A 72,089-nucleotide genomic window follows, 5' to 3' on the forward strand; every position below is an offset into this window, starting at 1 on the left:
GAAGATGAGAGAAATCACTAGTAGCTGAACACTTCCAAAATTGGGCACAACTTTAATAGTTTTATCTTTGGATATAACTTTATAAAGGAGACTTTAATGTTGAATAACGATATAAAACCAATATGTAATAACTATTTAGAATTTTTAATTCATTGAAAATCGTTTAGTAAATGATTTCTTTGATAAGAACATTATACGGTTGTAATTGCTTCCCTCAAATTTTGTTCATGGGAGGAGACGTCTGTTGGTAGTTAGAGATTTAGGCTATCAATATATTGTCCAATGCTATATGTACGGGGTGTACATTAACTAGAAGTGGGAAATTTGTTTTGAAGGTTTTAGATGATTTTAAGCTTTCAATCAGATTGTCTAAAATAAAAACAGTTGGTTATACTCGTATTTTGTATTTTCATTCTTATTAATAGTATTAAAAATATTCGTTTTATAATGTTCTACTTAAGAATTGTTTATTTTTTTAACTAAAATTTATTATTATTATTTCTCTTATTTATTTATTTTTTGTTGAGTTTTTGGTAGTGAAACATGAGTCCTACCTAGGGTTAGATTAATCAATACCGGTTATAGATCGTTTTACTATTGACAGTAGAATTAAGACATTGGGAATATAAAAAGAAGAGTAACAGTCTATATAACCCAATTAACTTATCTAATAAAATAGATGGTACATAAACTTTGTCAGAATAAGCTTTTCTTTTTAAATTTGATGCACTTGGAAAAAAAAATACTACGCGAATCTTCATGCATCGTATCATTTAATACATGAAAAGAAAATGTATTTTCTTTTCATGAGAGAGAGAGAGAGAGAGAGAGAGAGAGAGAGAGAGAGAAATTTAAATTATTGTTACTATTATACTGATCATCTTACTAAAATAGACAACGAACAGTAATATATAGTAGAAATAAATTAGATTGGTTGGTTGATGTATAATAATTATTTAAATATAATAATTTAGGTGATTAAATTGAAATTTAGGTGGTTACTCAACCTAAATTGAAGAATTTCAGTTCATTTGTTATAAAAAAAAATAATTATAACATTGTCTAATGTTTTATTTTATACATTCATAAAACAAACATGAATTCAGAATTCTACAGAATTTTTAGAGAATCACAATTCTATTACGGCAATGAAAAGGTTTTGTTACAAAATATTCCACGAGTATATTTGATTAAAGATGCTGTACTCGGTAGAAAAATAAAAGGGTGTATGTATTTTCATACTTCCAAAAATAAACAGATAAATAAAATAAAAAACAAACGAATATAGGCCGTTGTTTGCTTCGGTAAATAAGGATGATGAATTTCTCTTCCAAGTTGCTATCCAATTCAAAAGTACAATAACCCAAGGCTCTTTCTAAAGCTCTGATTGATACATCATCGATTTAAAATATACGGTACGATTGGATACCCAGGTATTAAATTCATTGGCTTTATCTGTTAAGTTCGATAGGTATTATTTCATTAATAAAATTCCTTATGCAAAAATTTCTGTTTATGCGAAATATATAATAAACAGTGGTAAAGGTAAATTAAAATTCGTGCCTGTCTATTTATCCTCTTGAAGAAAAAACAGATTAAATTAGTATAAATTAATATTATAAATACAAAGTTAATGGGCGATGATTAAGAAAACAAAAGAGATATACTCGAGAAAAAAGCCATCAATTATGAGTGCAAACCAGACAATAAAATCCTACCCATACGTAATTTATAATGATGATGAAAAGCTAGAAAAACAAAAAGCTTGTTACGAAAAATGTCACAAAACAGTCCATAAGTCACTGACAGAGATTACTGTAGTCCGTGCAGGAAATTAAATAAATTCTTTTTCATTGAAAATGATTCCAAAAATAACTACTGGATAGAGCAAGTATAAATACGAGCTACGTCAAAATTTAAGTAAGTTTTATTACGCTACGGCCTTTCTCTTACAGCTATAACTCACAGAAATTTCTGTATCGGGTAACTACTGCACAACAGCGCTATCTTACCACCTAAAACGAGCGAATAATTTCGTTGTAATTTTATTAATAACGTGTTAAGGCCTACATTAAGTTGAATTTCAGTACGTACTGATATTTAAGAGAAATAAATTTTTGTATTTACCGTATTAACCTAACAAAACTTTATAATTAAGGCCAATCATTTGGTCGTTCTATTAATAAATCAGCCTCAAAAAGTGTAAAACTATTGTAATTTATTCTACTTCGTCAAATTTAAAAAATCGGTTTTTGTTTTTAAGAGAGGGATATATTTAATAATTGTTGATCTTATTAAAATAGACACGAACAGTAGCATATAGTAGAAATAAATTAGATTGGCCGGTTGATGTAACAAACCAAAATTAAACTTCGTAATTTTAGAAGACTTTTTTTTGAATAACTGGTGTAAATTTCACACGAGTGAGGTAATAAAAACAGTACGATATGATAGCACCTCACAAAACCTTTTTCTTTGGTACATGGAACCAGAATTGTGATGGAGTTTTTAAAGATAACGAACGATCAACATATATATATATATATTTGCTTTACATGGCCATCGACTTCTAAGGTTATTGTCATGTTGTTTAAAAAATGAATTAAATCACCAACAGGATTTTCCAATGTCATGTAAGTGTGTATAGGATCCATTTTAATAAAACATAAAAATAAACCTAACATGAAACATTTAAACAAATCGGATATATGTTATATGTGTCCATTAGACTTTTAATTGTTATAAAGGGGGTAAAGGGCACTGAAATTATATAAAAGATTAAAAAAATGTAAAACATTAAACATACAGTAAAATAAAATACACAAATATGAAGAACAATACCATGCAAATTTGAGAATTTATGTTCGAGTGTAAAGCGCCTCCCAGATAGGATTCTCATAAATTAAACATAATACATACTGACTTCGTCGAAATGGATACTAACTGATTAGGAATCTCCGCTACTGATCGGTACATTTCGGTGCCTACGTTTTGGTTACAGTTCATAATTTTAAGAAAAACAATCACATAAATAAATAAATAAATTTAGTGTTAAAATAAATTTAGGCCATTCATCACGCGTATGAAAAAACTGGCAAAAACATGAAATTTTTAATTTGAAGCTACGACTTTCACGTAATCTTACATTTCACCATCAAAGCTTGTTGTCAAATCCATTCTAAGATACCGTCCTAAAATTATTTTTTACATTTTAATGCTTTTAATTTAACAGTGGTGTTTAAAACATTTTTTTTTACATATTTTTTATTTTCTACTTACTAGTGCCATTTATTAGAAGTCTTTTTTATACATTTTTTATTTTCTACTTTTTAGTCTTCATAAGTTTATACTTTACAGCTGCACTAGCGCACAGGTTTGAGCACACTAAGCGAAACATCAGATTGGTGCGTTTTACGGTGGGTGTGTGCAATCAAAACGTAGGGCCAAACGGTTTAATTTGCGCATAACGAAGATCCGGTCGATCAAGAGTGTACCCGATCGGTTAAACAGTTAGCGCTCGACCTGCTGATACATACGCCGTTTGAAATGTGAAAATCGGACGAGCGGTTGCCAAGATATTACGGTGGCACCCCATCGCACCCGATCACCAATTTCCAACCGGCACCCCATGGGGAGGTGATAATATTATCAAAATTTTCAGAGCGCTAAGACCGACCGCTTTCGACATATTTGCGGTTTCATCCGAAAATTCTGATCCGGTTAAAAAGTACTAAATTTTCCCAAAACCATATATATATATAAATGATATATCGATAAATAATAATATAACAAGTAAACACCTGACCACCAAAAAACGTACTAACGAATCGGAATTTTCTGCTAGTACAGAAAATTCCGGAACGTACCGATCACTAGATCGGTACGTTCCGGTGATAAGCTAAGGGGGATGCACACACAGACACACATACAATGATACCGTTTAGTAGGATATATATATACAGAGCATCCAACAACACCATTTTCAGTTTCAGGATCGCCAGTAAAAATTAGTCATATGTCCCTCATAATTACACTGATGACTGCCGAAAATTCCTGTTGGATGATCATTGCTGGTTTCTCTTTTATTTTTCCAGAAGAAGAATCTATCTTATGATTATGAATGGCAAAAGCCATTCTCTCGTAATTCTCTCGTAGTAACTGCTAATTTATCCAGTAAAGCAATTTCCTGTTTTGATGTTAATATACGGTACCGTATTCCGGCTGGTCTGGAATAGGTAGCACGGTTTCATATAAAGCAGTACAAATATTATTATTTGTTATTATTACTACAGAATTTATTATTGTTTAGGATTAACCTCTATATTATTTCAGTTATGTATTCCTGAGATATTTTGTCTTCATTTTATATTCGGCTTTGGTAAAAAAAAAAAAAAAAAAAAAAAAAACATTTGTTGTTTCTATAATCTTGTAATGTTAACTTTGTGAACATACAATTGTACTTTTTTAAAAATCAGTTTATAAAATTAAGATACTCCTTATTTTAATAAGGCTTATATATATATTATATAGTGAACTGGAACCGAATTAATAAAAACTTGTTCGTGATCGGCGGAAAAATAATCGATTCCCGGTTATTAATAAAATTGTTTGCCTTAAATCTCATTAATATGCTACGATTTACGGCTGTCTTTTTTTTTAAATTTATTAATTGAAAACGCTACACTCTTTAATATAAATTACCAATACATACAGCTAATTTAAAAAGCCATATCAATATGTTAAGTTTTAAGAAAAACAATTTTCTTCACAAATCTTACAATTCTATAAATTATCGTATAACAATTCTAGAAGTTCATCAAATATAATAGAATATCTACGAGAAATTTCATCAGATATACCTACTTTCAAAGCCGAGCGACAATAAACAACATTATTTATTCGTTACGTTACTACTATGTATACAAGACTACGCAGAAGTGAAATAGAACTCTCTTACGCCCTTTTATGCCTACAAAAATCGAACGATACATTCCAATAGGAATAAAAGGAAAAACAGTAAAAGTATAAAATGTAATGTATCTTAACGATACAAATAAATGTTAGAACTATAATTTAGGTTTCAGTAGACTTTATTAGTAAACTTATAGAGAATTTCAATTCCTACCTTTTACCTTTTTAACCTTTTTAATTGGCATTTAAACTTTTAAATGATTACAAAATATATTTGCGAAGATTTTATCGTTTAAATTGTCATAAAATTACTCTATTCAAATGTTCTATTGTAGAGGAATACTAAGTAAAGTCTGTGTTCGTTTAGGTGTTTTAAAGTGTTTGTTTATAAAGTATTTAATATTTAAAAACACAATTAAAAAAATTATTTTTTAAAATTCAAAATTAAACAAATATTAAATATTCCAAAAGGAAGTCACAGCAGCTACTCCACCAATCAATTATTTTTTTAAAAAATCAACATTTTTGTTTTTTCTAGATTTGTCATGTATTTTATAAACCACTCTATTAAATTTTAAAGTATATAATTAAATAATATGTTTAAATGACAACTGAGAACAATGTTGTTTTTTTTTTTAAGTAGAAAATAATTATTTTTATGCAGTTCATTAGTAATAGGAAAATCAGGTTTTTTTTTAATAGCAAAGATAGTTTTCTAGTTAATGATCATCTATACCTAATTTAATTAAGGTTTAATTAAATTTTGGGTGGGTAATAATCTTCTCTAATCATCTTTTTTTTATCAATGCTATATCTGGTTTTTCGAAAGCTACACATATTTTGTTTATAATGTATACAAGTAACGGTTAGCTAAGAAGAAAGTTACAAGTTTCTTAATTGTGTAATATACTATACTAATAGAAACCTTACCCAACAGTAACGTACGTTAAAAAATGCCACTTTATATTATCCAGTGGAAAAAGAAACCAATCCATCTACAATTACTAAATCTGTTGTAAAGAACTGAACCGTGTACAAACGGTTAAAGATTTAGGTGTAAATATCGATGACAAATTAAAATCTGATAAGGACATGAAGAAATTCAATAATAGAGTGCTTAAGTTATCAGAATTTATTACAAAAACTCTCATGGTCACGGTATCAACTGTTAACTTATTACATCTAATGGTAGTGCGTTCAATTACGGACTATAATACACCTTTATGGTCTACATATACCAAGAATCATGTGCCCATCATTGAAAAATTTTAATACAAATTTACAAGATACTACTGTTAAAAGAGATGATTTATACCTATGAAAAATTGCTTTTTTATAATTTAAGAGTGAATCGCTTGAATCCAGCTACTTGCTAGATGATTTGTCGTTACTATTACAAATCAGCAACTAAAATATAACTTCTTTTCCTAAGTAGTAATGAGATAAGTTTTATTGTGGCGTTTCTCATACTTACATATACTATAACACTTACGTGTTACTCAAAGATGTATTTATAAAAGGAGTTTGTTTTCTCTGTTTTAAATAAGATATATTATTGTATTAGTTTCTACGTAACTGTTCATCTACATATATGAAAATTAATGTTTGTTTGTTTGTCCCGTACACGTTGCTGTACCATTCATCCGATTGCGATGAAATTTTAATGAATTGGTGCGCGCACGGCCGCGAAGGTTTCTGGATTAGTTGGACCCGTTAGATGGCTCAGCGATCGAGATATTTGGAAAAATTGCATTTATGGTCCGATGTGGCTTATATTCAGAATATATATTAGTTAAGTGAAAAGAAATATTTTTGTGAAAAATGGACCTGCGAGGTGGCGATGAGGTTGAGATATTTAGAAAAATTGTATTTATGGACCGATTTAGCTCATATTCAGAACATATATTATATCATATCCAGCAGATATGTCCCACAAACATCGGGTAATCCAAAACGTCCTTCCGTTCCGTGGTGGAATGATGATTGCAAGTGTGCTATTCGGAATCGACGGCGAGCACTACGCAAATTCAATAATAGACCTACAACTGAACATCTAGATATGTACCGCAGGTCTAGGGCAGTGTGCCATCGGGTCTTCTTGACCGCTAAGAGGAATTCATGGACGAAGTATGTGAACTCCATCTCACGTACTACTCCCACGTCTACTGTGTGGAGAAAAATCCATGCAATTTTCAGGTAGCGAGGGCAATTTATTCTCAGTATCGTCGATGAGGGGGAACTCCTTACGTCATCTTCGGCTGTAGCAAATACTTTAGCGAAATCTTTCCGTTCGGTGTCTCTCACCTCGTCATATAGTAACGACTTTCAGAGGTACAAAGCACGGATGGAAGTATTGGGGTTGAATATTGGTGTTTCGGATGGTGAATTGAACACTCCATTCTTACTTAAAGAATTGTTGCACGCACTTAGGAACTCTCGTGACACTTCCCCTGGACCGGACAACGTTCGCCTTTGTATGCTTTCGCACCTTCCTGACTCAGCACTACAACATCTTTTGAGTTTTTACAATGGTTTATTCTCCGGACAAGTCTTTCCGCCCGACTGGCCGGAGGCATTTATTATACCAGTACTAAAGCCTGGCAAAGAGAAAACCGATCCCTTAAGCTACAGCCCTATTTCTTTAACAAGCGTGTTGTGTAAAGTACTGGAGAGGATGGTGAACCGCAGGCTTGCGTGGTACTTAGAGAAACATGGCTTTCTTTCTTCGGAACAGTGTGGTTTCCGACATGGGAGATCTTCCATTGACTATTTGGTGTCGATGAAGACAGCCATACAAAACGCCTTCCTGAACCGCCAAAACCTCGTTGCTATCTTTTTCGATATAAAAAAGGCGTACGACACGGCCTGGCGAAGTGGCATTCTTAACACCCTTAGGAGGTGGAGGATCACTGGCAACATGCTTGCTTTTATCCGGGGATTCTTGAATCACCGGACGTTTCGTGTTCGTGTAGACGATTCACTTTCAGACAGTGTCGTCTCAGAAAATGGGGTACCGCAAGGTAGTGTATTAAGTGCCACCTTGTTTTCTGTGGCCATAAACAGCATTACCAATTGTGTACAGGCTCCTGTCTCTTGTTGTCTTTTCGTTGATGATTTTGTTATTTACGTTGCGAGCCGCTCTACACCCATTGGGGAGCGACTGATGCAGAACACTATATTTCGCCTTGAGGCTTGGTCAGGGACTACTGGTTTCACATTTTCACCCGACAAGACGAAATGTGTAGTCTTTTCTCGGTTACGGAACCCTTCTAATCCGCGGGTTTTTCTGAACAGGGAGCTTATTGCTGTCTCTACTTACGTCAGGTTTCTGGGTTTGCTTTTTGATAGCGGTCTTACTTGGGTCACACATATGAGGGATTTGAGGACAAAGTGTTCCAAACTTTTGGATATGATGCGGGTCCTAAGTAACACCAACTGGGGGGCCGATCGGTCGTGTATGTTACGTTTTTACTATTTCCTTGTTCATTCCCGTTTGTATTATGGTTGTGTCGCCTATTCCTTAACTCGTCAAACCGTAGTTAAGATGCTGGACGGTGTGCATCATTCTTTTCTTCGGCTTGCCACGGGTGCGATTAGATCGAGCCCTATCGCAAGCTTACTTCTAGACAGTGGCGAGCCATCACTTTGGGACAGACGAGACCAGCTTTTGTTATCTTATTTTGCCCGTCTCAGCGGACAGCCAAATCACCCAGCTTTTGACCCAGTTCTTAAGAATCCTAATTTGAGGAAGTATGAGGACCGTCCACGTTGTACTGCGCCTGCGGGTGTCCGTACACGACGTCTGCTGCAGCGTATGAATGTTGGCACTCGCTCGTTCTTTCCATCATGTCCGTGCTCGAATCCCCCGTGGAGAATAAGCCATGTAAATTTTACGTTTGATCTTACAACGTATGATAAACAATCAACGCCACCTATTGCTTACCAGCAGGTGTTCCAGTTTCTCCTCACCAAGTCGAACCCAGACGTGGTGGTATACACTGATGGGTCGAAGCATGACGGTAACGTTGGTTGTGCTTTTGTTTTCAATGAACAGACTTATATGTTTGGCCTACCCGGAGTTACGAGTGTGTTCACCGCGGAACTACTCGTTGTGGATAGGGTTCTAAGTATCGTTAGCCCTAAATATAGGAACTTTCTTATTTGCAGTGACTCGTACAGTGCTCTCCAGGCGTTGGAAAACCTTTATTCCGGACATCCTGTGGTCATTGGCATTTATGATAAAATCGCTGAGTTAGAAAAACGAAACAAGGGGGTAGGTTTTTGCTGGATCCCTAGCCACGTTGGGATTCTTGGTGAAGAGGGCAGATTCTGCTGCGAAAGATGCGTGTATTCAGCCTCCTTTCACCACCTGAGTTACTACCTTCGATTTTATTAATCATATAAAACAATCACTGCGAGCAAGGTGGCAAAGTGGCTGGACGGCTGCCGTCGATAGTAAACTTCGACGGATTAAAGACTCAGTGTTGCCGTGGGGCTCCTCTTGCAGGAACTCTCGTCATGAGGAAGTGGTCCTCTGCCGGTTACGGTTGGGGCATACGAGGATCACACACGAATATCTAATGTCAGGAGGAGACCCACCCCTGTGCACACGATGCAACTGCCGCATGACTGTGCACCACATTCTCGTGGACTGCGTATGTTATGCGGCGTTGCGTCGTCAGTTTAGTATACCCAGCAGCATTCGTGATGTCTTGGGCAATGATGGCCGGGTTTTGGAGCGAATGTTTCTTTTTTTGCATAGTACTGGGTTACTGCAAAGGATTTAATATACTTATATATGTTTTTCTGTAAGGAGAGTTTTTTAACAATTTTAACCTTTATTTTCGATTTGATTTTTTAGTTCTATGTGTTTAATTTTACTATCCGGGGTGGAATTTTTGCACAACCAATCAGAGTTAGGTAAGTTATTATAATTTCTTTATTCTATTATTTTATCTTTAATATTTTATCAACTTTATCTGTTATATTAGTTTTGGGTTTTATTTTGCCTTCTTCGCTTGTTTTAGTAAATTTTTATTATATGATTAATATTATGTTTACACCTTGTATAGCTTATTATTTTGGAGTTATATTACTCTTTTAATAATAACTACCGGGCGATGATAACGCCCAAGCGTTTTTCGCCCACAAACAACCAAAAAAAAAGAAAAAAAAGGACATATTAGTTACGTAAAAAAAAAAAACTTTTGCAAAAACTATACCCGAAAAAACAAATAAATATACAAACAGGCTTTCTTCTTATATGTATCTATATACATATATATATATATATAAAAAGCCAATGTTCATATATGTCTGCTATAGACTACAAAAAACTACTGGGCCGATTTACGCGCGACATTTTGCAAAAAAACCCGGTCTGCGTTGTCCGGAGAAGATTTAAAGATATTGAAACCCTCGATCTGAGTAGAAAGAAAGTTAGGGGTGTTTTTAACCGATTACTGTGTTTAGATAGTAGTTTAAATTAAATCCGATAGATAGTCATGTTGTTTTGGAAAAAGTGAAAGGTTAAATATTGTGAAGTTCCGTAATTCTCAGTTTTTTAATGTTTTATCAAACTTTCAATATTGTTCATTTAATCTTTATACTACTCAAATCTAGTAGCGAAGCATTGCCGGATCTGCTAGTAAATCTATAAAAATGGGAGGCTTCCCCGTATAAATAAATTAAATTAAATAAACAAAGACATTAATTTTATTTATTAACGAATTAACTTGAGAAATATAAAAAAAACTGGTAGTAAAGAATTTTATTTGGCCATAATAAAACAATAATGCAACTTTTAAAGTAGATAGGATTTTTTTTTCTTCTGTCAACGTATTCTGAAAAATTTCACTGACGTGCGCGTGCGCAATTACTTAACTTTAGCAAAAATTAAATTTTATTTCATGAAATATAAACTAACACTGAAGCACCTTCAGATTTCAATTAGAGCATTATTTTTATCATACCGACGAAAACAGGAGCTGATAGCTCTATCAGAACTATAGCATTATAAGTTAAAAATTTTACGGTTTTAAATCTCTAACTAGAATAATTTATAGAATAGACTTCAAGCGGCACTAATTCTACTTAATGAAAACCTACTCGGTTTTATGAAAAGGGTACGAGTATGCGTATACGAGAAGCAAATTTAGTTTTCAAATTAATTTTCGAAGGCACGTCGAACGATCAAAAAAAGCAACCTACATAAATTTCTTTTATCATTTTACAAAGCACTTTATAATGTAAAACAAAACTTAAAAAAAAAAACTAGTATTGAAATTTAGAGCAAGAAGGTTTATTTATTATGTATCCAAGCACCGGATAGCAACGAGGAAAGGGATGCCGCAGTATAAAACAGAGAGGAATAAGGTCAATCCTCATTGCTTTTCAATTTACATACGGAACAAGCAATGAAAGGAATAGAGCAAGAATTGAAACAAACGAGAAGCTCCAGGTTCTAAAAACAAATAATGTTTAGTCGGACAGATGATCATATTACTTTGATTTAACTGGGAATGAATGGGTAGTAGTTACGAATGGTATAAATTAATTGCTAAATCGATAAAAATCTATTGAAAGTAAAGTAAAACGAAAGCAATGCAACATGACAATAAGGGAAATAATAGATTATTAATATCAAACACTAATAATAGTACATTATTTCAAACATCAAGAGCTGCTGTATTTCATTATCTAAGCAGAAACAAAATCAGGAAAAATGGAACATGTAAAGAATAAATTAAAGGGGGCGAAAAGGGAGAAGAAAAATTTCGTATCAAATATACATTTAGTAACTAGAAAGAGATTTTTAAAAATACGATCATGGATGTAACACGGAATGGCACCAAAAAATTGATTATAGATAAAACGTTTTTACAATACGACGCTACAAAGAATGTTTAAAATAATATAGGTTGATAAAATATGACATAAAGAGATTTTAAGAAGAGTCTGATACAATTCTTTTGTTGATATTTGCGAAATCAATATGTTTTCAGGTCATATATTATGTAATTATAGATACGATTTTGTTACAAAAATTAAAATTAATTTCGACGATATATAGGATTTTAAGTGTAACAGAAAAAACAAAGATTACAATTTAAGAAACAGATTAATGAAAATGTGTGCGATACGTAAGAGTAGACATAAGGAATTATTTCGCAAGAGATAGATTTTCTTCAAAATGACAATAGTTCAGTATAAAAAGGTAAGAGAAATTTACGGTCAATGGATATTAAAATTGAAGAGAGGTAAATCACCCAGGGTTGGAAATCCTTTTCTAAGGACATCGGAAACGTATTAATTTTTCAGACTTGACGATACAGTATGGTAATTTTGCAGAGTTAATATTAAATTAATGGAACTGAAATAATATATATATATATATATATAATATACTGTATAACATAATATACTACAGCATACTGTATAATATAATTTTTAATTTTTAAGGTTTAAATTAATTTATAAAAATAATTAAAACTACGCATGCTGATAAAATTTCACCACCTATTCTTGTCATCTTTTGAAAATGTATTCGATGCATGATTTTTAGGTAAAACCGAATATCAAACTTAATTCAGTGTAACAGAAAAAAATGTTCAATAAAGCTAACGACAATAAGTGTACACAGCCTTCTATATAACAAGATAAAAAATACTTTTATAAAACATAAACTAAACATTAGCGTCACTACGTTTAGATTATCGGAAATTTTTTACTCGGAAAACGTTAAATAAAAATTAAATCCGACCACAAAAATCTAACATTTAATCTTTAAAATAAGTAGATGTAATTAGAATACAAAGTTAAAATAAAAGATTCATCTTTCTTTTCCTTAAATAAATAAAAAAAATGAAGAAATACAAGAATGCAACCTTACAAGCAGACAAAATTTTAATTATTTCACGATAACTTTATATACACATATAATGCCTTATTAGTTTTTAAAATGCAGTTTTACAACGTCTGCAAACTGCAAGAACAGGGCCTTCGTCAGATTAACATGTGATGAAATATTATATATACATTTAATGCAAAAAAAAAAAATTAATAAATTGTGCATTTTACTATTTCAGATATAAATATATATATATATATATTTAAGTAACACGCAACTGACTTGTTTTGGTGCCTGAAAACACTTTATTTTAATTGAACTTCGTAGTTGTATAGCATAACATCGCACAGTGAATTATCATTGTATCATATTCACGATGAACTACAGTACAAGATTATCAAATTCAAACAAGTAAACGTTCAAGTAGGAAATGAATGGAGTAAAACCTATCGCAGAACGATGAAAAAACTTAAAATTTTAGCTTCTTTATAAGTTTTAAAACTTTATTTTTTTCGGACAGATATCGCGGTTAAGCGGCAATGCGGTCAAACCGCTCGGGGATAATCAGGAGTTGACTATATTCATAGAATAGCACATAATAAGCACTGTTCATGATGAACATAAAAAATTACACGGTTCAGAAACTTATTAGCAAATATACACAAAATAAACCACCGTATAATGATAAGGCAATTTACTATTTTAAAATCGCTTTAAATATTTAGTTGTGATGCCCGGTTCAGGAAGAGAATTACTAATTAAACTAGGCCTAAAATACAACACATTTTGTAAGTTTACCTTTTTTCTTTCCGCTTGGACTGCTCTTGAAATTATATTTCATTCTCGTTTTATTTCTTATATTATTTTTATAAATAAACTTTTTTTAATCGCTTCTTATGTGAGAAGTTTTGTATTTTATTTTTATTAATTACTTTATAACTGCTGATGATCGTTTAAAAATAGAAATTCGTATTTAGTTATCTATTTTTAATTGAAGTAAACGTTCAATTAAGCGTTCTTTTAGTTAAGAATAAAATATTCATTAAATAATTACAAGCGGAAAATATAAAATTATGATAAAATATTATCTAATAAAAAATTTTAATACAAGTTTAAATAAAAATCACATCAACCGTTATTAAAATCTAAACTTATAAAATACGTATAATAAAAAGGAAACTTTTTATCAAAATAAATCCTTGATGGAAGTAAGTTTCTCAAGCGGTATTAGAAAATTTAATGACCAGTTATTATTGGTATCAGCATGTTCATCATCTTAAATCCAGAAGATCAGCAGTTGCTGACGCCTAAAGCAGAAAAGACGAACGAACGGGTGTAATAGCCTAACTATAAATGATGGTACAGTTTAAATATCACCCATTAAATAGTTTACTTGGTCGCCATTAAGTCCAAACTACCCTTCTATGGTAAAGTTTGCTTCGATCTCTCGACTTAAGTTGCAGTTCCCGACAGTAAAGTATCTTTCTCTTGGCTTAGCTGAACCGAAGATCAGAAGAAACATGTTATGACTCTTTAACGTAAGTTATCTAAAAAAAAAAAAGTATTTATCACCGACCTTCCTATGGGTTTAATTACCATGAACGAATGCGCTGAATATTAAGTTAAAACCTACTTAAAAAAAAAAAAAAAAAACGTAATACTCAATACTTATTGATAAGTTAGGTTTGTATATTTTTATTAGCATTTTTTATTTATAAATTTTTTTATATAATTAATTATAAATTAAAAATTAAGAGATTAAAACGTGAAAATTTAAACCGAATATTATGATTGCACGAAAAACATTTAACAATATTTAACTACTAAAATATGTTTACGTACATAAAAAATTCTTAATTTCCTGAAATATTTCTTGTACAGATATTTATAATTATATTATCAGCCGCATTTCAGGATAATCTTATAACTAAGAACAAACAAACATATAACCAAATATTTTGATTTTAAATTTGCAGAATACATTTATGTTATCCCAGGGAAGGTTTTAAGCCATAGATCGAGACCCTAGCTCCCTTGGGGGTGAAGTTGAGAATTAAAGATACCATTAAAGAAAAAAAAAAGATTAAACCCTTTACTTCATTATTATATTTCTGTCAGCATGACAGCAAAAGTAAGCTATGAATTTTTCGCTGTCGAAGATGTGTGTGTACTTTAGTTAGCATAGTTAAACTACTCTATCTTTTGTAATTATCCGAGTACTTTAATTGTTTTTTATTCCCACAACGATGAGGGTAACGAACACTGTGAGGGTCCAGGAGGCAGAGCCCTCTGGCCATACGAGAATGGCGACCGAAGCGAGTTCTGCGGCCCTGGAGTAGAACCCATGTTCTCGGGGAGCCCCTGGGTCGGTTCCGGGGAGAGTATAATCGCGCTGACTAGACGGTCAGGTGAGCGAACCGAGTCCCAACGGGCTAGTTATAATATAAAATTCCAAGCCCAAATTCTGTAAAACTGCAATTATATGTTTATGCTTTTTAAAATGATTACAAATTTTCTTTGATAACTAATAACCACTAAGATTAAGCAGGAAATACGATAATGAATAAAAACTGTAACGTATTAAAAACGCCGAAGTTTAACCAGGATTCGAACCCAAGACTTTACAAATGAAAGGGTAATAAGCTACCGTAGAAGCCTCTATTGGTCGTTACAATAACGTTATAAAAGGAGAAAAAGGATTCTGAGTATTCAAAACGTTTATACCCTGATTAAAGTATTTTTCTTAAGACATCAGTAAATGTACAATAAAACTCTGGAAAGGAATAGATAATAATAACGGGAAGGGCAGATCGAAGGTTGTATTTTTAATCAAATTACTTGAAATGCAAATATATGACATTTAAATACATTTATAACATTAATAAACAAATCAACAAGCATCGTATAGCTGATACAAACTGACAATAAAATTATTTTCCGAGATAAATTATATATACCTTTCAAATATTTTATTCCAAATATTAATAACATTTAATTTAAAAAAAAAACAATTAACCAATTATTTGTAACTACTTGAGAAAAATGTGAACATTAATACCTCTTGATTAAGAAAAGATTCTTGATTTTTGATCAATATAAAAAGAAAGGGGGTTGATAGAGAAATTTGTTCGAAAACGGAGCGTTTGTCAGACTAAAAAAATATTGAGAATCACAGTAATTGAAAAAGGGTATACCTTTTTTTTAAGTGACAAGTGACTCATATCAGTTCGGTTATGGAATTTAGCAATTAATTTACTTATACACAAAAATTATTAAAAAATTAACTTACTAAAGAAAAATATAACTGTATTCCAAAGTAGAATATCTGAATTATCCTACAATTTTAATAAACTTAATGTTAAGAAATTTTTTTTCACTTTTCTACAACAATTATCAGATGTCACAATTTTCAAAAATTATAATTTTTATTCGGAGATTATTTTTTGTGTAAATGATAAATATATATGTATTTTTTTTTTTAAGAACAAATAGATCTAAACAAAGAATCTTAACATCATGAGCAGCAAATCCAGATAAAACTATTGTGACCAAAGAAATAATCATTAAAAAATAAGTATCACAAAATAAAATAAAATAATTAAAACGAATAATTAAATAAACACTAGAAGTTACTAAAGTAGAAGAATGAACTAAAGAAGAAACAGGTACGATTATATACATTTAAATGCATACTCGTAGATACGTCCGAAGAGTAATTCACGGAGGGATCCGAATCTGAATGTTAACATTCTTTTAGCAATATAATATTTTTAAGTAAGTTCATAGATCGGTGGCCAATTTGATCCTATCAGACAAGAGACATGATCGTTTTAATTTTTAAAAGACTTTTTGGAATAACGCAAACAGGTATGGAGTACAACGTGCAAAAATAACGTTGAAATTAAACAACGTTTTCAGAACAAGTTGGCGAGATCCACTACAGAAGAACCGTGATTCGCTCGAAACGAAGAAATTTACGACTTTTATCTTGTATTACCTTATGTTCGTGACGAGAACAGACGGCTCGGTTTAAATTACAGACAGCGATTAAGCAGTCATGTGAACTTTCTAGCAGTTAATCTCCTAGACAACAGTTAAGATGTCCGGCGACTGAAACGCCAACACGTTCTGGACTTGGGATATCTGAGTGACACTTGAACTGGTACGGTATCAGACATATGACATATGTCTTCACTATGCCTTAGTGAGTAGCCTAGCTCCCTTCTATTTCTTTCCGTGAACTTATTATGCTGCTATTTTCTTTATCATATGTTCACTATTGTTTAATAGTGTTGTGAATTCTTTTTTTCACTATGGTGACTTGAATTTTTGTGATCCCAATTAATGCAAGAGTGTTTGTTTATGTAGACTTTTTATGTATATGTAGTTTATTTATAACCGATTGTAAATTCACGATTTGTGAGACAAAAAATCTTATGCTAAATAAAAATTAATCATCTGCCTGTAAATAAGTTTGTAATTTTAACGCTTGGAAAAAGATTAATTTCAGGAATATATAATGTACAGTTATCGTTTTATTTTTATTTTTTTTTATTTACTTTGATGAACTGTAGGATTATTTTTACATCAAAACTGTGTTTAATGATAGCACCTATCATGCACCTAAAAATGCACCATTATTAGACAGTCGTTCTTCGAGATAGTGACGAAGTCATAAGAATATGAAATCAACGGAAGATAATACGTAGCACGCTAGTTGTTATATTTTAGACAGATATATTTTAAGTATAATTAAATTCATTATTCATCTGGCTAATCTATTTGGAAATTTCAGTCGATATTAATTACAATATCATTTAAAGCAAGATTTTTTTATACAGTTCACTTCGGCTATTTGCGGTTAAGTTGCATATGAATGTATATATTTTTTTAATATCGTTTGTAAGTTACGTTTACAGATATAAGCAACACTTCATGCAAAATCTTCAATTATTGCATGTGTTTTATTTTTTTAATAATAGTTATTACGGTTTTTAGTTACATAATTCATTAATAAATCCATAATTAAACTGATAAGGAATATTTAGCAATCGAAATGTGTATTTCGCTGTTTATTAATGTGTTTAAAACTTTTTAAGAATTAAATCATTAATTTCAGTATTTTATTTACTTCGAAAACGTTATCGTAGCTGTATACATGTATTTTTTATATTATTTTTTCATATTCCATGCTAACTATATAAATATTTATTCTTCCTCTATTTTTACAGATAAAAATAAACTATGCGACGTTCCTGGAATAGTTGTTTTTTCTTCTACAGAACGATGGAGTAAACAGTAAGCGGAATTTTTGTAATAGCTTTATTTCCAACATTCACACTACGTACTTCACGAATTGTATACAAAACTTAAAAAATCATCTGCAAATATGTTTAAATAAAATATAGATAAATACTCGTACAGTAGTTATTTAAAAATCAAAAATATAAAGTTTTAATTTTTTTTTAATATAAAATATTATACAATAAAAGGAATTTAATAGTCGTTAAATATTTTAATAAAAAAATTTTAAATAGTATTTATAATAATTGAATCACTTTTGTTATTAAATACTTATGATTTTTTTTTTTTTTTTTTTTGACAATCTTTGATTAGAGGCTGATGTCGATATATGAATGTACCTTAAGAAGAATCTTTTTCCGTACAGAATGCATTTTATGAGATTACTAGCAGACCCGGCAATGCTTCGCTATTGCTAGATTTGAGTGTATATATATATATATATTAAATGAATACAATTGAAAGTTTGGTAAAACATTAAAAAGATTACCATTACGGAACTTCATAAAATTTAACCTTTCACTTTATCTCTTTTCCCCTATTTCCCTTCTTCCCTTTCAATTTTTTTCTCTTTTTACCTTTTCCCTGTTCTTTTATCTTTTCCCCATTTCCCCTCTCTCCTTTTAAATCGGACCAGTAGCGTAAATCGGTCTAGTAGTTTTTTAGTCTATATCGGACACACATACGAACATTGTCTTTTATATCTATAGAAGAAGAAAGTCTGTAAAATTTCTTTCTTTGTTTCGTAAATATCTCGACACCGGAGCCACCTAGCGGGTATAGTTTTTGCAAAAATTTCTCTTTTTGCATAACTAATACGTATTCTGAATATGAGCCAGTTCGGTCCATAAAAACAATTTTTCCAAATATCTCAACTCCAGTGCCATCTAGCGGGACTATTTTTTGTATAAATATTTCTTTTTACGTAACTAATATATATTCTAAATATGACCCAAATCCGACCGTAAATGCCTATTTTCTCCAAATATCTCAACTCCAGCGCCATCTAGCGGGACCACTTTTTGCAGAGGTATTTCTTTCCATGCAAGTAACACATATTCTGAATATGAACCAAATCGGACTATAAATACAATTTTTTTAAATATCTCGACCATAGCGTCACCTAGCAGATCCAAACTAATTCAGAAACCTTCACGGGCGTGCGCACAACAACTTACCAAAGTTTCATTGCAATCAGATGAACGGTTTAGGAAGGCATAAGAGACATACAGACAGACAAACATTCATTTTTATATATATAGATAAGATATATTAATTTCTCTTTTTTGTTATTTCCAGTTCGCTTTTATACGTGTACTACGATATTATAGAAAATTTTGGAAACCAATTTATATTCAGAGAACAAAGTAAAATAGTAAAAAATTAACTCGCTAGTTATATTCTCTTTTATATATAATAAAAATATAAAATATAATTAAATAAAAATAAAATTTATATATATATATATATATATATATATATATATATAATTAATCAAAGAACTCAGGTCAAAGTGAGAAGGTATTTTAATTAAATATTTCAAGACGATTAGAATTTAACCGTATCATTAAACCGTATTATTAACAATAAAAAAATCGATTTTAAAGTTTAATTAAATAAATAATTAAAAAGTAAATAACGAATTAATAAACAAATACATGCAAATAAGCGAAAAATTTCTATATTAAAGCAAATATTTTAATTAAAAAAAATATAAAAAATTAACTGCTGAATACATAATACCTGAATGGGTAAAATTATAAAGCTATTGGAAGTGATTTTTATTATAAAACGTGAAAAACCGTTTGACAATCCAAATACATTTAATGCTAATTATATTTATTTATTATTGTTATTGTATAAATAAAGTACTGACGAAAAATAAAAATCTAAACCAACAGAAATTAACATTTAAATATTTCTGCAAGCATCAAAATAAATTATTAAAACTTGCAGACGTCAAGATGAAAATTTTTCCTAAAAAGCCTGCTCAAAAATTTTGAAAGAAACATTTCTAAGCGTTCCATGAACGTTTCTTCTTTAATCAAATACATAATAGTAGATTTATAAGTTATATTTATCAACGTAGTTAACTGAAACGATTTTTTCAAAAAACTTTCAGTATGTTTTAAATACTATTTATAGTACATCCTGTACATCGAATTATGATAATAACCAAGGTTTAAGTTGTAAATAACTCTTGATCGAATGGCTACATCGATTTATAGCATAATTTAAATGTCATTGTTTTAACGTTAAGGCAAAGCAAAATTATATTCTAAGAAGTTACGAAGGTCCGTCTGACCTGCAAGATCTTTCGGAACATATCACAATGTTGACTTACGGAGGAAGATTTTAAATCAATAATATTAGTTCCCCTACATTAGCCGGAATATGTTTCTTTAGGATTAATTTGAACATAAATTCTCGGTTACTTAATAAACAATCAAGACTGCTCTTATTGTAATTGCCAATCTTCTTTTTGTAATTTTCATATATATAAATAAAAATTATATATATAAAACCTATATATATATATAAATATTCATTCACATCAGTGCGGTGGTTGCAGAAAAAATTAAATAAAACTTATTTCCAAATGACTGAACCGTCATAATATGAGCAGTCAATAACAGCTATATAGTCTACGTTACTGTCTGATCGCAGTAATTTTAAAAAACTTTTTCGATCAGAAAAATCTTTTTACATTACTCGCCAATCTCCGTAACGAATGGTAGCATCTCGATTTTTCATCGGGTAGTCCCGAGTTCAAATCCCGGTCATGGATGGTAGTTTTCATGGCTATAAATGTCCATTTTCATATTCCCACGGTCAAGTTTCTTTTGTAAGCTTCTGTAGTGAATTAATTCGTAAAAAAAAATTAATTCATTATTCCCGTCGTAATAATGTATAAGTTTAATCACAACACACATTTTCTTAGGTAACTTATTAAAATAAATATAGAAAATTTTTTAATTTAAAAAAAAGCTGTTCTGATTGAAAATACTTGAATACAGATTCAATAATTAAAAATAAAACCTTAAAAATTAATTTGAATTTTTTTCCCTTTTTTTTTTAACTTTTTACTAAGTTATTTTTACTTAAGATTAAGGACACTTTTACTTAGTTTACATTTTTTAAGACAAATATTATTTGCTGATGATATAGTAATTCTAGGTGAAAGTAAAAAAGATTTAGAAGGAGCAATTAACAGCATGGATGAAGTTCTACGCAAGAACTACTGCATGAAAATAAACAAGAACAAAACGAAAGTAATGAAATGTAGTAGTAATAACGAAGATGGACCACTGAATATAAAAATAGGAACAGAAGATTACGGAGGTAGAAAAATTTGTTATTTGGGAAGTAGAATTACTAAAGGTAGATGAAGCAGGAGCGATATAAAACGCCGAATAGCACAGGCGAAACAAGCCTTCAGTCAAAAGTATAATTTGTTTACATCAAAAATTAATTTAAACGTCGCAAAAAGGTTTTTGAAAATATATGTTTGGAGCGTAGCTTTATATGGAAGTGAAACTTGGACGATCGGAGTACCTAAGAAAAAAAGATTAGAAGCTTTTGAAATATGAGAATGTTAAAAATCAGATGGGTGAAGTGACAAATTAAGAGGTGTTGCGGCAAATCGAAGGAGAAAGAAGCGTTTGCAAAAATATAGTTATAAGAAGAGACAAACTTATAGGCCACATATTAAGGCATCCTGGAATAGTCGCTTTAATATTGGAGGGACAGGTACAAGGGAAAAATTATGCAGGCAGGCAACGTTTGGAATATGTAAAACAAATTGTTAGGGATGTAGGATGTAGGGGATATATCGAAATGAAACGATGGCGCTAGATAGGGAATCATGGAGAGCTGCATCAAACCAGTCAAATGACTGAAGACAAATAAAAGACTAATATTTCAATAAAGAAATAAAATTAAAATGCTTATCGAAAAATTGAGTAGGAAATAAAAACTGCGTAGGTAAAAAAAATCCAGATTTTTTTACGTTATTGTAAAGCGTACTATTAATCTTCAAACTTATCGTCAAAGCAACTTATACAATAAATTTCTATTACTAATCTGTGTACCTATTAATAGTAAATCGTGATACCTATTATAAAATAAACTTGTGAAATAACAGCCAAAAAGTACTTTTTTAGTTACCAGTCCAAACAACAATTTAGCAAGTCGTAATTTTATAATGCATCAGTTCTTATTCAATTTAATTTAATGCTTAATACGCTAAGCGTACAAAATTAAATACTATACAAACAATGAAGGTTCAACGACAAAACGATGTGCTGATTCTGATCATAAAGTTAGAAAGATAAAGGGAAAAAGAAATAAAAGATAGACAAGTCGATATACTCCTACATTATATATGTAAAATTAATAAATAAATGCTACAGATAATAGAAAAGAAAGAATATAAAGGGATACCGTGACGTTAGGTTATAAACATCGACCCCAACTGCTATCGAGAACAGGCCTCTCGAGATACATATTTAAACACGTTCGAATGTCATTCACTACATTTTCTTCCCGTATCTATAAATTGTTATTAATTATATTTACTCAAAGCAAACGGAATGCAAAAGTGCGGTTACACAGATACAAAAATAAACAGTCAATCCATTTCAACAATTTTAATATTTCTTATACAATTTTTTTTTAAAATAAAACTTTAGAAAGTAACTTAATAATCATTAAAAAAAATAATTATGAAAAAACTGGCAAAAAAAAATTAAATTTTCTCAGAAAATATTTTTTTCCTAACTTTATATACAAACAAGGAAACGCGCCGATTAAAAAATCTATATAATTTGGCCTCGAAATAAAAAATTCTAGATATGAAAATTTAACTTATTACAAACATTAACTCTCTTATCTCAAAGTAAAAATAAAAGCTAGCAAAGTACTGATGACTATCCCGGCTACGCCGGCAAAAAATTACTATACCTTGAACATTGAAAAATCTTTTTTTTGCATTTTAGGTCGGGGGTCCGTAACTTAAAAAAAAGTAGAAATTTCTTGACAGCTTTATATATGAAACATGAACTTTCAAAAAATTTGTGAAAAACATTCAAACCTAAGGGAGAAAGAGCAATTTAACAAAAAATAAATAATTCAATTTTAAGAGGTAGAGGTTGATTTTTCGAAAAAAATTGAATTATTTATATATGTACTGCAGGTAAAAATTTGTTTTAAATGTTTTCTCTAAAATGCCTATAAAGAAAATCGAAATCGATCTTTTCGCGATGTCTCTTCCCCCCCACTCCCTTAACAAATTTTGAAAAAAGATTAATATAATCAATGCCCAAATATATATCAAAAATATTTAAACCGTATTTGAAGGAAACTGGTTCGGTCTATGGTGAGATATAAAACCAAACCACACGTACGAATATTTTTTTTGGTCAAGATGAACAAGTTCTAAACGTAAAAATTTTCAAAAAACCCGATACCCCATTTTTTACATTATCAACATATTTCCCCTTTCAATATAACTACTGTATGAAAGTAAAACTGTATGCCAACAATAAAATACATATATATATATATATGATAAAATCATCTTTTAAAAAAAATGTTAGATCTTTTTATAATTTTAAAAAGTCTTAATTTTTAAAAGTTAAAAATATGTTCGAGTAAAATTTTCATTAAATTCAGAGTACACCCAAAAAATAATCCATTAGCCTTCTTCTGTCTTACCATCCATTTGAGACCCAAATTGCAAACTTTAATGCCTTATACGTAGAATTCATCATGTCAAATGTATTGCTACGAATAATCATAACCTAAGTAGACTGTCACAGGCATGCGCACATGCGCAAAAAGTTTTCCTATTTTTGTATTTCTCGATGAAAAAAAAGGTGGAAAAATTATTTTTGAGCGATCACAACTTTTTTTTTTCTCTTCGTTGAAGAATATACTATTCTATAAGCTCCAAGAAACTAAAGTAATAAATATGATAAATATTTTACTGCTATAAAAATGTCCCTATGTCATAAGCAAATTATAATATCAATAAGATTTTAAATATAAATATGTAATAAACCGTACAAAGGTATAACTCTGCAATTTACTGAATAGACTTTAGCCTAAATACACACACGCGCGCGAGCGCAAAAAAAAAAAAATTTACTCCAGGAGATAACTAATCCTTTGTTAAAGTACCAAATATTTTTCCTTAGAACAGGCATTATTATTATTATTATAATACAGAATTAACTTATCATAAAACATTTATGCTTTCAATCTCAAAAGAAGAAAGAAGCGAGCGACGATTTACATGAATTTCATTATAACAAATTTATATTTTTCCTAATGAAGTTATAGGAACAAAAGACAGATATTAAAAAAACAAAAAACGCAACTGACAAAAAAAATACATTGCTGACAAACATTGTTATTTACGAGGGACGATCAGAAAGTAAGTTACTCCCCGTCTATGAAACAAACACATATGTATAAGACAATTTTTTTATTGAACAAATAACTACATATTTTCATCTATTTTTCGACATAATCACCGAGTTTTTCTAAACACTTATGACAAGTTTTTATACCTTATGACAAGTTTTTCAATTCCAATCTCATAAAAATTTCGTTCAATTTCCTTCAAACATTTAAGGACGGCTTCCTTAAGTTCATCATCATTAGCGAAACGCTCCCCTCCCAGGACACGCTTGAGAGGACCAAACAGGTGGTAGTCGCAAGGTGATAGGTCAGGGCTGTAAGGCGGATGAGACCAGACATACCACTCGAATTTTTGCAATAACTCCTTCGTCATATGAGGTTGAATGAGGAGTAGCGTTGTCGTGAAGAAAAAACCCCATCGCTCAATCTTCAGGGACTTCGATGTTTAATGGCGTTACGCAATGTTTTTAAAGTCATACAGTAACATTCAGCATTGATTATTGATTCTTGGGCATAAATTCACTGTAAATAACTTCTTCACAATCGACAAAGACTGTTTGAACATGTGATATGATGCTCGTTTAGTCTCAGGAATGTAATGAAGTACCCAGTTCTCATCCCCTGTGATGATTTGTTTAAAAAACTGTGGACCAGCCAGTCCTGGAATAACGTTGAAGAAAAGAAAGAGCAGACGCAAAACGTTGATGTTTGTGGTTGTCGGTTAACAGATGTTGCACCAGTCGTACACATATCTTACAGTAATCAAGCTGATCGTTAATAATAGAAAACACACTACCATAACTGATGTTAAGTTCACTTACAATCTCTCTAATCTTAATGAGCCGGTTACTAAGATCATTTCATTTACGAGTTCCGCGTTATCCGTCATGTTTCCAGTTGAAGGACGCCCAGCACGCAGTTCGTCATTCACATTTGTTCTTTCGTTTTCGTTTCTAAACGTTTGGCACCATTTTGAGATCATCAGGCGTGATATTGCATTCTCACCGTATACTTTAACAATTTGGCAATGAATTTCACAACAATTGTGATTTTGCACATAAAAATCGGACTACTGAACGCACTTCTATGCTGAACTAAACCTCTAGAGGACACGCCAAATTGACAACGATACTAATACACACGTACTGAATGGCAAGGTTGTAACTTACTTTTTGATCTACCTCTTGTAATATAGGATAATTAAAGAGCGTGCGGGTGACGAATTTGGTATATAGTAAAATATTGTTCAATCTTTTAAATCTATTTAAACATATAAACATATATATATATATATATATATATATATATATATATATATATATATATATATATATATATGTTTATATGTGTATTTTTTTTTGTCTTCAGTGATTTGACTGGTTTGATGCAGCTCTCCAACATTCCCTATCTAGTGCTAGTCGTTTCATTTCAGTATACTCTCTACATCCTACATCCCTAACAATTTGTTTTACATATTCCAAACGTGGCCTGCCTACACAATTTTTCCATTCTACCTGTCCCTCCAATATTAAAGCGACTATTCCAGGATGTGGCCTATAAGTCTGTCTCTTCTATTAACTATATTTTTCCAAATGCTTCTTTCTTCATCTATTTGCCGCAATACCTCTTCATTTGTCACTTTATCCACCCATCTGATTTTTAACATTCTCCTATAGCACCACATTTCAAAAGCTTCTAATCTTTTCTTCTCAGATACTCCGATCGTCCAAGTTTCACTTCCATATAAAGCGACACTCCAAACATACACTTTCAAAAATCTCTTCCTGACATTTAAATTAATTTTTGATGTAAACAAATTATATTTCTTACTGAAGGCTCGTTTAGCTTGTGCTATTCGGCATTTTATATCGCTCCTGCTTCGTCCATCTTTAGTAATTCTACTTCCCAAATAACAAAATTCTTCTACCTCCATAATCTTTTCTCCTCCTATTTTCACATTCAGTGGTCCATCTTTGTTATTTCTACTACATTTCATTACTTTTGTTTTGTTCTTGTTTATTTTCACGCGATAGTTCTTGCGTAGGACTTCATCTATGCCGTTCATTGTTTCTTCTAAATCCTTCTTACCCTCGGCTAGAATTACTATATCATCAGCAAATCGTAGCATCTTTATCTTTTCACCTTGTATATGTGTATATATATATATATATATATATATATACACACGTATATTTATATAACTATGACACACCCGGTAACATAAGGATTGCAACGCAGGATTATACATACATACACCTCAAATACATTATACTCCTTATTGGGCAGTCGTGTAAGAAAAAAAAATAATACATAACAAAGAAATGAATTTTAATGACCATTAGATTAATTTCAAAAAAATCAAATTTAGTTTTATTTAAAAAAATAACCTGTATAAATAATTTAAAGTATTGCTTCCGTTATTTTATTAAATAATGGATTTCAAACTTTAACTTTAAATCAAATATCTCATATAAATAAATGTCTCATATATTAAGCATATTTATTTATTTAAATATGCTTAATTAATAAATATTATTAAATACGCTTAAATAAATAAATAAATTTATTTAAAAAATAATTAAAAGATTTTATTGATACAAAGACAATAATATGAATTTTTAAATAATACCAGTTAAAATTAAAAATTTTTCAATAACGCCTTCTGAATTGTAAATTACTTTGTATTAATTTTTATAGTTAATATCTTCATGTATTAAACGAATCTGCTTCATTATGATTACATGTGTTTATATTTTAATTAATTAATATCATTCTTTATAACATCTTTTTTTTTATACAATTAATTGTATAAATTCCTGATGTTATCAAAATATATTATTAGTGTGTGCCAGTCAAAATAAATGATTAGTAATCTATTTGTTTATATTTGAACGTTATTTGTAGTAACGCTACGTTAAAGTGTACAATTAGTAGTCAATTTCTATTTTTATTTGAAAATCCTTACCTACCGATTGATATTTTTTCCATATGTTAGGGGTGATGAGGGAAGCTTAACTCCAGAACGACTTACCGTTTTGGAGCTGTAGCTTGTGAAAGTGTGAAAATGTTGTGAATTGGGCACGTGTTCGAAACCGGTCTAGTCGCTGAACAATGCCGATCTCCCCGGCTAGAGTAACAATAGGACTGCTCCGTTGCCATTGTACCGCTATAACTCTGGAATTCTAAGTCGTGCAAAAAAATTGTTTGAATAAAACTTGTCTGTTTTTTTTTGAGATTAACAACTTTTCCAAATGCAATACAGACGAAAAACAATTTTTCCCCGGTGAAAAAACCGAAAAACACGTTTTTTACAACTTCAGCGCCACCTAGTATTTCAATTTCAAATTATACGGCATAACTTCACGGACATTAATTGTAAAGGAGAATGTCCTCTACATTTTTTGTTTGAAAAACTTTTCTCTAAAATTCATAGGTTCAGAGAAAAACGCATTTCAAAAACTTTTTGAGTTTTTCAAAAATCTATGGGAGGGGGATGTTAAAAATCTGGAGTTAAGCTTCCCTCATCACCCCTAACGCATGGACAAAAGATCAATCGGTAAGTACGGATTTTCAAATACAGACTATTTTGATGACAAATTGCCTGTATAAAAGATAATCGTCGTAATGCAGTACCAATATTTCACGGCTTATTACGTAACCTTCTCTTCTTCATTCTGTGTTGTGACTGTTCCATAATAACGAAAACTAGTCAAAATTATACTATATTAATAAAACAAAAAACTGCTGTTGTCATAACATAAAATTTTCGAACCGATAAGGTAGTATGAATAGTCGCTTTAATAATGGAGGGTCAGGTAGAAGGGAAAAACTGTACAGGCAGAAAACGTTTGGAATATGTAAAACAAATTGTTAGGGATGTAGGATGTAGAGGGTACACCGAAATGAAACGACTGGCACTAGGTAGCGAATTTTGGAGAGCTGCATCAAACCAGTCAAATGACTGAAAACAAAAAAAAACCGATGACAGATGATCTTTGTTTAACTTAAAGATTTCAAGTCTTATTCGTACGTGAATTATTCCATTATAACGTAAATAACACATAATAAAACAGTAAGTTGACCTTGAGAAATAATTACTCATAAATTAACTAATGTACGGATATACAGATTGATTTTTACTGGGTTTTTTCTGGTGTAGAGAAACTTAACTTTATTTCATTTTGTATTTCAATTGGAAAAGTTGATGTCAGTTTAAGTAGTTTTAAGATTATTAAACGGTTAAATAAGGTTTTTATAATTAAAATTGTCTTGCATGCCTTCGCACAGGAGTAGCCTATGTGGATATAATTATCTTATGTAAATAAATATTGATATACTGGATATAATTACCTTATGTAAATAAATACTGATATACTGTAGTAATTAAATGAGGTATACAATCTGCTACTTATCTGGTGTCCAGCAGCCGTAAAATTACGTATAATGTATATAATGTTTATTAATTAAGTACTCGAAATTTAATGGTTAAACTTTTAATCATCATAATGTTTTTTTTTGCTTCAGTTTGATGATAAAAAAAGTTTATGTGTGCACGGTTTTATTACGCATAAATCTGCCTTCGTGTGTGATGCAAACATATTTAGTCTGTAACTAGACGTAAAATTCACAAATATTTTGCTTGAAAAAAGCTGACTGCAGACAAAAATATTAGTGCAGGAGAAAACGGACTTAAATACTGCTTATATTTTAAGCAGTATTTAACTGCCGAATATAGATGAAAATTTTTCTAGAGAATTCCTTTTAGATATCAACTTTTTTTCTTTTTTTTTAACCTCCGAGACCACCGTTAAATATTGCTTCAGAGGATGAGATGAATGATAAGTAGCGTGTAAAAATTCCATGCCTGTCCGGGATTCGAATCCGCGACCTCCGGATGAAAGGCCGAGACGCTATCAACTTACTTGAGAGAATATTTTAATGAAATTTATAACCAATGAAATATGTCAAGCCTAACTAATATTCTAGCCAAGAATTTATCGGATAAAACTTGTGATAAATCGGTTTTGGAAGTCTGTCGAATAATAGCTCGTAAAAACATTAATATACTACGTAAAAAGACGTGTAACAGATTATAGATAAATTAATATTTATTCTCTAATATAACTGTAAAGGAATTTAAAAAAAACCTTAATTAGTAATCTCTTAGCTAACTGAAAATTTAATCAGAAAAAATATTTACATATAAATTAAATTCTACATTTTAAAACGTACAGAGAAAAAAATCTAAAACCGTAAAATGGTAAAATATACTTAATCAAGCATTTATTAAATTAATTTTTTATAATAAAAATAACAACCGTTATAAAAAAAAAACCGATAATGAATTGAATAACTTTCCCGGATACACCGGTCAAGATACGCAGTCATTTTTGAAAGTTAATCAATTCTTTCAGCTATTTGAAGGTTGTTTTTTTATGATCAAAATTTTCACTAAAATTTATTTTAAATAAATTAAAATCGAAATTGAAAAAATCTTTAATTTTTTTTATTTTGGAAGCATTCTCATCAGGGGAGAGGTATAAAGTTATTTTAGTGACTTTATTTATAAAAAAAAATACGTTTCCAAATAAAAATTGTAAATTGCGAAATCTTTTTCTGGAGGGAAAACGTTTTCTCAAGAGAAAGCATTCGGATGAAATTAATTAATTCTTACGAAAATAATCTCTAAATGATGATAATAAAATTAAAAAACGACTTTTTACAATTGCTAAAAAAATACAAATATACAGCCATATTCTAAATAAACAAAACTGTAATTTTCTGATAAGGGGATGAAAACGTTTTGAGTAACTTTTTTTTTAAGAAATACTAAAGAGTAAGGGCTATCAAAGAATTAATTTTTTTTCATTTTAAATAAAATGGGTAACTTTTGAGATGATTTAAATTTAAAATAAAGTTTTGTTTTTTAATTAAAACAATATATTTTGTTACCACATATTATTGGAATAGAATGAACAAAAATTGCTTATATTAGTAGTAATTTATAGAAGTTTGATATAGAAAATATAGATGAAAAAAATTCCCAAAGATTCCTTTTCTTAAGCAAGATACAGTTAAAAAAAAGAAAAATATAAAAAATCATTTTTCGGGAAGGTGAATATTAAATAAAACGTTTTGGTCATTTGTGATCTTCATAAAAAAACTTCCCAAATTTTATAAGAAAATTTTTGTTAAAATGGCCTAGTAAAGATTTGAAATTTATTTCGACCGAAACACCCCTCTTTTCCAATTTTTGCAAAACTTTAGTACATTCTTTTCCTTCAAAGTTAGTACCTGTTTTCCACGTTTGAAGAAAATCGTCGACAGGGTTCAGAGTTATACGATATACAGGCAAACATACGCACAAACATCCGTTTGACAAAAATAACTATTTTAAACTCGGGAGCATTGGAATAAAATGTTTTGAGATTGTTTAAAACATATTTTCTTTTTTAATATTTCCTTACGACATAACACTTAACAGAAGCCTAATTTTTTTAGATTTTTTTTTGTTACCGATCTTCAAGTACTTTCCCGTTATAGCTATGACATAATGGACATGCATAGATATAACCAAGAAAATAAAAAACTATAAAAATATTACTGTAATAAAAATTTTATTATTTAAATAAGCGACATTAGGGATAACATAATAATGAGGAAAATTATATTTAAAGAAAGTTACATTATTTATAATACAAAATACATTTAAGATATCTCCGACAACAAAATTTTTAATTTTACCTCAAAAGTCAAAAATTACATATAAACACCGTACATTACCGTCCACAATATAATATTACATCTTCAAAAAGTGTAAAACGATTTTTTAAGATAAAAAGATTAGTTGAAAAATATTTTGGGGGGCCCAAGGATAACCGATATTGGTACTTACGTATTAACGCCACCGCAGCTACAGCTTTATTTAAAAACAAAGTGGTCAATCGGATTTCGGTGGAAAATGAACAGTCTCTTTATTAATTTTAATAAATAGTTATTTCTATTTATTTATTTTATAAATATAATTACTTATCCTACGCTCGCTAACCTTGACTAATTAACATCGTAATTTTTTGAGTATTTATTTAATAAATTCAGTAATTATTGCAATTATTTATTATTTAAATAATCAAACACTCCTGTTAATTTGTCAAGGTTAGCGAGCGAAACGAGCGTAGGTTAAGTTTGGCTAAATTATATTTATAAAATAAATAAATATAAATAAACATTTATTAAAATTAATAAAGAGAATGTTTTGAATCTATGTTAAACTCTATATCGGCCCATTTTCCACCGAAATCCGATTGACTACTTTGTTTTTAAATAAAGCTTAGCTGCGGTGGCGTTAATACATAAGTACCCCGATCCTGATTCAAAATTATAGATATTTAGTAAGAAAATAATTCTGACATATGCAGGCATTTATTTTTAAATAAATGAAATTTTTAGTTAAAAAACAAAATAATTTTTCTACATAAAATGAATAACAAGAAAATACTTGTATCAAATCAACGATAACTATTGTCGCGTAACACAGCATACATAGTTGACCAATGAGAAAGAATATTATTACAATTCGGTTCCTTTTTTTAATAAATTACCAAACTATATAAATTATTTTGAACGACAGATTTAAAATTAAATTAATAGAAATACAATTACATGGTTCAAGAGTTTAAATAAAGCTGAATTTCTAAAGCTTGCTTAAGGTTTAGTTGTACGGGTTTTAAATATTGATTTAAATACGTTTTCAAAATGACTATTTAATGCTGTACCAATTTTATTAATTAATGTTATTGCACATACTCGTACGTCTATTATTTTTATTCATTTTAAGTACTTTTAAGTCTTCATTTTTTATGCTTCTCCGGTCAAGGCTTATTGAAAGATTTTCATCTTTCCAGGCAAATCTTGGATCAACTCATTTTTAATTTCTCTTAAAATAAAAACTCATAACATGATAAATGTAATTTATAACATGTCCTCATGCGCATAAAGTATTTATTTTATAAGTATCATCATACTCATCGGCCAAATAACTTTAAGTAATGCGATTATTAAATTGTCGTGTAGTAAACAAGTAGTTAAACTTATGCAATTTTTTTTTTAAAGTAAAACTTAAACCCGAGACGAGTTACGTTACAAGTTGAGTAATAACTCAAAAATAAAGACTGGAGAAAAGTAAATTTTGAAAGATTTGTTATTTTAACGACATAACTTAGCATTTTGCAAACACCAAAGTAATATACAAGGTAACACACACTCGCATATACACACAGGACACAGAGCGGGGCGGTGACCAAGCAAAGAGGGATGAGGGATAGGGATGGCAAGACAAAGAGCTCGGGAGAGTGGCCTTCTGCACAGTACAACACAGGCCGACACCCAAATTTAATTTCAATTACGGAGTACTACCGCCTGGTAAAAATTCTACATGACAACACAAACGTCCCCGCTTCACGTTACCACTCGTACCCCTACCGTTACGCTATCATATCGACCCTCCGTCCCCTCAACAAAACTTTTTACTCTTTTTTTTTTACTACCTCGCATCCAGCCCACCGGATGCGTCAAATTATACGACGTCATTTGTAATACGACTTCCAATTACTTTAACCGGAACACTAATTACATTTTCCGCGCAGAACAAAAACGCTTAATTCGTGTATTGAATAACTGAAAATTTGATAGCAAAAAAAAGAAGAAAAAATAACAAATGAACACGATGTACACCGAGCTGACGAACCCCGCCGTAACGTACTACTAATTTTCCAATGAATTAATTAAAATTATTGTTTAATCGCTCAACGTTTATTATTTATTTTGTAAATAATAAATAATAAACAAACAAAAAAACAAACAAATACGACATCAATAATTAATTTCTAAATGGATATAACAAATAATACCGAACTAATGTAACCTACATCATATATTAATTTAGTAATTAACTGATAAGGCAAAAAGTAATTATTTCGTAGATTACATTTATTTTGACTGACAATAATTTATATATATATATATATATATATATATATATATATATATATATATATATATATATATACCAGCAGATCCTGCAATGCTTCGTTATTGAAAAGCAGATCTGAAATGTAGATCTGATTACATATGTAGATTAAATGAATACAATTGAAAGTTTGATAAAACATTAAAAAACTGAACATTACAAAACTTTGCTTACTTCCCTTTTCCCCTTTATCTTTTTCCCCTTTCCCCCTTCTTCCTTTCTCCCGCGCGAAAATTGGTCTAGTAGTGTTTAGTCTACAGCGGACACACGTACGAACACTGCCGTCAATAAACGAGTAAATGGAATAAGAAATTCTGTTTGTATATTTCTTTGTTTGTTTCATAAATATCTCGACACCGGCGCCATCTAGCGGGTATAGTTTGCAATTTTTTTATTCTTTTCACGTAACTAATATATATTCTGAATATGAGCCAAATAGGACCATAAATGCAATTTTTCCAAATATCTCAACCCCATCTCTACCGTGTCCATTTTTTTCAGAGGTATTTCTTTCCATGTAAGTAACACATATTCTGAATATGAGCCAAATCGGACCATAAATAGAATTTTTCTAAATATCTAGATCCCAGCGCCACCTAGCGGGTTTATTTTTTGCAAAATTATTTCTTTTCACAAAACTAATATATATTCCGAATATGAACCAAATCGCATCGTAAATACAATTTTTCGAAATATCTCGACCCTAGCGCCACCTAACGGGTCCAAACTAATTCAGAAACCTTCGCGGGCGTGCGCACAACTCACCAAAGTTTCATCAATCAGATGGATGGTATAGAAACGCATACGGGACAAACAAACGAACATTCATTTTAACATATATATATATATATATATATATAGAGAGAGAGAGAGAGAGAGAGAGAGAACACGCATCAATTTGTCATAACAAAATTAAACCATCAAAGTAATTTTTCTACGAGTGATCAAGTTTATAATTTTTTTTTAATATCTAAATAATTAAATTTCATCCGTTTTATATATATATACTTTATTTTTTTAATATAATAACTAACCTTTACAAAACAATTTTACCAAAAAAGTATTTTCCAAAGAGACTTCCTCTAACAATCACGATAAACGGATAACGAATAAAAATCCTTTCCTGTATTCTTTTCTTTACTTTAATCCACAAGTTATTTAAAAAAAAAATTAACTACCACATCCGTGTTTATAACGGCTCCTCTTATTTAAAAAAATAAAATTAGCAGATGATATGATTGGTGATAAATGACCAATTATTTTAATCATCCCATGTAGTGCAGGAACAGTTTATTATTTTTCACTGTTATTTTTATTACTGGCAATTAATTATAGCGAAATTATAACAACGATAAAGATTACTATTGATTGATTTCAGATCATCAATAAATTCAATATATTAAAAAAAAAACGTTACAGTAGAACAGTTTTTTAAAAAAATAAGTTACAGTAGTAGGCCTATCATAAAAAATGAAAAGATACAAAATTAATGTAACCTTTTTAAGCTATTTCAAAACTGTAATAAAATATTCTCATTAATATTTTTTCAATCAATGTGAAAAATTGGAGCAAAGACAATTAATCTGGCGTTAAACAAAAAAATGTAACCGTTCATTCGACTTCAGAATTTCCTTATAACTTGATTATTACAATTAAAAACGAGCTAAAAATATTAAAATCTGGTACAATACATGATTTTTATTTCTAAAATAAATTTTCTATCTAAATACGATGCAATCGGAAACTATTTCCACAATCACTTTTAGTTTTCTCATCAAATGTATGCGATTTAAACTGTTTTTAGAAACTACTTAAAATAACAAATACAATGCTATTTTTTTCAGTCAGATAAGGAACGCTACGAATAGTTATAGATAATTAAAATAGAGTTAATCCTTAAACTAAATACGAGGTGTGTGAGAAAAGTAATGAGATTGGTAACACTGCGAGCGATCTGGCAACACTGTGTCTACCGGTCTATGCTAGACCGGTTTCATCATCCCTTCCACATGATCAGTACGAGTTTCAACTCCGTTCAGCCAACACGTTATTTATGACAGCGTCATCAGTGAAGTTGTGTGTTACGAAAATGGAGCATCGGAATTTAGAGCGACGTTGTGCGATAAAGTTTCGTGATAAACTTGAGGAGTCCGCGAGTGTGACCTTTGAAAAGATGAATCAGGCCTACGGGGAACACTGCTTTCAAGAGCACAAATTTTCCGCCGGCACAAATCTTTTTGGAAGGCCGAGAACACGTTGAAGATCAACCTCGCTCAGGGAGTCCTTCAACTTCAAAATCTGACGAAAACACGTCGAGCGTATGAGGGTTCTTGTGAGATCAGACCGTCGTTTAACAAGAAGGATAATGAGTAAACAGTTAAATTTAAACACTTTCATCGTACATCAAATTTTGACAGACGATTTGGACATGCGAAAAGTTTGTGACAATTTCATGACAATGCCCCATGTCACACGGCCATTTCCATCACGGAATTTTTGACCTCAAAACGCATTCCTACGGTTCCTCAACCCCCCTATTCACCTGATTTGAGTACTTGTGACTTTTTCCTTTTCCCGAAATTGAAACATGTCTTAAAAGGACGTCATTTTGGAACTCTGGAGTTAAATGCCCTACCAGTTGAATCCTTCCAGCGTTGCTACCAGGAGTGGGAACAACGACTCCGCCGGTGTATAACTGCCCAAGGGAACTACTTTAAAGGGGATAATATTGTTGTTAAGTAAAATTATTGTTGTTTAAGTAAAAAGTCAGTCTCATTACTTTTCACACATATCTCGTTTATTAATTGAATTTATCTAGACTGAAGCGAAAGTTGCTAAATACCAAAGTACACAGCAATAAGCAATCTACAGGCGTATACACGTAGACCAATATGGAATGAATGCGCTGTTGAAAACGTTATCAATACACACATAATCAGGTTTGTATACTATGCGGAATACCCTTCACCGTTGTCAAAAATGTCGGTCAATGCTGTATGATGCTCTTAAACTGAGCTGAAATTAAAAATCCTGCCTTAATCGGTGGTTAGAAATTGAAACACATAATTTTACGGTCAGAAAATATTTTTAAAATCATACTCATAAAATAATATTTATGGTATCCTTCTTTTTTAGGGATAATTAAATAATTTTTGGTTTTTGTTCTGAAAAGAAAAAAAAAATCATCAATTTTTGGTCTATTATGTTTCGTATGATTTCAATTAAAAATGAGTGAACTGCACGTAAATCATTACTAGAAACAATGTGGTCGTGGATACGCTACGGGGATGTCTGTATTTAACCATAGTGGGAGAATATCAACGACGTTGGGGTGGTTAGAATAGATGTCTGATACTTGCTAAACGTTCCTAAATCACCTCCACCAATCGTAAACTGATTTTACCGATTTAGCTCCTCCCTCCCTGTACGTTAAATAACATTTCATCCGTAGAGAAAAATGCACACAAATAATCTGTTACACAAATCGTTAACGTCCTTTAGAAAGAGAGTAATAAATATAATGCTAAAAATATAATGGTCATATAATCTGTAATCAAAGGAAGGAAAACACACAACTAAAAAACTTTATATTTTTTTAAAAATCATCAACTGGTATCATTGAAAATAAATAGTTAAAAATATCAAAATTCTACATTTTTAATAAGTTTATACGCCGTATTAATCGTTAATAGGGAGGAAAACTTAACGATAGGTACAATATTATTATCAATTAATAAACACGAATTTTCTCTTAAATAATTCCTAGTTAACGTCAACTTTAAATTTCTACATTATTCGTAATAATTAGTGATCGGTTACTGAATATTAGCTAGAATGGAGATGAATGATAAATAAACGTAAACAATTCAATAGAAACATCTTTACTAATAATAAATGACTCACTGCCACGCTAATAAGCTTTATTTGTAAGAGTTTAACGTGTTATTTTTAAAGAATAATAATTTATTGAAGAAATAAGTACTCTGAAAACAATGCATTAGTACTTGCAGTTGATGTACTCGTATATTTCAAAATTAGATCTATGAATAAAATAATACATAAAAGCAATAAATTAAAATCGAAAATGATAAGCTAGTAAAACTTACAGAATATAGAAACTTCATGAATGATCAGCTAATATTACACATTATTGATTCGATAGTTCCATCAACAGCTCCAGTTTATTTTTATAACAATACTATGATATTTAGATAAAGTTAATAGAAATTAATAGAAAAAATAAAATTAAGTATTTTCTCGAATATTATTTAAATTGAATTTTATTATTATTTTCATTTAAAGGGGTGATTTCTATATAAAGTTTCATCGTAATTAATTTACTAACCCTATCCGAATATTTGACTAACTCTTCAGACAAATATTCAATATTCTGACGACCAACATATATGTCACTTTTCTTTGTTTAATCGATCATTATTGGATTATATTAGTAGTTTAATATTGAATTTAATTATAGTTATAAACACGTGGCAAAAGAGCAATAAAGATCGATTTATAGATTATAGTTTCAAAAAAGGATTGCTATCGAGGTAATTAAAATGCTTCTGTATTTTGTTAATTTTTTTTTTCTAGGACCGTTGTTCGCTAGAAAAATCTTATTTAAAAACTCCTACATACGGTAACAAAACTGAAATCACTGCAGGTCAGTGTCGTCAGCAGTTGGCAAGCAACATATTAGTATCTTAGTGCCCATTTTTAACTGCAGACTGCAACAGGAATTATACACCAAACATATCAATACAGGAGGGATAATCAATACAAAATAGCGATTAACTAAAAACATAAGATTAATTCATAATTATTCTGCGAAGGTAAGTACAATAAATAACAATTTCGGTAGACATTTAATTTTTTTACGCTAATCCTATCGATTACAAAACTGAATCCATATGCTGAATCCAGGTGTAATAATTGGACCAAATGATAGTAAGAAATGCACACGAAAAAATAATACAAGTGTATATAATCCGTTTATATCAGAAAACATATTCCAGAGTCTAAATTTATTTCACACCGCTAATTCCTGTATACAGGTCGGCCCACTATTTGAGCATGTAATAAACCAAATGCCTTTTTGATATCCTACTTGGAAACGATGAAATATTAACAGACCTTTGGTGCGTACTGTAAGAGTTTTATTGAGTGAAAAGTATTATTTTTCACTATAGTAAATAAGTACTTTAACATTGAAAACCGAATCGGGTAGAAATAATAAACCAATCAGTGATCTCACTTGTACTTAGGCAATTAGTTTATTAGTGCTTGATGAAAAACTGCCAACCTAAGATTGGAAATTTAACATCAGCATATTTTTTTTTCGATTCCACTACTAACTATGCCAACGAAACGGGTAAAATATTACACCGAAAATATTACCGAATCAAATGCTGCTGTCCGATTTTGTACAAAGTTTGAACGTTGTACTACTTCAGACAAAATACCATTTATCAAAGCGGGACCTAATTTCAAATTTCGAAGAGAGGGATATTATTAGGTTTGATAGAAATGAAGGTTACGTAAATTTCCCTTTTTTTAATGTGGTAAAATCAAAATCTTATTCGAACTGTAATTTTTTTCAAAACGTTTAGATTCTACTCTCACTCCTTCAAAAACTTACAATTTTTTATTTTGGCTCTAGATTAGAATATAATTTTACATTAATAACAGAAGCCACTTTCAATTAGTTTTTACTACTGTGACCAGGTAAAAACCATTTTTAAAAGTAATATTATATTTCCCCTTTTCGTGATAATGTAATTGAACATATCAAAAAAGTCCGGCTCTCCTTGTATACATTCATTCGATTAAAAAAGGTTTAAAAACTACAATAAAATTCAAATCCGGTAGAAATTTATATCGAATATAATTGTAAATTATACATTGTAAACGTCTTGATGGATAATTCACATTAAATGTGCAGGCAAATCGTAAATGTATTTGATAAAAATTACTTTTTTTTATGTAATGATAAATTAAAAAATCTTTTGAAACTTATAAGTAGGAATATGAAAATGGAATTTTGTAGCGTATGAAAAATTCCATCCCTGACCGGGATACAAACCCGAGACCCCTGGATGAAAGGCCCAAATGCTTCCACTCCGCCTCGGAGATCAGCAATATTAACTATATTTAATCCTTTTTAAACTCTGTGTTCTCTTGTTATTAACTCTTAATACAAACTCTCTAACATCGTTAAAATCAATACTTATACGTGCTACAGCCACGTAATGCCCACAGATGTCAATTTTAATTAATCAATCCTGAAAGGTTTGGGGTGATTCATAATAGATGATGATCATTACTCCAGAGAATCCGTTTAATGTATATTTATAACTGTATTTTAGAACATTCTTTATCTCGATAACCTTATCTTAATCGATTCATTGCCTTTCTGCTTATCACCAGATTCATAGAGAATATACAATGAAATTAAAACCACCCGTTCTTTTTAAGTCTATTTAAAAAACATTTAAAACAAGCAATATAAAAATAAATATAAATTCCAGTTTTATATATATATAAAATAATATTACTTTTATTATAAAATGTAAAGATAAGAATCTGCCTATTTTTTTTAAGTTACAAAAGCCGGTAAAGCTTAAGAGGCTGAGTAAAACTACGGAGATAACCATTAAAGGCATCATAAAAACAATTTAATTTAAGATACAACGGACCATTAAAAAGGAGAATTAAAAATTAATTTATTTTAAATGCTAATAATAAGGATATAAATGAAAAAAAAATTAACTGTAATCACGTTTTTCCCCCGAAATTAGACTTGAATACAGTATAAAAGAAAATTAGAATAATAAACTTATTTATTTTTTAAACGAGCGGTACGTTATGAAAAAAATATTGGATTAAAAATAATTAACAATATAAAATTTTAATTAGTACTGTAATAAAGATTATTCAATTCTTTTACATTTTATATTTTTTCAGTATAAAATGTGAATTAATTTCATTCTTTTTAAATTAAAAATTAATTGTGAATAGGCAAAAACAATAAAGAAAGCATGCAAATAAAAGGGAAAATAAAACCTTCAACCAAATAAACGAATAAAGGAAATACACTTATTATTTTTAATATTAAACCTATACTTTCCGTAACCCTAAGGATATTAAAAAAAATGTGTATAACGAATACCAGCAACAAAAATTAAAAGTAAATTTTATATATACCTAAAACTGTAATTAATTTATCAGAAATAATCATTCTTACTGAACGATTTAGAAATTAAAAATAATATAGATATTTGTTCTCAACAAATACATATGTAGTATACATATATTAATAAAATATTACAAACAAGACGTGAAATTTTTCCAGTTCCTTTGTCCATGCTGCAAAATCCTCTCCGATTACACAAAATACAGAATTTTTGCACACAAAAATTATATAATCTAAAAAAATCTTAATTAACAAGTTTGAAAACAGGAAAAAAGTTGTAATTAACAAAATCCTTCGATCGACAAACACATCGTTTTAGAAAAATACTGCTTATAATAAACAGCAAAAGATGATATCACTTTTAAGTACAGCCTATACACCTGTTAAAACTGGTTCATTTCTATGACTTCCATAATAATAGAATAGGAATAAAAACAGAAACAAATACGTGCTAAAAATAAAGATATTTTGTTTGTTTTTTTTGCTTTTTTTGTTATAGATAATATAAAAATAATTATTACTAAATGTGAAGAAATACTGGAACAGGAAATACCATAAAAATAATAATTGACAGAAGCTTCACAGACACAAAAAATTATCAATAATATGGATTTGTAAAGGAATCCCACAATTATATAGAGTGTTTCAAAATGAATATCGGGGTTTTAAAGTTTGTAATATTTATTAAGTTTCACTTACATTGATAAATTATACATGAAATGAAAGAGCAACTCAAACAGTGTTTAATATGAGCATTATTCGTCACACGGAACATTCCAGCTGATAAGAGAGTTCATCCCATACTTTAATCAGCTCGTCTGGAGTAACTGATGCGACAGCTACTTCAATACTGTGTCTCAAGTCGGGTAGGTCAGCTGCTAACGGTGGCACATACACTTGACCCTTTATAAACCCCCAGTCCTTATCCTAGCTTTAGGGGCCAGGATAGACCTTAGGGGCTGGCCCGAGGACATCTTCCGGTCCTCCACCCTTATTAAGGGTACAGTTTGGACGAAAGAATTGGTTCCGCCTGGATTGTTAAAATGGCGGTTGGAATTGAGCATTTTCAGCATATGACGGGGCTTTGGAAGGCTTCGTGACTTAGCCACTGCTGGCGGGTTGAAGCCTGGCCAGGTCCTCCTTTTGCAGTCAACTGCTCGGGACCTCTCCGAAGAAGATAGCAGCTGTGAGGTCGCACTAAGGCGGACCGATTAGCTCTGGTCATCGATTCGGCGGCGGGAGATCATGGGGTGGCCTCTGTTACTTTAACTCACTTGAGAAAACTTAACTTAACTTGAGAAAACAACAGTTAAACCACCAAGTTGACAGGACGTTTACGTTGACATAATTTTAAAACAAACGACGACCAATTGTTGTGTTGTAAACAAATATCACGATTTTTTGTAATTTACATGTAAAGTTTTAATTAGTATTACAAATAGAACGAATATGAGAGTTTCTGAAGATGGAATTCAATTCCGAAAGCTCTTGAACGCTTCGAATTCAATTGACGGTAAGCGGTTTTTTGTATATTAACTTTACTTCTTATTGATTAAATTTCAACTAGAGAATAATAAAGTTATCATAAAATCATTATTTTTTTTTGTTGAAAAACCTTCATCTTGGTGCATTTTTTACATACTACTTGTTATTTTTAATTGTGATTTTTAAAAAAAAATTAACTGAAACATAATTAAAAGTAATCAATTATTTTTAACAGCGGTTAAATTGAAATAAGAACATTTAATGATATATGAAGGTTGTACAATAAACACCACCCACGCAAAGACATTTCTTTTACAATACTTTAATATAAAAAAAAATCGTAACTTCTTTTCCTATTTACAATTTTTATTTTGAGCGAAAAATGTTATAGTTAAGTAAAAAATAAGAAATTTATTGTACAACTACGTTTTACATTGTAAAATAAAAAATGGTTTGTATTAGTAATACTTTTATATAAATATACAAAGGGCGATTTTAGAATGTATAAATAAATACCACCACAACATTTAACGAAACATTTTCTCAATGGTGAAAAACCTTGCTGCGGAAAACCAAACTAAACAACTTATCACGCTGTTCCGCTGCCGTTATTTATTGCAACTGTTATTTTAAGGGAAACGGTTGCCACTGCTAGTACAACTTACAGCTACCGACCCGAGTACTGCTATAATGGTATCACGTAAGATGGAAACGCATTCACTACACATATGGGAATGTCGTATGGGAATGCTATTTTACAACCGCATTGCTGTTTTAATTTATAATACCTACTCTATTTATCCACCTGATGTTTATTATTAAATTAAACGTAATACATTTCAAAAGGAATTATTCAATTTAATTTAAAATAATACAAAATTCAAGAGGTACAATATTATTTTATAGCGAATTCTTAAATATTTAAACCTGCAATACTGTGTATTATATTACATAGATTACCAAAGAAATTGAAAATTGCTAACCTTCGTAATTTTTAAAACCGATAAAAAGCGATTCGAATTTAAATTTATTTATATAAACCCGTAAATTGTAAATGGAAGTTTGGTCTATTTATTGCTTGTCTATAGTAATAAATAGACTAAACTAAATTAATAAACTAATTAATAGATCAAAATTAAGAGTAAATTACACTACTTAGATGTGTAATTTAAGAGTAAATTACACATTTTTACTATTTTCTTTTTATTTTAAATTATTTTTTCCTTTCCTGACATATCTCTAAACTATGCTGCAGGAAGGAAAGCATGGTACTCGATCAAAAAGTGGTGTAAAAGTTTATTTGCATTTCTCGACGTTTCATGACTCAGGGACCCAAAAAGCAAAAAAAAAAAAAGGGGAGGTAATGTTCATTCGTACGTATGTATTTGGTGTATTTGAAGCTTAATAACTTTTGATTGGAGAATCCAATTTTATAAAATTTTATACGCTGATTCGTATATACGGGGTAACTGATGGAAAAAATTTTGGGATCAATAACTCCAGGGGATAGGCAGATAGTTTTTTGGGGTCAATTTTCTAAAAACTTGGCAAACATAATCACACTTTATTTTAAGTTTAGCACACGGGTGTATGCTTATTTTACCATTTAAAAAAAAAATTCTCCACAATTCCCTCCCGAAAAATCGAAAAAACAACTTTTTATTTATTATATATTTTGTAACTAGATTTTTTAAGTCTCCTAGACAGTGCCTAGGGGGTTCCACGTACGTGTGGGGGTCGGCTGAGTGCGATGAGGCCCGGGACACTCTGCTCATACGTCTGATGTCGGCCACTGATAATTGGTGTGACTGTTTGAGATTTGTGTCTTGACTGCTGTGTGGGTGTGTATAGCGTGGGTGCTGTGTATGTGGGAAGCTATTCCTGTTTTCTGCATGGTTCTTCTGTGATGTTGTTGTCAGTGTTTTTGATGTGTTGTATTTGCTGATTCCAGTAGCGTTGTTTGTGTGGTGTGTGAAATTCTGTTGGTTTGTTATGACTGTGTATGCGGGCGATTCCTCCTTCTTCTGATGAAATGCTTTTAGAAGTAATACCAGGAAGGGGCAAAGACAGGGATGGAGGTTTAGTCGGTAGTGCGCAGGTATACGTACACCCTTGGTTATGACTGGCGGAACCTGTTAGTGAGCCCGACACTAATTAGGGTCTCGTAAATAGTGTTTCTCCGCCTCTTTAAAAAAAAAAAAAAAACTGTGGGTGGTCAAAGTTTTATTTCACTAATAACTTCTGATTTTTTTTATCGTTAATATTGAATTATCATTGTAAAATTTTTTTACAATCTGAGGTTAATAATTATTAATAAATTAATATATTTAAATTAAAAAAAAGCTAAAAAAAAGAAAATAAATTCGGATTGAACCTATATGCCTTCCCATTGTAAGATCCAAATATTTCATTAATTAAAATTTTATTTGAATAACTCTGGAACCAGTGAAAGTAAGTACCACTTATGAGATATAGTTGAAAAGCTCTCAATGAGGGCTTATTATTGCAGTTTAAAAGAAATTTATGGATTTTGGGCTATTTTTGAAACTTTTGGTCCAGATTTTATCAAAAAGGGAAGTGCACAACTAACTAGATGTTACAGTCCTAAATCCAAAATTTCAACATTCTACTGCTAATCGTTTTTGAGTTATGCGAGATACGTACGTACGTATCGAAGTCACGCCGAAACTAGTCAAAATGGATTCAGGGTAGGTCAGAATGGATATTTCTGTTGAAATATCAAAACCGAAATTTTTTGCGATTACAATACTACCTTGTAAAAAATGTCAGTATTGTCAACATTAATACTAGAAACAATTAGATTTTCAATCTTGAAAATTAGTTTTAAAAATCTGATAATTTTAAGTTCGGGACCCATTCAGTAGATCTGTGGGGGGGCTTAAAAGTTTATTTATGGGAGTAATTTATTTACTTCAATAACTTGCCTATATTTAGTACAATGTTAAACAAAAAACTTTAAAAAAATACAGTTTCCAAAAAAAAAAAACATATGAGTACAGTAATCCCTTCTTATCCGATGAGGTTGAAAATCAGGCAAAAACTAGGATATATATATTATATATATATATATATATATATATAATACAATTAAATTACAATTTCTTTTTTTTTGTCAACGGTTTTTCAAGATATTAGGTAAAACCAGTTTAGAAATAATTTCGAAAATTCCGATCCCTAAATCCGATGAAATAGAAAGTGTGGAATTTTAAATAGGCACTTTCATCGTATTAAAGCTTTATTTTCTACGACTACTACATAAAAATTTAAAAAACTACCCTCCCCTTTTTTAATTCTGACCATAATTCCATATATTAGAAATTCCCTATATATAGAAACTGTTTTAACTAATTTTGAAAAAAAATCATTGTCGAACCAGTCCGAAAATATTAATCAAAATACAGGCCAACATGTATACGAATATATATTAATCAGAAATTTTTGTAATTTTTTTATACTACGGAGGTCTTGAAACGTCAACATTTACTACAAGTCCGATATCCAAAATTGTGAACGATTGCTGTACTTTTCTATTATAGCTATGCCGCTGCTGCAGTAATATAGCTATAATCCGGAAAGTAGAAATAAAAGAAAATCAAACAAAGTAGACCACTCCACCAATCTCCACGCAAAGTGGCAACATTTCGACTTTCATCTGAAGGTGTCGGATTAAAATCCCGGTCAGGCATGAAATATTACATAACTAAAAAAGTTTCATTTTCATATATCTACGTACAAGCCATGTAAGTATACCCATGTGGTATATTAAGCAATTTAACTCATTAGGTAGTTTAAGCAATTTCCTTTAGAAAAACTGCAAATCAATCCCTCAAGTAAACTTTTACGATTACTCAAGTTATGAAATGATGAAAATTTAAAAAGAAAAAAGAAATTTCTCCAACAAATTTCATAAAGATTTAAATTTATTGGATCATTTATGGATAAAGAGACATTTTAAATTTCATAAATAAAAAAATTAATTGTAAAAAATTTTTTTGATGTTCATTATAACAAAAAGTTTGAGTAGATCTTATTTTGAATTTGTTCCGTTCCACGTCGAGCCGTCCCGTGCTACGATCTAGTGGGTGCTAGCGCTCACCGGAAGTTAAACCGTACTAGCATTCTACGTTAGAATCCCGCGCGGTGCGGTCGTATTTTTCATTTGGTCCGGTTGACAATCAGTGTTACTCATAGTTACTAGAATTTGGCACTCGAATCTGATCCAAGGCGGTCACGTCATACTCTTAGTCCGGATGGACTCCATTTTTTGTTCGGATGAAAGTTAGCTTTAATGTTTTATTTAATTTTATATTTTTTTAATTTTATATGTCAAGTTATACGTTATGTTACAATTCATTTCATTAACTGTCAAGAGGACAATTCATTAAACCATTATTCAACATCCAACAAGGCTTCATTCATCACATATGAACATACAGTCCAACCTCGCTCTAAAATTTACCAGAATTGGTAAATTGTTCTAATACCATCTATTTGACCGTTAATTAAAAATAAATGTTCCCCAATTCATTTTTTTTTTGTATAATTTTAATTAATTATGTTTGGTAAAAATGAATTCACTACCGCGTTCTCCGTATTTGAGAAAGGAAATTTTACCCCACAGAGTTATGGCAGTATGTATATAATGCATTTTTACATTGATAAACTAGTATAATGTATTAATGCATTAATAAGTATATTGCTTCACATTAATTGTTCCAGTCTATATTAATGTATTCGAACTTGAAGTACCTAAGAAACAAAAGGCTTTAATCTAAGTGAGCGTCTCTCAACCTGGTGGTTGCGATCCCCACGGAGGTCGCGATAATATCAAGGAGGGGTCGCGAATTAGCCTACAATTTTTCAAGTAAACAATAATGAAATGATTTTATAAGGAAAAAAGTAATTCATTATAAACAGTTTACTCGCATTTATAAGTAAGTACACATGTAAAAGAAAATATATTAATGAGATGGTTAAATTTTTTTTCATTTAAAAGATTCTTTATACGTTGAACTACTTACAAACATACAAAAGAAAATTGTTTTCAGGTGATAAAAGACGATTCTTAGTCTTTAGCGCAACAGTAGACAAAACCCTCTTTTTGCAGTGGTAAGAGCTAGCGAAAGGAATTAATATTTTAAATTTTAGCGAAACAATAGACGAAAATCCCTTTACGCAAAGGTAAGAGGTAACGAAAAGAATTAATATTTTCAATACTTCCATGACTAAATCTCCATAATCACTTCGACAAGCAAGCCAAAATGTATCCAAATCTTCAGATGTGAATTGTAGTAGTAACGTTTTTTGTCGACAGATATTTCGGTCGTGAATCATAACTATAACTTAGCAGTTGTAACAACGTTTTCACTAAATGGATTCAGCACCCGTCTCTTCGAGAAATGATCTTTACCTTCTGGGATTTAGTCGGCCAACTGAATTATTTTTATGTTCGAGCATGACGCCCTTACAGCGATTATGAAAGTAAACTTAATTACAAGGAGCAAGTATACATACATCAAGTTAAAACCAGTAAATTACTCAGGTCGATACGGTTCATACATTCACGTTCATACCCATCGTTATCAACGTATCTAAATAGTTTTAATTAATTTCATAGGGTTTGGTGGAGGGGGGGTCGCAAAATATTCATTACTAATTTTTTTTTTTTGGGGGGGGGGGGTTGTGAAGTTAAAAACGTAAAGAATAACTCTTCTACGTTTTTCTATGAAGCATTATACAGCAATCCTTCGGAAAGACGTCACTTTTAATGCTGATCATCATCAGCCATTCAATCCCCATCAGTTGATACTGAAAGACTTGTAGATTTCAGTTATATTCATCTACATACCCAACAAACAATCTAAAGATGGTTAAGGATTTACCTTAATGAAGCGTGCGTTAGCTTTACCTTTCGTGAAACTTGATTGGTGATTTCGATGTATATTTAAACTGATCTACACAAAAACTTTCATCAATACGTGTGTAAACGGAATCCTATCTTTCGAGAAATTGAGGACGAGATAGAAGCCCACTCTAGAGAAGGAATTTGGATAGATTTGTCCATTCAAAGGTAGATCGATCTTTTACTATTATCTCCAATGCCTTAACCTTATCCTTAATCTTTAATCCTACCCGACCGATTTCAAAATATTCATTTTATAAACATAAACTGGATTAATATTAAATATAGGAGAACCTCTTTGAGTCATAAGTCGTTGATATTTGTGTGATTTTGTATTCGCAGCTGTGTCTATAAACCGGTCCGAAACTTATCTGATTAGCACGAAAATTCCAACCTGAGTTTTTTGGTGCGTGTAGCGTAAACCTAGAATTTTTTATCTTTCATTATGTAGTACAGTGGGAAATCATTTACATTTCAGTGGGGTTTTCAAGTTGACTAGCAACAAGATATTCGGTTCGATGAAGAATAAACCGCTTCACTCATCATTATCTTAAAAAAAGTTTGCACGGTATGCTTGGAATATTTGAGAACGGTTATGTCATTTTCAGCAAACATTTTGTAATTCATATTTTAGTTGTAGGCAGCCTAGAATCGTAATGGTTGCGTCACGTAATAAATAACAAGACAAACTTAATAATGTAAATTTTGTTTAAACACAAACAAATATATTATAAGCTAATTGTAAATGAAATGTTCTGTTATATGCTTGAAGCTATAAAATATTTTTAATTGAAAAAACAGAGGCATATTTAAAAAATTCAACGTAAGATTATTAAAAATAAACACACACACACACACACACACACACACACACACACACACATATATATATATATATATATATATATATATATAATTATTTTAATGATGAATTAATTCATTAATTACAAGTAACTAATAATATGTAAGTAATTAATTCATTAATTCAACGTTCTGCAACTTCAGCGTTAAATCTCTTCATTATCATTAAATACAATAATATGACATGAATTGTCTATACGTATAGCTAAGATAAGCCGAACCATGCGTAACCGTTTCGACTGCCGATCCAGCTCCTGGCACAGAAATGCCAAAACAGGCAGAAGCAGGAGTTTGAATGGATGTATGGTAAATGGTAGACGGATAATTTGCATGCATTCATCTGTGTTCAATTCATATCAGAATATTGATCCAGTGCACCGCTTACATGAGCCAACCATCTCGTTTATATACATACACACACACACATATTCATTGCACGTATATATATATATATATATATATATATATATATACATACGAAAGTACATAATATATTCAACCAATAAACTTACGCCTGTCTGCTTACGTATACTACTTATATAAACATATAATACAATGATACTATATACCAGGTTATGTTTTTCACAATAAATTGAATGAAGAAAATTACTTTTTTTGTATCACAAATATTGAAGAAATTAAAATCCCGCAATTATTTATATAATATGGTTGAATGGTAGTAATTAGATAATGCCGAATAAATAAATTTACTTTCTGAGGTTCGCTTTTTTTTAGCCTCCTAAGTTACTATTTCAGTAGATTTAAAAAAATAAATATAAAAGTTTCACCGACTATAAAAAAATAAAATTACGATTCAATTCTTTTTTGAACTCAAATTTAAATTAAAAGAACCAAAATAAAATCAATTATTCTTTAATTTCATACAAACTTCCAAAAGTAGAAATTATATTAAACAAATTTAGAAATCTTTAAGTTTTTTTTTAAAATTGGTTTAATTATTTTTTTTTTTAAATTGGAACAAATTCTTTAAATTTTATTTTTATTGAAAATACTGGTAGGCCTACAAAAACGACGTAAGTAAGAAACTTACGTCACTGTAAAAACGCGGAAGGCATAAACCCAGTTTTAATAAAAATAAGAAACGGTTGCCGTAAAACAATATAAAAACGACTAACATCAAGCTAGAGGATGAGTTAAAAATATTTGAAATGTGAAAATACGTAATATTTTTCACAAAGGCACACAGGGTGCTGTGACAGAAGGGAGCGGGTTTCCCTTCTTAGCTAAACTGACTTTAACGGGATTTATATGGCGACATCATTTGGTATTTTTATTTAAATTTTTTCCGTTCATAAACATTTTTACTCGTTCAATAAAATATGCGTTAAAATAATTTAGTGACCATTGAATGCAATATGGGAATTTTTTTATTTATAAATAATTATTGTTACAATCAAAATCACTTTGCAAGCGTGTAAATAAAATAATAAATAAAGATTTGAGATAACTACTAGCCTTGTGAGGTATATAATGATAAGTTTACTTACAGCATTAATCCCAAAATGTTAAACTCATTTCGGCGATATATAGAAGAAAATAAATGAAATGTAAAGATTTAATTAATTTGAACGGAACGGGAAAAAATACGGGCAACGAACAAAGAAAAATACTATTAAATTTATGCTAAATAAAGATTTAAACAGTTTAACAGGGATTAAGGAAAATTTCAGTTAATAAAAAAAAGATTATATATACATAAAACCGACTTTAAAAAAGCTGGCATAGTATTGCATGACTTTCCGGCTATTAATAAAAATTAAAAGGCAAAAAAAAAGACAGTATATGTAGTTTTTAGAGTGGGAAATAAAATTAAAAAAAAAAAATTCTAAAAATATTCCTATATAGGTTAAGCTTTACAAATTTGCTAAAGTAAAGTTTACTCTAAATCAAACACCCACATCAATAAAGGGAAAAATAAGAAAAACAAAATTAAAAAAAAAACTTTCTGGATTTTAGGTCAGGGTTTTTATAATTTTATAAGATTGAAGTCAGTTCTTGATACTCTATAAAAGAAGTATAAAAAAAAAGCTGTTGAAAAATATTAAAACCCAAGTGAGTTGGAACAAAAAAACTTATATTCCAATTTAGAGGTGAGGTTAATTTTTTGAAAAAACCTTTTCGGATTATTTATTCATCCGTTATACGTAAAAAATCTACTTTAATAAAGTCTTTTCTAAAATGTTTCTGGAGAAAGTCGAAATCGGGTTTTTCGCGATAACCCTTACCCCTTTAACGAATTTTGAAAAGTTAATACGATATATGGGGTCATATATAGAAATATTTGAGCCAAATTTGAATAAAGTCGGTTCGGTCATTCCTGAGATAAAAGGGCAAATGAAGTACGACGTACATTCGTACACATATACATATGTTTACTTTTTTGGTCTAGATGAACTAATCGGACTCTAAACCGTAAAGATTTACAAAACACCAGATGACCAATTTTTGACACGATCAATCGTACTTCCCCATTTAATATAGCTGGTCTACCGATATAGCTGGTCAAAAAAAATAAATAATAATTTTCACAAAGTAAAGAGACAAGAGATTTGCGTTTGGGTGAAAATATAAAAAACAAGAAAGAAAACAAAAATAACATCTACCGAGTCCGATTTAAGGCTCTTTGAAATGCGGTAATATGAATTAAATATATTTAATTTCGCAAAAAAAAAAAAATACTTTACTTCAGGTTATTATATAATTAGGTAATTCAATAATATGTAATATCGATAAAATTAATGGAGAATACATATTAACCACTATTATAATACGGAGTGAGCAACATAAAACCTAACCCATAACGTAACCGCTGCAGAATCAGTAGGTTATGTTGGAATGAAATTTTATGAATGATAAATTAAATGAAGGATAAATTAAATAAGAAACACATAAAACGTAATTTAAATGTTGCATTTATTTACCTTACTGTTACAAAAGATGTCCAAAACGACGACCCTGGGCATCGATACCCTTTTGTGCACGACTGATCATATTGAGAGTCGACATAAAACGTCGATTGCGTTGATTTCTCGTTGAATGTTCACCTTCAGTTCATCAATATTATGAGAATAAGATGCATAAACTCTAACCTTAAGTAGCCCCAACGAAAAAAGTCGCAAGTAGACAACTCTGAGGAACGTGGAGGTCACCGTCCACTGCTGACAGCTCGTTAATTTGTGAAAACTGCTTGAATGCGATTCAATGAAACGTTTGATGTGTGATATATTGCTTCGTCTTGTTGTTCGAAGCTGTATTCGTTTTCATTATCGGTTAACTGCGTATAGAATTCTTCGAAAATTGTGAGGTAAACTTGTGTATTGACAGCCCGGTCAAAAAATAGTGGTTCCACTATACGATTACCGGAAACGGCACGCCAAATACCAATTTTCTCATCGTGAAACGGACGCTCGAATAACTCGTGAGGATTCCTCGCCAACCAATACCCGATGTTCTATGAATCAACACGGCCAGGTAAATGAAACCGTGCCTGACATGAAATACGAATTCGGGTTTATCTGTTCCACCAACAATGTTTTCGAGAAGCCAGTTGCAATAATCAAGTTTTCGGTTTGTTTGTCTTTTTCAGTTGTAATGCGGCACAGTTTCAATTTTAATTCATGAAGAATTTTACAAGATGTGCATTTAACATCAGATTGCTGGGATAACCTGCGTAGTGATTTTTTGGACTGCCAGTAGTTCTCCTTTCAATATCAGAAATGACCTGTGGAGTTCTAACGGAAGGTTGTCTATTTCGTTTTTTATTTGAAACCGAACCTGTTGTACGCAATTTGTTAACTAAATCGTGTATGCTACTCTTCGCTGGGATACAGGCATTCGGAAACTTTTCTACGAATACTTGACTTGATTCTTCAAACGATCCAGAAGGAATATAGACCTCAACTATAGCTATTCTCTTCTGGATTGAAGAAGGTATTTTACACAAACACAGCTCTCTCTTTTCCTGTTTAGCCTCCGGTAACTACCGTTTAGATAATACTTCAGAGGATGAATGAGGATGATATGTATAAGTGTAAATGAAGTGTAGTCTTGTACATTCTCAGTTCGACTATTCCTGAGATGTGTGGTTAATTGAAACCCAACCACCAAAGAACACCGGTATCCACGATCTAGTATTCAAATCCGTAAAAATAACTGGCTTTACTAGGACTTGAACGCTGGAACTCTCGGCTTTCCAAATCAGCTGATTTGGGAAGACGCGTTCACCACTAGACCAACCCGGTGGGTACACAAACACAGCTGCACTTACAATACTGCACTGCATCAAAACGTTTACTGCACTGATACGCAACCACCTGACAAACGGCAGCAACAATCAGTAGTAACACACATCCACTAGTCGCGCTAGTTGTATAAGAGTCTTTCATAAATAGTGCTGAGTAGCGGTTACATTGTTTTCATGGGTTCGGTTTTATGTTGCTCATCTGCATAATAAAATAGTGGAAATAATCTGCAAATCGACTATACAGAAAATATATATTTTCTTTTTTAAGTTAAAATCGTTTTTTCTTTTTCATTTAACTTGCAGTGGAAACCCCGATAATAGAACTCCCATGAAAACTTCCTGTAGAAAATTAAAAGCATATATTTAAATCAGTCCATTTACTGAAGAGTAGGAAATGAGTATAAACAATTTAAAAAAAAATAAAAACAAACTGGTTCATTGGAGTGTCGCCTTATATGGAAGTGAAACTTGGACGATCGGAGTATCTGAGAAGAAAAGATTAGAAGCTTTTGAAATGTGGTGCTATAGAAGAATGTTAAAAATCAGATGGGTGGATAAAGTTACAAATGAAGAGGTGTTGCGGCAAATAGATGAAGAAAGAAGCATTTGGAAAAATATAGTTAAAAGAAGAGACAGACTTATACGCCACACATTAAGTCATTCTGGAATAGTCGCTTTAATATTGGAGGGACAGGTAGAAGGAAAAAATTGTGTAGGCAGGCCACGTTTGGAATATGTAAAACAAATTGTTAGGGATGTATGATGCAGGGGGTATACCGAAATGAAACGACTAGCGCTAGATAGGGAATCTTGGAGAGCTGCATCAAAACAGTCAAATGACTGAAGACAAAAAAAAATAAACTAAATTAAAAATAATAAATTATTATTATTAAAAATAATGCTTGAATAAACTTCTTCTTTTTTTTAAGTGTATTAAAATAGTTTGTAAAATTATTAAAAAGTGCAAATCCACCTTACCCGAAAATTAACTTCTCGAGAAGTTAATTTGACTTCTTGAGATCTTTCAGTTCTTAGTTCATCGTCGTCAGGAGATTAAAATATTACATAAAATAAAGTTAAAGAATTAACATATCAGTATACTGATTGAAATATACTGGTTGTATGTATGATGACCATTATCTAATATATGTTTTGCAAAGTTAGAATTTCCTGGTTTATTGTTTTTTATACTATCCAAGTATTCTTTTGCACGTATAGAGAATTTACGATTGGTCATACCAATATATATCATGTTAAAACTTCACAACCTTAAACTACAAACACCTTGTTTATCAATATTAGCATCATTATTATATGATATCTTATAATTATTGTTAATATATTTGATTAATTTATTATTTGTAGTATATTCAGGAGTTATGTTAATTCTTGAAAAGTTGTATAAAAGTTGTATAATTCCTAGACTAAATGCAGTGTATTCATTTTTTATATACATATATTTTCTTTTTTATCTGGTAATAATTTTATATTATTAGTAGTATTAATTTTATTGTATAATTTAATTATAATATTAATATTATAATCATTACTACAAGAAATATTTTTAATTATTTCTATTTCTCTGTTTAAAGATATTTTATCATGTTTGAGGAAAGTTAGTCGGTAAAATCCTATATACCTTAGAAATTTATTAGGCACATCCAATTGTGTAGTCAGTCATCGAAGAGATAACTAGGTATGGTAAATATTTAAATTTACTTATTTATTTTATGCAGTAATTTTACATAGATAACTGTCTAGTTATTAGTGTCTACTAATGGTATCTAAATACACAAAAACGTAAGATATAACAGAAATCATTTAATTTACCGCTCGTTTACACGGAAACTCATAATTCTAAAGCTTGTATACCCGTAATACAAATATTTGTAGAATCTTAATGATTGTAATTTGTACATCCTGCCTTTAAACACGCAAAATATAATTTCTGTCAATATTATTACGTCAACATTATATAAATACAGTAGGCATATATTTTTTTAATTATTACTAGAAGACATGAAATATCGCAATTATAATTAACGTATAAAAAAGTAAACACGAATTTATTCGTAAAAAGGTCAGTACACATCAGTGTATATGTAACTGAATCCCAAATCGTAATTTGTAGCCGAATGAAAAATTAAAACTAATTTAATTACATTTACAATTCATATTGAAATCGATTAAGTTAAATTCAATAACAAGAAAATGTACATTAAAATCTTCAGATATGGAAACAAACAATAATTATAATCATTATTTCATTCATAATTTGAAATTATTTAAATTAATTAAATGATCATGAATTTAATTCTTCGTCATCATCTCTAATGTAGTAAAACGCTGACGTCGGACGTATTCTTTGTAATGTTAGTGAAAATCTTATCTTTAATTTACTACTCAATAAAATTTCCCGTAACTGATCAATGAAGAGAGGTGAAAAAATTTGAGATAGATTTTTAAATTTCGCAGATTAATACATTACAGAAATCATACTTTTTAGAAATTAAGTAATAATTGCTATTATTAAGCAGGAGCCGAGTGTGAACTGACTGAAAGATATTTAAATTTTAATGTCCTTAAATAAATATTTAACAATATGCACAGTCTGAACAACGAGAAAATCATAATCCTTTCATAATCTATATTTAACTGATAGTAAATTAATTATAAACTGAAAAAAACAAAGAAGAATAACATAGAGATAAGGTATCCAACGGGTTTAGTTTCAATGATTTTTAGTGCACACGTTAGATAAACTCGCAAGGAAAACTGCATATAACACCAAACTAGTCATCTAATTTTGTTCTGAGAAGACAGTAAAAAAAAAGTAAATAAAATTTAAATAAATCACACACAATATATATATATATATATTCATGTACACAAACAGACCAAATTGAATTCCTATTCACTTGAAATAATGTTAAGATTCAATATAATCCTGCTTTAATTTTTTTCAGATTAACCCTTTAAGGTAGATTTCATAAGAAAGCCTAAACCTATTATAATGGGTAACATGATTAGACTCCCGAAAAATTTCGACATATCTTCGCGTTTCACATCCCCAGACCCCAAAACCACCGTCACATACGCGTATATATTTCACTTTCTTGTGGACACGATAACTGCCGTAATTTTGCACCAATCATTTTGTCATTATTCCTTAAAAATAACCCGTTCAAAAATCTCGGTCGAGTTCGTTAACGGCCAAAATCGGTCCATGGGGGTGCTTTTTCAAAAAAACGAAATATCGCTTCAACTTTCTTATTAAGTAAAATATCAAATTCGTTTAAAGTTGCACTATTTTTTTGGTTAAGAGCCTAAAACTTATGCATTCCTCTAAACATTACCTAAAAATGTTGTCTAATTTTTTATATGACCCACCCTTAAGGCAAGGGATGACTAAAATTTTGCTGGAATTGTAAGATGGGGGCTTGTCGTATGCTTAACACGTGAAACTTTTTTCACATGCAACCAATGTCGTACTGAGTAAATTTGAAGTTTTCATTAACTTTAAGGTGGAAATTTATTTTATCCCCTACTTAGCACCGGTGAAATCTACCTCCACCTTCCGGTATGCCAAAAGGGATATTTTTATTGCAAAAAAACTGTATAAATATGAAAAAAAGTCAATCTATCTGAATCATTAACCAGTAATTTACGCCTACTAAAGAAAAGACAGAATGAGAGAGAGAGATAGAGAGAAAGTGAGTGAGAAAGAGAGCAAGGGAGAGAGTGTGTGTGTGAATTTAAAAGAGAACTGTACTTAGGAATTCAGACATCAGAGAAGATATAATTACAGTGAATTAAATTGAATTAACTCAACTGACGTTTATTTTATTCTAATAGTATTTAAAGGAGTAAAATTAAACTATTAATAATTAATTTTATTAAGTAAGATGGATAATAAAAACCAATTGAAAATATCTCAAATGCTAAGAATAAATTCCGTAGTTACATATACTCGTATAATTATAATCAATTACACAACTAGTCTGTGAATATTTAGTAAATAAACTACATTAAAAAACCCAAAAATATTAATTGAACTACAGAAATAAATCTATATTTTACGGAACATTTATTAAATACAAACGATAAGTTATAAATTATTAATATTTAATTATAATAAAAAAACGAAAAAAACTGCTGATAAGCATGGATAACTGAGGTAAGTAAAATATCTTTTGGATAAATTTTTTTAAAAATCTCAAACTTTTTTTAACAAAGATAGGAGAAGAAGAATAAAAATAAAATATTTTATCATAAATAAATCATCAAAATTTTAATAATTTTAGATATAATGGAAATTTATACCGTAAAATCAACTTGAGTGCTTTTTATTTTGCATTTAGTGTATATTACAGTTAGTAGCCTGCCTACAGGCCATTTTCGGTCCACCAGTCGACATTCAACATTGAACAAGGGAATTTGTTCTGCCTGAAAACTAATTTTTTCAATTAGTCATTTTTTCAAATGTTTATCAATTATTCCCTTTCAGAATTTGTTTTTTTTTTTTTTTAAGTTTCGGGTTGTTTACATGCACAATATAATGTTGCGTGGGAATGCTTTAATAAATTTTCTTTATTATTAAAATACCCTTTGGAAGAGTTAAATTTTTTTTTTAGTTGTTTATAATTGATTTCTGTCAGTTTATTACATACAGAGTATCATATTGGCATCTTAAAAATTAGTTAAAATTAGTATTTTCTTTTTGTGTTCAGTCATTTGACCGGTTTGATGCGCTCTCCAAGATTCCCTATCTAGTGCCAGCCGTTTCATTTTCAGTATACCCACTACATCCTACATCCCTAACAATTTTTTTTACATATTCCAAACGTTGCCTGCCTGCACAATTTTTTCTTTCTACCTGCCCCTCCAATATTAAAACGACTATTCCAGGGTACCTTAAAATGTGGTTTATAAGTCTGTCTATTCATGTAGCTATATTTTTCTAAATGCTTCATTAATTTGCCGCAACACTTCTTCATTTGTCACTTTATCCACCCATCTGATTTTTAACTTTCTCCTATATTTCAAAAGCTTCTAATCTTTTCTTTTCAGGTACTCCGATCGTCCAAGTTTCACTTCCATATAAAGCTACGCTCCAAACATATACTTTCAAAATTCTTTTCCTGACGTTAAAATTAATTTTTGATGTAAACAAATTATATTTCTGACTGAAGGCTCGTTTCGCTTGTGCTATTCGGCATTTTATATCGCTCCTGGTTCGTCCATCTTTAGTAATTCTACTTCCCAAATAACAAAATTCTTCTACTTCCATAATTTTTTCTCTTCCTATTTTTACATCCAGTGGTCCATCTTCGTTATAAAATTAGTATAGCATTTTAGTTAAAATCGTTTCCTTTATTCTTCTCGTTAAGTTTAAGGCAATTCCAATAAACCGTATAAGTAAATTTTTAAACTGTTATTTATGCGTAAATAAACTATTAAACTGTTAGAGAAATACTTAAACATGAGATGAATTTATCAAACGAGCTTGAAAGATACAAAAGAAATGATTAAAATAAAATAGCCGGCCAGAAATAATAATAATTGGGTACTTGCCTAGTTCTTGATTTAACTGCAGTATTTGAATCAATTAAAACAGATTTTATCTTAGGCGAAGAGATTAAGAATAAATTTCAAACGTAATGGATAAACTGTAGGAAAATTTTAAATTTCAATTTCATGATTACTGTTTCAACAGTAACCAGAAAGTTATCGATATGTAAGGTATTAGAAAAACCATATATATATATATATATATACATTTAATGTATATATGTAAAAGCGAACATTTTGAGGTCTATCCATTTGCAACAGCATCACGCGAGAAACGACCGATCGATTGTTTTCAAATTTTCAGAATAAATTCAGGAAAGATTTTAACTCTTTAGATCGAGGCCCAAGCCGACTGGGAGGTTGAGATATTAAAAATATTCATTAAAGAAACAAAAATTATTCGTTTTACTTCATTATACCTATATGGCACCATGGTAACATAAATATAACGAAGGTGAAGTAAAATGACTAATTTTTTTTAATGAATATATGTAAAATATTTAATATTCTTACAACCATGAGGATAACGAACACGTCGGAGGTCGAAGGGGTGAAGCCCCCTGGATAGACGGTTGAGCGAGCGAAGCGAGCCTTGACCGGCTTTAATATGAAATAAGATTTTACAGAAGAGGAGTGGAAGAGAAGCAACTAGATCTACGCCTCCATATACGCAGAGTAACTGAAGAACATCATTTAACTAGTAGTTTACATCTCCCAAGTGCAACCTAAACTTTATATAATAAAAAGCGATCACCTTTGCTACCAAAAAACCTGATTCAAGGTAGATAACTGGATATGAACATAAAATATAACACGTAGTAGTAGTAATAATAAAAATAATAATAATAATGCCCAGGGTTAACCTATTTTATTAAGATACATTACAAGCAGCGAGTGTGAGCTGATGTGTTCAATTATTAAGCCCGCGATACGTAATAACATGTCAGAATAAAAACACTGAATAAAAACAAGGTACGGTAAAGGAACCTCGAAATGAAAGGCAGCCAGGTGAGATAGTCAGTAGGGATCAAGCATGTTACGACTTGACTCTTAAACCCTCCCTTAAATAAAAAAGAAAGGGTGTTCACACGCGATCTTTATACAATAAAAATCAATTCCAAAGGTGAAAATGTTAAAAGTTTTTGTTAAATTACACGTAATAAAATATAACTAATATAAAGAAACGATAATTTTATGTAAAATTAAACAAAATATAACAAAAAATTAAACTTAAAAAATAAAAAATACAAGTAATTAGTTACTTTTTAATTAAGCCTTTACATTATCAGAGAAATTAAAAATAACAAGTAAATTCATAAATTAACAGCTGAGATAGTATTAAATGGCACTCGCTTGCCGTTAAACTCTGCCAACATTGAACGCATTGCAGTTATAGCGATAAGATTTTAACAACAAAACACAATTCCCAACTGTTCTAAACTACCACCAAAGAAGATTTCTTATAATTTTTTTAACCAATTATTATTAACGACATTCCCACGTTTGTTTCCATTAAACGGGTAATAATTGATAGCAGAAAAATAAACCAAAACTAATGAAGATTTGGCCTTTTTACTGCATTCTGAAATCTGCACATTAACACACTAAAAAAAGGATTAAAAATACTTCCTTCTAATCAATAATACTAGTCCAATCGGAACAATCTTAAACTGACAGATTGTTTTACTATTTGCAAATTCCTATGAAATTGCTATTAAACTCTATTTTTTAACAGTTTTATTATTATTTTTATAATTATTTAACGTTAAATTTTTCATACTCGATAATTTCGTTGTCTCAATAAACAACATAGATCATGCCTATTAAAAAATGGAAAATATATATATCTTTTTCCCAAATCTTCAAAATTTAACAGGTTAATTCTATAACAAATTCAGTGTAACCATGTTTTCATTTTTTAGAGTAAGAATACTATGCGAGAGGGCCTCAATATTTAATTTATCGAGGCGGGCAATAACCCTAAGAAAACAATAATATATGTAATATGAATGTATTTACTGAAGTTATCACAGAAATACAAACAAACGAATAATGGTGTAATGTTAAACGGTGAAATAATTTTTGTTTAAAGATTTAAATAAATAATAAATTATATACTTTAAAGAGCCTACGTCGTTACTTAATTAAATATTTAATTACTTGATAGCATATTAAGTACAGAATTCAAACCCTTACAACAAGTATTGTTACAAACAACAAAATTCAGTAACTAAAAAATCGTTTAGCATATTTTTGTTTTGACCGTAGTGTCTCATTACAATAACACGGACTCCTACGAATAAATCTGGAACGTAAAAGTAAGAAATTCGATATAAATTAAAAAAATTGTCAATGGTAAATTTCTTTTTACTACAAAAATTACAATTTCCAAATTTTAATCACAGACAAGCTTTATATTCAGTTCCGAATAAAAGAAACCGATATAAAACAGTAGTAAATGAGAAAACTTAATGAATACTTAAATGACAAAACATAAAACAATTTATTAATATTAATTTTTTTATTATTATCTTTATCTCCAGTTTGTTTATTTTTGCTTTCCCGCCTAGCGCTATAGCAGAGCTACAGCGGCTACAGAAGGGAAAGTATGGTAATCGGCCCAATTTGGACATATGCCGTTTTCACCGGATCTTTACGTTTTGACACCTAAGGAACCCCAAAAACCAGATGAAAATGTTTCCGATCTTCGTATGTACGTGTGTGTTCGGTTTTCGGTGCTGGCTTCTAAAACACCTTTTATCTCTAGAGATAAAAGGTTTTGGTCAAAATCGATCCAGTAGTTCTAGAACTACTGACCAAAATTGATCAGGTTATTTCTATATATGGGCCATTGATGCCATTAAATTTTCAACTTGAAAGGGTAAGGACGTGAGGCTGTAGAACAAGGTCACACTCAAGTATCTCGAGATTTCAACTAATTAAGGTGATATTTTTCATAGCCATATTTGTCTTCTTTTTTTTTTTTGTCTTCAGTCATTTGACTGGTTTGATGCAGCTCTCCAAGATTCCCTATCTAGTGCTAGTCGTTTCATTTCAGTATACCCTCTACATCCTACATCCCCAACAATTTGTTTTACATACTCCAAACGTGGCCTGCCTACACAATTTTTCCCTTCTACCTGTCCTTCCAATATTAAAGCGACTATTCCAGGATGCCTTAGTATGTGGCCTATAAGTCTGTTTCTTCTTTTAACTATATTTTTCCAAATGCTACTTTCTTCATCTATTTGCCGCAATACCTCTTCATTTGTCACTTTATCCACCCATCTGATTTTTAACATTCTCCTATAGCACCACATTTCAAAAGCTTCTAATCTTTTCTTCTCAGATACTCCGATTGTCCAAGTTTCACTTCCATATAAAGCGACACTCCAAACATACACTTTCAAAAATCTTTTCCTGACATTTAAATTCATTTTTGATGTAAACAAATTATATTTCTTACTGAAGGCTCGTTTAGCTTGTGCTATTCGGCATTTTATATCGCTCCTGCTTCGTCCATCTTTAGTAATTTTACTTCCCAAATAACAAAATTCTTCTACCTCCATAATCTTTTCTCCTCCTATTTTCACATTCAGTGGTCCATCTTTGTTATTTCTACTACATTTCATTACTTTTGTTTTGTTCTTGTTTATTTTCATGCGATAGTTTTTGCGTAGGACTTCATCTATGCCGTTCATTGTTTCTTCTAAATCCTTTTTACTCTCGGCTAGAATTACTATATCATCAGCATATTTCTCAACGATTAAAAAATGTTTCCAAAAAATTATTTTGCAAAATCGTAATCCCCACCCCATAAAATGCTCTTAATAAACTAGTGACTAGGTAAGCATAGTGTGTCATTAGTACCCCCTCACCACAAAGAGCGCTAGTATAGCAGTGACGTACAGTTGCTGTAGTCGTTTATTATGTTGTAACGTCACAGGTGAGCGGTACAGCCGGCCTCTGTGGCGCGAGTGGTAGCGTCTCGGCCTTCATCCGAAGATTGGATACTAGTACCGCCACACCCGCACGAATGAATACGGTATGCGCGCGCGCTTTAGTAAGAATCTGAATTAAATTAACAAATACATTATATTTAAATAAAATGATAAATATTTTAAAGCGTGTAAGCCGTGCATCAGAAAAAAGCCGCGTGACGAGAAAGTCCTACAACTGTGTTGTCAGCTTTTTTATTTTATTTTTACTTTTTAAGTTACAAAAAGAGTTAATGTGGTGATAGTTGGCGAAATGTTTACCACAATTTTTTTCATTTTCCTTTAGCGATGCCAAACTAGAAGTATGAAAATTTTAAGGTGTGAAAAACATCGCTACCCAATCGGGTATTCAAACCTATACCTGCGGAAGAAATGTTACTACAATCTATAATAAGTCTCAGGTAAACCGATATATTTCAGAATTGGACTCCGAGGCGTCAGTGAATTTAAAATGGACAAAAATAAAAGAATATTTATTTATATAAATAACATTTCACACTGTCAAGAAAAAAAATGTTTGTTTTAGTTGCGTAAATAATATAATAAAAAAAGACCATACATTTGTTGACTTCTTTTTTTTTCTGAAACTACGCAGGGTAGCAAAAACCCCACATCTGGTCACAACAGATGTTACGATACATGTCTGCGGTGATGTAATGGTTACTTGAAATTAGATTAAAATTAATTATTCGTTAATTCTTTTCTCTTTGATACTCATATAAAAAAATATATATGCATTTATATATTTATACTAGTTGAAATGTATGGCGGTTCTAATTGAATTCTATGGCTAAGCAGGATTTTATCTCAACAACTCATAATTTATATCCCAAAAAATTCTTATAATATTATTTATTTAATACTTTTCAGCATATAAATATGCTGAAAAGTATTTTCAGCATTTAAAAGCATTGAAAAATAAATGATTATTTAAAATACTTTTTTACCTTACTTTTTTCTTTTAAAATATTATTAGCTTTAACGCATCCTGAAAATTTAATTGACAAAAAATTCATATTATTTCCACAGTTTTTCTGTACTTTTTTGTACTGTAACTCTTTTGATATGATAGTACATCATTAGTGAATAAACCTCAAAATAAAATTAATTTCAAAGGGTACTAAAGCACCCAATTATGATAAAAAAGTAATTCCAACGTATTCAAAATTTATGGGATTATTACTTTCATCTTCTTTTTCTTAGATGTTGTCTAGTGGGGTGGCTAGGTTCGCTTGGTGGCTACTATGGTACGATCGTGAGCCATGTCGGGGTAGAGCCGAGTGATCTTGTCTGTGTGAACCGTATCCGCACAGAATTGCTTTGGATCGACGTCGACGATTAGCTTTAGGCGGTCTTGGCAAAAGAGTCGACATCGGCGCGCAAAACGTGACCTTATCATCTCAGTCGGCTCTCGCGTAGTTTAACGATGATGAACGTAATGCCGAATTTATTTTGTAAGTCAGCATTGGCGATAATAAGTGAAACGTGTCAAGCCGGACATCTATCATAGCATTCGTGTTTCCGTATCGCCAAGACGACGTTCCGTTTTCTTGGTCGCGGGCCACAATTGGCGCTACAGTTCGCGGCGTGTGGGATGACGGTTTGATAAACTTTTGACTTGAATCGTAATTTCATTTGTTTGTCACACAGTATACTGGTCGTCATCTTCCACTTCATCTAGCCTGAGTTGATATGCGCATTGATTTCTACATGCAGTCAATGACCGTTGAACCCAGATATTCGAACCGGTTGGTGCCTGGCAAGTTTCGGCCATCGATATGGACCGTGCCGGGTTCATGTGGATCTGCTTTTGATAAGTATTCAGTCTTCTTTTTGTTGAGTCTCAGGCCGTACTGCGCGAGTCAGTCAATCCGTGTCTGAACTTGCGTCCGCAGTTCGTATTTGTTGTTGGCGGCTATATGACGTCGTCGGCGTAGAATAGTGTCCAAGGACTTGCTTAGAATCGTTGTCACCGTGTCCCAGAACAAGGTCGAATAGCAGTGACGACAGCGCTGTTTGGTGGATGCCGACAAAAATATCAATTTAGCGAGTTAATTTATACAATACATACAATCTAATTGCAAGGTATGTCTCGGGTACTATTTCGCTAATGAACCGTAAGGAAATTCTAAGATGAAAATTCCAGTGAAAAAATGTTTCGTACGAAAATTGTTCCAGATTTTATTTTGATTAATTCTTGTCCCGTAAAATAATTTTTCTAGAAATCCTTCAAAGGGAGAAAAAAAAAATGTTCTCCCAATAGATGGAAACAGACTCCGTTTAACTGTTTATAAAGTGTAACCTGAGCAAGTATATACATAATAATTCTATTTTACGTCGTAATTTTATATTGGTATTAATTTCAAAAAATCGAAAAAATTGATAAGATCTCAATCATATAAATTATTTTTCTAATTAAAATAAGTACATTAAAAGCCACAAGATTTAGGCGTAATACGGTATCGTAAACGATATCGATCGAAATAACGTGTAAAAATTGAAATAAACTAAGTCCTTGAACCAAATTCCTTTCACTGTAGTTACGAATAGAAAGCAAAGATAACAAGAAAATAAAACGCATCTTTGAAATGTACAGACTTAACATAATTATTATATAAAATAAATAAATAGTTAGCCCTAAGAAAATTACGACACTCATCCACCTATCGAAATAATCGAAAATAAGTGTATTTAAATTGGTGATATCTCTAGATAAGTAAAACCGATTTTGCCAAATGGAATACCAAAATAAAATTCCGAGATTTCTCTAAATTTTTTTGCCGGAACCATCACATACATAAAGTTATTTAGTCAGTGACTCGAAATACTATAAGAAATATGTATATAATGCTATAAAATACCATAAACCTGTATGAAGCTTTACAGACAACTTACAATGGAATAATTTGCAAAAATTTACATTATTAAAAACACCTTTAAATTTAATTAAACATTAGTAAAAGAACTATTCAAATCGTCCAACGATTTGTGAATTTTTGCAAATATATATATATATTCTAATTTATATAAAATATAAGGTCAGGCTTATGATTTTCGATCTTTACCCTATTAGTAACAACGTAGATTGTAGAACTAAAAAGGAATATGTATTATTTGAAACGTGGCGCATATTCTGAAATCTACCATTAAATTAACTTAAATTGTTAAACTGTTGAATTATGAAGAAACAGATTACCACAAAATAATTACAAAATTATTTGAAATAAAACGTATTTCCTAGTGCTCCATCAACCGGTTCTCCAGATTACAAATAGCATCGTAGATTGTAAATAGGTTCCCAAGACTGCTTAAAGATTATATACTTAAGTGGATATATCCTTAAGTGAAGAGCAGAACGTTAATAAAGTAGTACCCAAGAAGGATGTTCATTTTAGAAATAATATTATACGGGAAACACCCTATCACTAAAATGTTATTTTAGGTACAATGTTCTTGGTACGAGTTTTTTAAAAATCTAATAACTTTCTGAGGCATTTTACAAAGTTTGTAGACACGTGTTGCATGAAATAACGTCATCAAACAAAACAGGTACATTTTTTAAAATAAAAAATAATCATACAGCATTAAAGGAGAGCGTAAAAATGTTAAATTCTATATTTCACTGTAATATTTATTTAAAATATTTTTTTTACAATTAGAAATTTAACGTGTAATTTTTAAACTAAATCTTCATTAAACACGATTAAATAACCGAATCTGGTTTAGTTTTCCGTTACATATGTGTAATTTATTTTGAATAATAATATATTGAAAAAGCATCACCTTAATAAAAAAATGTTTAACTTGTAATTATTCACTTTTTACATTTTTATAAACAATTCAAAAAATGTCAATTATTACGAAACACATCAGTGACTTCCTACCCATTTATTTGCCGAGGAACGATCAGAAAGTAAGTTACACCCCCTCTATGAAACAAATACATATCGATAAGACAATTTTTTTTTTTATTGAACAAAACTAGATATTTTTCAACGTAATCAACAAATTTTTCTAAACACTTTTAATACGTTGCGACAAGAATTTCAATTCTACTCTCATAAAACTTTCGTCCAATTTCCTTCAACCATTTAAGGACCGCTTCCTTAAGTTCTTCATCATTGCTGAAGAACTTAATTAGCGAAACGTTCCCCCCAAGGTTTCGCTTGAGAGGACCAAACAGGTGGTAGTCGCAGGGTGCTAGGTCAGAGCTGTAAGGCGGATGAGACAACACTCACGACTTGAATTTTTGCAGTACTCCTTTGTCACATGAGGCTGAATAAGGAGTAGCGTTGTCGTGAAGAAAAACGACCCCATCGGTCAATCTTCTGGGTCTTCGATCTTTAATGACTTTACGCAATTTTTTTAAAGTCTCACAGTAAGATTCGGCATTGATTATTGCTCCTCGAAGCGTAAATTCACTGTAAAAGATTCGAAAAGACTGTCAGCATAACCCTTCGAACATGTGGGGATGTTTCACTATTTTTTGGCTGCGGCAAATTTTTATGTCTCCATTCATGTGATGCTCGTTTAGACTCTGGAGTGTAATGAAGCACCCAGTTCTCATCCCCTGTGATGATTTGCTTCAAAAACTGTGTATCAGTCCTGGAATAACGTTGAAGAAAAGAAAGAGCAGCCGCAAAACGTTGATGTTTGTGGTTTTCGGTCAACAGATGTGGCACCCATTGTGCATACATCTTACGGTATCAAGCTGATCGTTAATAATCCCAAACACACTACCATAACTGATGTTACGTTTACTTGCAGTCTCTCTAATTTTAATGAGCCGGCTACTCATGATAATTTCATTCACGCGATCCGCGTTACCCGTCGTGTTGCAGTTGAAGGACGCCCAGCATGCAGTTCATCACTCACATTTGTTCTTCCGTTTCTGAACGTTTGGTACCATTTTGTGATCAAGGGGCTTGACATTGCCTTCTCACCGTATACCTCAACAATTCGGCGATAAATTTCACAACAATTGTAATTTTTTGCCAACAGAAGTCGGACTACTGAGCGCACTTCTACGCTGGACGAAACCTCTATAGTACAGGCCGTATTGACAACGATACTACACAAATATTGAATGTCGTACAGCTGCAAGGGGAGCGTGAAGACAGCAATAAAATCAGTGCTCCCACCACAATTAATTAATGTATCTCTTTCAGTTCAAGAACAAGGCAAGGATGGAATTAAGTAAATAAAAAAAATATGGAAGGAATGAATCGGATAGTTTTTTTTTATAAAATGTAAAACAAAATTTATTCAGTTTTTAAATATTGTTATTTGTTATCTATCTGATCCTACACATTTACATAAATCTAGTGGTTTATTGTCTGTTACTATTTCACGTAAAACTTACTAAACCATTTTGAGCAGAAATTTTGCATGATGTTTCACCGCTACAAGATGGTGCCCATTTTAATGGTAACAAACGGGTTATTTTCTTTGCCGATATTCAACTTTACTATGGCCAAACCGTTTGTCAAATCGAATTTCGTAGACCACTGCAGTATCTGAATTTAAATTTTCTATGAAATTAACTTTTTTAATGTTTTTCGATACATCTTTCGGTTATCGATAAAATTAAATTTACAAGTGCGAAGGTGTACGATGCGATGGCTCAATCAACACAGCCACTGCACGGTTATTGTGTGTACGGCGTGATTCACCACAATTGGCTGTACCTGCCTGCGATTACGTGGCTAAATACACAAAAATAAAACAAGAGAAACAAAGTTTTATGATCACCTTTTCGAAGTGTTTGTCGGGTAACGCTAATAACCATGCAAAATACTATTTTGCCTTACGAAGGACGGGTAACAGTCCTTCGGTTACTCGTTAATGATAGATGTAATTATTTTTTTTAAGATGGGAGCCGACTGTTCTGAAATCTGTATACTTCAGATCACTGAAAGTTTCGAGACGTGCTGATCGAACTGTTGCTCTGAAGAAATTACAATACACTGATAGTTTCAGTAAACTGAACAGGTTTTAATTGATATTTATCAGCGTTATTCTCGCAAGCATGAGGATAATGAACACAGAGGGAAATCATGGGGCAGCAGCTACTGGCTAATATTTAAAAAAAAAAATAGTAGCCATTTCTATTTTTAGTAAAAAAATAAAGTAGTCTGCTTTATTTAAAAGGAATTAAAGGCTAGTCAGATAATAAAAGTAGTTTCTAAAAATATAAAAGTATTAACAGAGAATTAATAAAAAAATTTAAAGCTTTTAAAGTTAAGAGAGGTTTCAATTCTACTAATTAGTTTTATTTTATATTTGACTGACCGTATTCTGAGAACAGTAATATCGATTAGATATATATACGTCAAACGGTTACTGTTAGACTATGGCTGTTCAGTTACTCTGGTTAAAAAATATAATTAAAAACCTTTATACGCTTACTGTTTTTTAGCGTCAAAGCAAGTTTAAATACTTAAAATGCAGGAATAAATTACTTTGTAAAAAAATCTCAATTGCAAAGGTTACTTTTTTTACTATTTTAACGTATAAAACTTTAATTTTATTTTTTATGTATAAATACTGGATTTACGCAACTGGAACAAGCATCATTTGTACTCGCATTAAATGTTCCGAATTAAGTCAGATGTTTAGTTATTTGCTCGATTATGCCAAGGGGATGGTGATGTATTTTATAGCGATATGTATGTTTATGCCCATGTACTACATGACAAGCTAACGTTTAAAACTGAGTATTAGGATTATTAAACTTTTTTAAATTATTTTGACGTCTCAAATGCAGCATGTTCTTGTGATAAATATACTATTACACAGTTGTTCGTAAGCGATGTTTTTTAACATTATTCAACCATAATAAAGTAGTTTTTATTACAAAATATATATTACTGTTTTCAGAAACATTACGCACTAATTCAATTACATATATTTTATTTTAATGAATAAAACTTAAGACGAATAATATCCCATATATATATATATATATATATATATATATATATATATATATATATACTAGCGGACCCGACAGATGTTGTCCTGACGCGGCATTATTCTGTAATAAATGCACACACATAAATATAAGTAACTTAATTAAGTTAAAATTAGCAGGAATGTGTTCTAAATTTCATTAAAATGACTATTACTATGATATTATCAGTTTGTGATTGTTGTATTATTGTAATGGGTTTATTGATTAATTGTGTGTAGTATGGTTAATATTTATTTTCACTAAATATTGAGATGTGCGATGAAAATTGAATTAAAAAATCGAAACGTTGTAAAATTAATAATTAGTGTAATTAATAAATTTTCATCCACATTACTACTAATTTTCACTTAACATCATTCTAAAAAAGTACCTCCTACACATTTTTTATATTTTTTATTTAATAATTTTGATGTTTCATAATCATGTAACAGCTTAATTAATCAATTAATAAAAAGTTTAAGCACTGTAAAAAAGCAACGTAGTTAAAATTTTAGTAGAAATTTTTATCATTTTTCTCATTCTTTATTTTAACATCTATTTTATCAAATTTTAGATAATTGTAAATTAAAAATAATTTTAGAAAACTTTTTATAAAATTAATCAGCTAAAACATTATAAATTCAATTTTTTAAATATACTTTAAACTATATTATAAGTAACTTATATTTTAATTTTATAAATGTTATAATTTATTTTACAAACTTAAATTTTTATTTTCGAAGAGCCGTTCAATACTTCATAAGTTGCATAGACACAAATGAGAACTGACAATTTAAATTTGTAGGTTAAGTTGATTGTTATTGAATGCAGGTGTATACATCATTAAAATTCATGAAAAAATCATGTAAAATACTCACTTCAATACTGCACCTTACAAATTTGCACAATGTACATTTTTTAATTAAACTTTAAAACGTTATTTCAATAAATAATAATATAATAGAATATTCTCAATAAGCGCGCAATTCTAGCAGACTCGGCAATCCTCGCTATTGCTAGATCTGAGTATACATACAGATTAAATGACAATTGAAAGTTTCATAAAACCTTAAAAAACTGAACATTAGCAATTTAACAATTGCTTTATAAGTCAGAATGTAAATAAATCCAAATGGCAAAACAACAGCACTACCTATCGGATTTAATTCACACCACCCTCTAATCACAGTATTCCGTGGAAAATAATTTTTTTAACGAAAAGTGTTGTGGCTGCAAAATCATTACAATTAATACTGAACATTAAGAAACTTACAAAACATTACGGAACCTTATAAAATTTCACCTTTAACTTTATAAAATTCAGAATGTAAGTAAATCCAATTGTCAGAAGAGCACTACCTTTCGGATTTAATTCAAACTATTCTCTAAATACGAATTTTAATGTAAGAACAACACTAAGCTACGACGCAAGTAACTGATATGCTAAAAACAACAAAATAAAAAAAATTTCTAGAATCCGATCGCAGCACCAACTACCGGGTTTGACTGATAAATTAAAAAAAAAAAAAACGTCTAAAACGCGATCGCAGCTTTGCCTACACACGCTGCCTACCGGACCCAATTGTGAAACTTAACCATCCAAAGATCGACAAAACATAAATAAATTAAAAAACATTTTCACTTCAATACTGTACCTTACAAATTTGCACAATGTATATTTTTTAATTACACTTTAAAACGTTATTTCAATAAATAATAATATAATATTTCTCAATACGCGCACAATTCTAAACGCGATCGCAGTGCTGCCTACTTGTTACTTAATAAGTTGTGATTTTGTTTACATTGGCAACGGCCATACGGGCTCTTTGTGATTGGTCGTTGTGTTTGACAGCGGCCATCTTGCATTGATCTGATTGGTTTTCCTTTGTTTACATTTCCATCTGATTTATTAGCCTCTTATTTATTAAAAAACTGTTTTCTCGCGATTTTTTGTAATACAATAATAACACAAAATTACGAAATATTTTTCTCAATTTGATCGCAGCACCAACTGTCGGGACAAACTAAAATTAAAATAGAATATTATTGAATATTCGATACTGCGATGGTAGTGCAGTCTGCCGGATCCAATGTAAAACATTTTAAAATCAACAACTACTTATAAATAAAAAATTAATTAAAAAAACATTTTCCAGTGGACCAAATTGTGAGTCTAAATCATTCTCGAATGACCTTGAACACACACAAAAAATTTCATCAAAATCGGTCTAGGCGTTTAAGAGGTATTCACTGATATACACATGCACACAAGAAATATATATATATATATATATATATATATATATATATATATATATATATATATGT

The sequence above is a fragment of the Lycorma delicatula genome, chromosome 3 (genome assembly GCF_047948215.1).
Source record: "Lycorma delicatula isolate Av1 chromosome 3, ASM4794821v1, whole genome shotgun sequence".
NCBI lineage: Eukaryota > Metazoa > Arthropoda > Insecta > Hemiptera > Fulgoridae > Lycorma > Lycorma delicatula.